The 72,089-nt window shown below is 38.3% G+C and overlaps 1 protein-coding gene across 5 annotated transcripts; it reads right to left on the reverse strand.

Annotated features, from left to right (window-relative positions):
• Positions 1-1,638: 1,638 nt before the first annotated feature.
• Positions 1,639-31,096, reverse strand: KBTBD2 (kelch repeat and BTB domain containing 2). 5 transcript variants are annotated; one of them, XM_037837032.1, is made up of 4 exons: positions 31,077-31,096; positions 11,279-11,784; positions 6,492-6,657; positions 1,639-4,392 (listed from the first exon to the last, which is right to left on the reverse strand). In XM_037837032.1, the coding sequence occupies exons 2-4, from the start codon at positions 11,446-11,448 to the stop codon at positions 2,857-2,859; spliced, it is 1,872 nt and encodes a 623-aa protein (XP_037692960.1). In that variant the 5' UTR covers positions 11,449-11,784; positions 31,077-31,096; the 3' UTR covers positions 1,639-2,856. The 5 variants fall into 5 exon arrangements, with proteins under 5 accessions (XP_037692960.1, XP_037692957.1, XP_037692961.1 ...); XM_037837029.1 differs by lacking the exon at positions 31,077-31,096 and adding an exon at positions 30,510-30,746; XM_037837033.1 differs by lacking the exon at positions 31,077-31,096 and adding an exon at positions 29,932-29,951.
• Between the last annotated feature and the right edge of the window lie 40,993 nt (positions 31,097-72,089).

The following is a 72,089-nucleotide window of genomic DNA, read 5'->3' on the forward strand; positions in this document are numbered from 1 at the left end:
GAAATCACTGAGCAAAGTTTCTAAGACGGTTGGAAAGGACAAAATCTTAAAATGCAGATCCTTAAGACTCCTATTCTCTTTCTGAATAGGAGAGGATGAACCAATCAGCAAGTACTAACAGATTCACTGATGGATGAGGGACTTTCTCCTCTATTAATTTTTCCTGTGCAATGGAAGTACTCTGTTAATAGAGGGAGAGTTGGAGAAGGTGAAGATTTAATGAGCTTGGAGGTTTCAAATTGTGAAAAATAAAGGACAAGCTTACTGGTGTTGAGGAACTGGTTGAGGCTGTTGGCCATGAATTTTTCAGTGGCACAAATCTGTGCCATCATCTGCTTTTCTGTAACAGGGCTCAGTAGCTTGGTTGTAAACAGAGATAAGGCAAATATAGTTGAACTCATCCAAGGTTCAGGTTTTGTCAGATAGTTATGAAAGAATGATTTTAGGACAAGGGAATGGCAGAGGTATTAAGATGACAGATCTAAGCTGGAGAGAGATGAGTGAAGAAAAATGGTGATTAATGGAACTCCTGGTGAGAATAAAGAATTTTGTATATTGGAGTTGATTTCTCAAACTCCCCAAGACCCTTTGTATATACCTGCTTTCATTTAATTTTAATCACCAAACTATTTGTTACACTGGAGGGGGAAAGAGACATAAGCAAGTTTCCATCTTCAAAAAAATTGACCATTTGGTAGAACAGAATCAAGACCAGTAAGAATACTCACTATAATTAACAAGATCAAGGTACAAGGTACTAAGGATAGGAGGAGGATACCAGCACAGGGTAAATAAGAAGTGGTTATCCAGGAAGCCTTCATCAAAATCTGCTATAAATAGATCTTGAATACAGAAGACAGCCACAGGCAGAATTGGGATGAAAAGACCATTCTGAATACAGCAAATTGCATAAGCAAAGGCTAAAAGTAGCAAAAGCCTGATTAGAAGTAAAGGTTTGAGGGATACAATGCAAAATAAGGCAATAAGTAATTTAAAGCCAAATTAGAGGACCCTACATGCACTAAGAAATCTGGACTTCATTCAGTAGGCAGTGGAGAGACAAAGCCTGTAACCATAAGGATGTGCTTCAGGAAAATGGATCTAGAATCAGATTTTTCTTACAGTTAAGGCCTAAACCAATGGTTCTCAACTGGGACTGCACAAATCACCTCTTGTGCTTTGAAAATACTGTTGCTGGGTTTACCTACCAGAGATTCTGGCTCAGGGATCATCCCAAACTTCTAAAGTATCCCAGGTGAGTTCAATATATAACCATGTTTGAAAGTCACTGGCCTAAACTAACAGATGGAGCTCAGTTTTTGTTAATTCTGTATGGTTCAAACTAGACAATTAAAAAAGTGAAGTATATACACGGCCAACAAAATTCTGAAGAAACACCTATATCAGTACAGACTGATCCTGCAGTCATAGCTTTCCTGTGTATACCATAAAATGGAAGATCTTCCTCAACTATAGTATAGGATTTAGACAGCATTTCTATACCATCATGGACATTAGTGTTAAGTGCAGCTGGATTAATTACAATGGAAACAACAAACAAATAGCTAAATAGACTCAGTCAAGTGGTCAAGTCAAAACTAAAGGCACATACCAGAACCATCACAAAAGAAAAACAGATACTGAATATATACAATTTATTTAATAAATTAATGTCATTCAAAATACAGTGCCAGAACATTATGCAGTTGAACATGCTAGTAATGTTTGTCATGAAGCACCTGTGCTCATGTTAGATTGGCGGTGCCCCGCTACTGCTAGTGGTTCCTGGGATTAATGCCAGAGCAGCACTAGTTATCTGCTCTTCTGCACAGCTAGTGCAGAGAATTCCTGAACAGTTCACCTTCCTAATCCTAACACCCCCCCCCAACACACACAATCACAGGTTAAAAAAAAAAAACACACCCTGACAGCTAACGGATATCTACACACAATCACTCTACAGTAATGCTTGTTATTAAATTAATGAAGATGTAATGACCTGGTTGACCCACTCTAAATCTTTAAGATGGAAAAATACATTGGCAGCAGGTAATTATATGCATGAGCCAATGTTAATGTAATACAGAAAGTGGAGTCATTTACTGATTAAAGCTCCACAAAGACCCGCACAATAAGAGGCTAGCAATTCTTATTGCGAGCCCTACAACTTAAGTCCACACCTGGTAAGGACCAGCTGATTGGAAGACTTTAGTCTAGATAGACAAGTATAAGTTAGTGAAAAGAGAATACATGCACCTAATAGTACAGACTGATCCTGCAGTCATAGCTTTCCTGTGTATAATACCATAAAATGGAAGATCTTCCTCAACTATAGTATAGGATTTAGACAGCATTTCTATACCATCATGGACATTAGTGTTAAGTGCAGCTGGATTAATTACAATGGAAACAACAAACAAACAAACAAAAAAAACCAAACTGTATTCCAGGTCTTCAGAACAGAAGCACAGGAATAAAATACATATACTGAAATAAACTCAGCACAATTTGTAATATACCACACAAGGAACAGGAAACTACCTTTATAAGTGAACCTTCTGAGCTGTACATACACAGGGCTAACGATCTGTTAGATAATCCAGATTCTCAAGCTCTCATGATACATATAAAAGTTTCTCAATTATTGGATAATTATTTCATATTATGGAAGCATATCTTTCTGTAAGATTCACTGATATATATTATACTGATGCAAATATTTTTAAGTAGGACATAAAAATAAAATTTATCAAAGATAGATTTTTATGTACTCACATTTAGTCTTTTCATATCCTCTCTCATTTAGCAAAGAAAATGACAAAGCACATAAACAAGGCCTGCACTCCCTGAACTCAACTATACAGGTGGTAGTGCAACCATTTCTCCATCCAGTTCAAACTCCTCTGTCCCATCTGGTGAAAAAAGGTAAGCTGGTGGTTTCCATGGAGATTCTTCAAGGCATGACGGATAGAGTTTCCCCACAGTACATCGAAAATCTCTCCCTAAGTCCCACAGCACACGTTCAGATATATGCTGCCGCAGAGACCACCGGTCAAGTTCCAGATCATACTGGTAGGTGACATACTTAGCTCTCTCATTTAAGTGGGTTTCTCGCATAAACACACAGAGAGAATTGGAGATCACAACAGCTCTAACACAGGGGTCAGAGTACCTCTTAGCAGGGATGTTGGCTGCCATTTTCCACTCGTTTTTATTCACATCATAAATTTCCACAGTTACTGAAGATCCATCTACAGTGCCAGAGGGGAGTCTTATGCCAGAATTGGTGGCAATATGCAACCCTCCAATGTAGAAAATTTTATCACCAAAAGCTGCGGCTGAAGCAAAAGACCTGCTAGTCTGTCTCATGGCCATCTCTACCCACGAATCAGACCTTGGAAAATAACAGTACATGAGGTTCAGTGTCATCACATAAATGCAGTCATGAACCACAACTGCTGCACTCCACTGCCAAGCACAAGGTAAGGGGCTTACCATCGTCCACTCATCCTTCTCAGTGTCATATCTTTCTACAGTCCTCCGATTAAGTTCTCCACCTACACTATCTCCTCCAATTGCATAGATATAGCCTTCACAGCAAACCAAGGATGGCTTTATGCGAACAAAAAGCATTGGGGTCTTTGGAAACCAGGTATTTTGCTGTGCATCAAACCAATAAAAGCAATTCACAGTTCTGAAGGCAGTTTGAAGTTTGCTTGTTTTACTGTGATTTGTTTTTGTGTTTTTCAGAGGAACCTGACCTCCTGCTATATAGATGTCATTATCCGGAGTTACAACAGTTCCAACCTTATGCAAGTCAGCTGGAGGGCTGCATAGCTTGTAAACTTTCTCTGCCTGGGGACTGTAACAGACAGAAGAGTAAAGACTACAAGGATTTTCTGATGTTGCTTCAATGAAAATCATCATTTCCTCTTTAGTCATGCCAAGTCTTGGTTTGAAAAACTTGGGCATGGACTTATACAGACCTTGAACCACTACAGACTTATCATTGGGTGGCAGACCTTGAAACCAAGCTCTTTGTGTTACTTCTGAAAGTGCATCAATTCTGATTTGGCTAAGAACTGAAGACAAATACTGTGATCGTGATTCTGTGTTATACTCTAGCCACAACATAGCAGCTTCACGAACTGTCTCTTCCTTTTCTACATTTAAATTGTCACTACTGAGGATGTCTATCAGTAGGTCATGGGACAGTTGCATGAAAGCTTCCTGGTGATACACAGCAGTGAACTTGTGCTCCACCATTCTTTTAGCACTTTGTTTTAATTCCTCACAACTGAAGAGATCAGCAAAGCTCAGCAATCGCACACAATTCTCTGCATTTATTTTTTTAATTAAATATTCTCGACAACGTTGTAACACATCTTCTACCTAAAATGAAAAAAAAAAAAAAAAATAAGGGCAGGATAGAGGCACATTTTATTTCTGTGTAAGGCATAGGTATATTAATCAGATCACTATACTGTTTTTTTTTTAATTTTCAGATACAGATAATCTTCTAGTAATAGTAAAATTATGACTATGCATAGGTTTGAACTTCCTCTTCCTACCAAGTGGCCTACTTCAATGTTCCATTTAGGAGCCAGTCAAAAAGGCACTTAAAGGGAAAGATAAATTCATGTATGAATTATAATCTTCTAAGCTTTAAAAAATGTAACTGAAAGAACCAAATGAAAATATGTAAATAAAGCATAGTACCGGGAATGATTATTGTTGAAATATTAGCTGAAGCTGAAATCTGTTTTCCCAAATTGGACAAAATAAGACAGAAACCATGAACAACGACTAAAAGTTATTTGCCTTTCTTACTATAGAGGTAAGACAACCAATTGAAGGAACAATAAAAACATCTACTTACAGTTATAAATCACCTACATTTAAATGACTCATCTTAGCCACTCACTCCAAGTTTCCTGGATTGATTTTTTTTTTAAAGCCAGAGCTCAGCTGAATCAGAACTGCTACCTATTCTACTTATTCAGCATCACAGAAGTTACCTAAAAGCAGTATATAGGGAAGAACAAGGTTGCTTAGATTCCAAACTCGGACTGGCCAGCCAGTAGCTGTGTACTATTAGGCAATAGCTTCACTTCTCTAAGCCTCAGTTTTTTCTTGTATGAAACTGGGGAATAGTTGTCTACCTCAAATGATTACTGTGAGGATTAGATGAGAATCTATATAGTATCTAGCACATAAAAAAAAAAGTATATCATGTGGTTAATAGTGAAGAGTCGTGTCAATAATCAAAACATACAGCATTCCAGGCTTGCCCAGGCAACCCAGTCCAGGAGGCAGAGTCCTGTTTCACATCTGGGTGAGCATATGCACGTGCATACACACATTTCATTAACAGGAAAAAAATTGTAAGGAACAGTCAGTATTAATCAGTAACAACTAACAAAGTGTTCCAGAATCCAAATTTCTTAAAATTTCTCAATTTCTGAGAAATCCTAAAAAACACCTGCTTTTAAGTACCTGGCTTAAAATAAAAAAAGGTAATGAAAACTTGCAAGCTAGAGGAGACAGTGCTTATAGTAAGCTGTTCCCACCTTCAAGTTTGTATTTAGGATGTGAATACCTTTGATTCTAAAGCACCAATGAAGTTAAACCAGCCCCAGTTTCCTCAGAGTTGTAGGTACACTAGGACACAACACAATTTTATAGGGAAAAAGAGACTACAAGACTTAAAAAAACAAAAACACAAGGCTACATAAGGTGCTGGTTGAGTTCTGGTTCCTTGAGTTACACTCAGGAATTAGCATTGGGCCACTACCATTCACTCATTCAGCACAAATCATTTAACAACTACCTAATAGGTATCATGAACTGTACTCCCAAAATTTAACCTTTGTTCTGAAGATTCTTTCCTCAGAGAAGCTTTCTATTTCTGAAATACAAATTGTTATTCCAAAGCAGAGAAAGGAAGAGGAAAATACTTTGATATTTGAGGAGAAATAGGGAGTACAATAGCTTATCAATAGGAAAATATATCAACCATCACTTTTTAGTTTAGTTTAGTTTTACTATTACTTAAATAGCTCAATATCGTCACATGGCCATTACAAATATTTAAGTTCTATAGATTCCCTAAGAATCTTAAAATTATCTGTGAAAATATATCAGAAATTAGTATGTCTATGCTTTTAACACAAAAATAAGCACTTAAATTCAATAAATACTGTTAAAAAATTTTACTTGAAATCTAAATTCTTGGGTAAATTAGGCCAGATATGAAACCAGTATGGAACTTACACCCTATCTTGTTAATTTACTGAGTTAAGTCCCCATCAGGAAACTTAGCTGATCAAATCCTGTTTTCCGTTATGCATTTTAAAAAGAAAAGAAAACTTTTAGCTTGTAAAATCTTGAATAAAAAAACTAAATAGATACAGGACATCACTGATGAAACTATGTTCCTAGAAAAAAAATAAATTACAATTCATGTATATAATAGGAAAAAGACTACTTACCTGCAGGAAGCAAGCTGTTTCATAAAGCTGTTCTACAGTGCTGTCATTTATTGCCAAGTTACCCGTGTATGCATAAGTTATTATTATCTGCAAGGTGGCCCCATCAACATTCCTCAGGTGAACGTGGGTTTGCTTGCTTTCACTTAGTCCACTCATGAACATGGCCCTACGGGAAAACAAAGCTTAAGAGTTTAGTGTAAAACAAATGTAGGGCTAAAAAGAAAAACTAGACATCAGGGGATATTATTTAAAGCATTTGTTGATGGACAACTTATAGGCAACACTTCTGACGGAGAAAACCGAAAAGTATAATCCAATGCCAAAGATGTACCATACTGTTCTACACCATTCTCAGCGAACACAAAATTCATTTACTCCTTATAGCCATATGATGAAATACCATTCAGCAATAAAAAGGAACTATGATACATCTACAATACAAATGAATCTAAGAAATATGCTCAGTTAAAGAAGCAAAAAAAGACCACATATTTTAAGATTCCATTTGTATGAAATGTCCAAAAAGGCAAACATACACAGACAGGGGTAGATTTGTGGTTACTGAGGGTTGTGGGAGAGAATGGGGATTGCTGTAAATGACCACAAGGTGACAGAAATACTCTAAAATTAGACTGTGGAGAAGGGTGTACAACTCTATACACTAAAATTCATTTATTATACACTTAAAATGAGTGAATTTCATAGTCTGTAAGTGACATCTTGATAAAGAGTTTAAAAATTCATTCACTCAAGATGATTTCCTAAAAAATATGCAGGACATTTTCTTAAAAACTTATTTTTAAGAAATAGGTAATTATGCTGGGAAAGGCAGTAGGTGTTGTAGAGAATACAAAGTAGAATGCCAACATAAAGGTGAGAGAAGAAAAAACAATGTAAAGAATATTACCGCATGCACAGGAGAGAAAAGCCCCGCCTATAGCTAGTATCCCAGTAGTGACTAGCTCGGGCCCACAAGGACAAGGAATTGCAGAAGACATTCCAACTGGATGAGTGAGTCAGAGTAGAATATCAGAACTGCCTGTTCAAGGGACATAAAGGTTTATGCAGGATACTGGAAAATGAGGTTGCAAAAATGAGTGGTAGTCAGATCACAGAAGGCCTTTATGAGGAGACAAAGAATTCTGGGCTTTTTCCTGTACATAGTAGAGAATGCTGAATGGTTTTGAGCATGGATTTAGCATGGAAAAAATGTACCTTAGTATAATACTCTGTACTGGTAAGACCTCAAGAGCCAAACATTAGCGATAGGAAAACTGGCTATGAGGCTACTGCAATTATCTAGATGAGAGGTAAGAAGGACCTAAGCTAGGGTGGCAGAAATGAATACAAAAAATATTACAAAGAACCAAGAAGATCTGGTCATTTTCTGAACACAGAGAATGGGTTGAAGAGTAGGAAGCAGACAGGGGAAATGTTAAAACTGCCTATTTATTTTCATGTTAAGTACCTGAAAAAATATCGTTAAGCTTTCAGAGAAAATCGTAAGGTCAAGGAGGAAAAAGTCTATCCTGAGAGAGATGAGGAGTTAAATTTTGGACATATTTAATTTGAGATAAGGGAAACTGAGTCAAATGAAATAATAAAAGTATTATTACTAGAACTTTGGAGGGAGCTCAAGCATTGATGCAGTGGGCTGTGAATCATCTACAAAGTGAATGATGTTAAAAGCTGGATAAATTATCTGAGGGAGATCGAAAAATCAAATAAAAACCCACCCAAAATCTCAATGACCAAAATGAGAGAAAATTTAATTAACATTAAAATAAAAATGACACAAGATTGAGAAAAAGATTTGTCAGAGAAATGTGAACAACCAGACCAGTACAATGCTACTTAGGGCAAGGGGAGTGGTGTCAAAAACTGTGGAGTCAAGAGGAATAAACACTGCAAAAACAATTAGAGTAGTTCGTCACTGGTAATCTCCAGTATGACTCACTAGAATGAGCAGCAATGGCAGCAGATGGATCTCAGGCACTGAGAGAGTGGAAGAGTGGCACAATGTCAATCAGGATGGTAGACTGAAGGAAATAAGGACAGCCATAAAATAAACCCAGCCGGATAATGGAGAACCAGGAAGTGTCCTTGAAAAACATAATGCAAGACCCCACAAGAAACTCTTTAAAAATAACTATTACTACTGTCTTCATCTACCTGACATGAGAAAATGGAGGAATTCAAAAGAAACTTGAAAAAGAACTGTAAAAGCTCTGAGTAAAAATGCAAAACTTAGGGGCCAAGTGGTTTTTAAATCTATTCCTGTTAAAGGTAGTAACTAGAAAAGGGAGTAGGCAAGGGAACAGCTGACTATACAGATGGTATAAAACAATGAGCCTGGTTATTCTTGACCATGGTTTATGACACCTTTTGTAAAGGAACTGTGTTTCCTGACAACCAAAAGAAGCCTAGCCAACTTGGTCACCAAAGTTTTAAATTAACATTTTTAAGAAAGCGCATAATTATAATTATTTTAACAGTGAGTACTGAAGTACCATAGTCAAAGAGGGGCTGAGTGATTCTCAATTCTCTCATTCTGGGGTCTAAAATGAATTGTAAATATTATCAAGAAATAGTAACTACTATTTCAGAGGTATTGATTCTTGGTGGGATGGAACCAGTAACTCAAACCACAAAGAATCTATCTAGTTCAGAAGGCAAAAAATCCAATAGTAAAGATCAATAGTAGTATTCTATGTTAAGATACTGAAATCTATGAGGCTAAAACAATCCTAGCTGAAACACTTGGGAAAAAATAAAATTATTATTATGAAGTATACTATAATCTACCCAGACTAGAAAAAAAAAATTATATATGGATGTTTCCTTCTTGCAGATTACTAAACTGGCTCAGACACAGGATTCTAATGATGGGGGATTTTAAACCCAACACATATTGGATTATTATTTCTACCTATTTTTTTAACAAATATATGATTTATTTCAGGAAGAAAATATTTTCTCAGAAGACCGGAGGTTAAAGCAAGGAACCAGGTTAGTGATAAGGAAATACTGGCAACCTTAAGAGAAAAGGATTATATTGTCTTTAAGAAGACTGTAATAATAACGAAACATTAGGTTTCCTGGACTTCAGGAAAAAAAAAAAAAAGAACAAAACACTTTAAACCCAATCAGGTAAAGAAAAATAATCATTTCACAAAGAATTTAAGGTATGACTATACAATTGCAAATAAACTTAAATGAGGAAGAAAGATAGGAAGACATTGAAATAAACCCATATGTTACTCTCTGACAATGGAATATGGCTTTTCTCTTATCCCTAGGTGTACAAAGATGGACAATTCAGAAAATACTATAATAGAATGACTGCACAGGTTTAAAAATTAGACCAGATGACTACTAGTTTACTACCACATTCTACTCTATGATTACAAATGTCAATCTGAAAATCCACAACTTAAGGCATAAAGCTCTTTCCAATAATGAGTGATCAATTTATAATTACTAGCCACTAAAAAGGGAGACACTGAGACCCAGGAATTGACTGAATCTGTAACCATGAATTTTAAACAGCATCTGCTAAGCTAATGGATCTGAAAAACAATTGATCATCAAAATCATTTGAGAAACTTTTAAACATAAAGATTTTGATTCCCTTACTCGGATCTGCTGAATCACAATATCTGGGTTTGAAAGCCAAGAACCTTTATTTGTAAAAGCATACAAGAGGATTCTGATGAACAACCAGGTGCTGGAACCCGTTCGCAAATAAGCAAGAACATCAGTGTCTAAAACTACATGAGAAATCCATTGCTTAACCTCAAACAAAAATTGAAGCACAGTGAAGGAAACTGCCATTAGCTCTTTGCAATCATCATGAGAAGTGTACACTGAGGAATGTAAAGATTCTATGCCCAAAAGGCCAGATTAAACCTTCCCTATCTACAGCTGTCATTAAAGAGCAACAGAAATTAACTTCCACTGCTGGTGTATGCTTAGAACTATTGATGTTTGTAGTAGGAATATGATGGTCCACATCTAATTCATCTTATTCATCCTTCCCATTCCAAGTATTATGTAAAAATTCAACATTAAGGACAGAATAAAGGAATTCCTATGTCTTAGTTTCTGTTTCCATGAAACTTAAAGTAGAAAGTTACCTTAAAAAGATAAAAACAAATTGCAAAAGATTATAGGAAGGTAAAGTTAAGCTATACTTATCAATAATTAGCAAACAATAAATAAATCAAACCCTAAGTTCTGATGCACTGAGAACACCAACAGTATTACTATTAAATATTTATAACTGGCAGAGTCTCACAAGACTAAAAAGATATCACAAACAACAATAGTAGCCAAGAGTTAGAAAAAGAAATACATTTTTGAAAAGAAATAAAAGTTAACATGTCTAAATACCATCAATTACCCTCTAAAAATTATTATTCTTAAGTTTATAAATAAGGATCCCTGTTTACTAAATGTAGTATTTTAAAATTTCAAAAGTAAATTTTTCTTTCTCTTTCAATGGGAAAATAGTATCCTGAATCTTTCTGCCTCTCCAAACACTAAAATTTTACCTTCATTAATTTCAATTAATTTCTTGTATTTAAACCTCTGTAAAGACTTATGTCTATTTCCTATTTACCCATGTAAGGAAATGATTTGGCAAGGACTACGTTATCTGAATAGAAAATTTAAGCAAAACATTAAGAGATATAATTTTTTTTAATTTAAAAATACATTTATGAAGAAGTCCTATTAAAACATTAAACATTTTGCATTTACAAACTAATCAAGACTGAAGTACTTACCTGAAATAAGAGCTACATGTTGCAAGAACCATCTTATGACAAGGGAATTCAGTGCCCTCAACAATTAACACTATGTCAGTAAACAACTGCTGTTCATAAAACAGTCTTAACTGTTCCAACAAGGACACAGCATATTCAGTATTGATCTGCCTCTCGTCTTGAGTGGACATGACTGCATTCCATTAATATCTCCTGGAACAGATTAAAAAATTCAGTCGAACTGATGGAAGGTCAAGTGAATGCTTCAGAAATAAAGGAGACTCTAGGTGCTGTTATCTGCAGCATTCAGAACCAAGACCGACACATTCACTAATGAACAGTATCTTGTTATAGACTTAGAATCAGTCCTAGGTCATCCCGTATTAATTAGGTTCTTCAGAGTTTTTCAACACAGTCCACAAACATCTTGCTCAAATTTGCAATGGTGCAGCTCATGAGTGAAAGAGAGTAACACTCGAGGTAGATTTTGTAGCAACATCCTATGTTCAGTGGATCCTCTGGAATAACTGAAAAGAAAACAAGTTCAGTTAAAATCTCTAGGCCAGCACAGTTTCAGAAAACAGTCTTTAATATATATTATATTTATTTGAAGCTCAACTTTCGACATTACCATAAAAATGAAACTTGAGAAAATGAACATGATTAAAGTCTCCTACATTAAAAATTAAAAAAAAAAAAAACCTGCAGAAAGTTAACATTTGTAGTTTTAAGGTAACTGCTTTCTATACAAAATAAAAACATCCCAGGAAATAATAACACAAGACCAAGCATACATTTATAAAGTTCTTTAAAAAGAAGACTTTGTTACCAAAAAAGCCAGATCTCCTAGTTACTTGTTTAGTAACAACACATGACCATAATTTAAGGGAAAAAAATCCTTCTCTATTACATGAAGAGTCTTGTTTTTTAGACATATTCCAAATATATTCACAGTCTTCATATTTAGCAATTTAAATTATGTAAACACATTCAAATTACTTATTTCCAAAGTTTAAGCTCTATTTTGTTTAATTTGCAGCTCAACCCTGTATATATGTAATATATCTTTTTACAGTAGTTCCAGCCTAGAAATCTTTATGAATAAAAGCATAGTTTTATTGAAAAAAAGAAACCAAAAAACATAAAACATAATTAAAAGGAAAAACCTGTGATCCCACATGAGACAATTCCTTATTATACAAATAGGAATGTTCTCCAAATCAAAGTATAAATTTAATACAAATCCAATCTAAATCCCATTTGCAGGGATTCATCTGGATAAACACAGAAAAGTTGCCAAGACATCTGGAGGGAGGGGACATTTTCCTCATGACTCTATCAAATATTAGAATACATTACAAAGCTACAACAAACCCAAGTATATATAAGAAACTGATGTAAGATAAACATGGCATTTCAAATTAGGAACAATGGCTTATTTCAACAAATAATGTTGGAACTGGCTGGCCACAAGGAAAAAAATCTAGGTTTCAGTCATTTTAGTCATACTGCATACAATCCATCAAAAGAAATTCCAAAATTTTAGAAAAGAAATTAAAGTTCAACTTTAAAATGTTATTTGGAAATTAGGATCTAAAACATATGACACAAAGAATATATGGGAAAGGAATTACAAATTAGTATCCAAATAGAATGCTATTAAATGTTAGCTATGTAAATTACTACCTCTTTACTAATTATGCAATTCTTAGTTTTCACAATTAGAAAATCTAGGGCTTTTGACATGAAACCTATTAATATGACCATAATGGAATAAATAATTTTCCTCACAAAACATCATCCATTATTGTCAAGGCAGAGATCACACTGTACTTCTGCCAAACTATATTATTACATAAACTGCTAACTTGATCTAGTCTTCAAGTTTCCTGCCAAGTTAACTATGGAGAAGTAAATAAAACAGGTGTAAGCGCAAAGTGAGACTTTGGGTCAGTTAAGGTAATGACCATAAATCTTAAGTCCTAGTACTGCTATCTCCAAGGCTAATTATACCTAAGGACACTAAAATCACTGGCTGTATTTGAGTATTAATAATGCAGTAAGGCCCAGTATTAGTGAGGGTGTGGGAAAACAAGTATTCTTAACAGGTTTGTAAGTTGTACACATGCCCACAATCCCTTATTCAAACTCTTGAGACAAGACGTGTTCTGCAATTTAGAACTTTAAAGATTTTATAGAGGTAATCTGGTAGATGTAATATATATTACAAAACACAGTCAAGGAACCTGGGGCAGCACTCCATAATGGAATTCTTAGTATCTTTGCTGTGGGAAATATGAGTAGTGTGAAAAATAGTTATTAGCCTCATATGGCTTCAGGTTAGGTTTTGCTGGCAAATGAATTTTCTAAAAAACCCCGATTTTTAGAGCTTTTTAAATTTCAGAACTGCAAATGAGGAATCATCAAACACATAAAATTTGGCATTGTAAATGTCCAATAGCCTTTTAATCCATCAATTCTACTTCTAGAAATTTATCTTACAGAAACACATGCAATGGATTCCTGTTCCCAAATCAATCAAGTTGACCAGAGAAGCTTCAGGGCTCCATCCCCCCACCGAAGATTTGAATAACCATCAAGAACTGGCAGAAACAGCTTTCTCACAGCTCCAGAAAACAGCTAAAGGCTTCCAGAATCAGGGAGAGCGCTGAATCAAGAAAAGGGCAACTTAAAAGCCACTCACCATCCACTCACCAGCTTGGCTCAGAGCAGGCCATACTCCCCAAATGGTTCCCAGTTCCAGGGAGAGCAGACTAATCTTCGTACACATACTGGGAGCATGTATGTCTGGCACACTCTTTCTAACGGTGGTTTGAGGGGCTGAACCAGGCACTTGTCTTGTCTCAGGTTCACCATTCCAAACCTTGCCCTTCATGTAGAAGGTAGCTCAACAGGGCTTTCCTTCAGAATGCTGGGGGAGAGCAGTTAAGCTGCCTGGGGCAAAGGACTGCTGGCTCCGGGACATACAGTGCAGTGCCCAGAACCATGAGGAAACAATTTCCTAGGGAAGAGGAAACGTTTGTATCTGTGTGAAGGGGAAAATTTTTAGAGCCACACACACATGCCCAAGACAAGACACATGAACAGAAAAGGATCAGGGAGACCCATAAGCTTTGGTCACCTTGAGCTATTCTCTAAATTCACTGTATGGAAAAGCTTTGAGGAAGACCACTTGCACTGGTCAATCAGCAAAGACTGGAAAGGTGTTTCCTTTTCTTCCTTTTTTGTTAGCTCCTGGAATTCAAGGAAAATTCTATCACAATATTAGCTGGATACAAGCTTAAGGAACAGATGACTCAGAGTCTAAATTCCAGTGATAACACATTAAAATATCAAAATGTCCAGATTTCAAAAAAAGACTGCAAAACATATAAAGAAACAGGAAGTAATGGCCCAGGCAAAGGGATTAATGATTAACTCATCAGAAACCATCAATGAGGATGACCAGTCCAGGAACATACCAAAGACTTTTCAAAAAGGGTCCTAAATATGCCCAAAGAGCTAAAGACAAACATGGACAAAGAACTAAAGGATATCAGGAAAATGACAGGCAAAGGGATTAATGATTAACTCATCAGAAACCATCAATGAGGATGACCAGTCCAGGAACATACCAAAGACTTTTCAAAAAGGGTCCTAAATATGCCCAAAGAGCTAAAGACAAACATGGACAAAGAACTAAAGGATATCAGGAAAATGACAGATGAGCACAAAATTATCAATAGAGAATGGAAATTATGGACAGGAACCAAACAGAGCTGAAGACCACAGTAACAGAAATTCAAAATTACAGCAGATAGGAGTTGGCAAAGAAAGAACAGTGAACTTGAAATTGAAATTATCAGTCTGAGGAACCTGTGGGATACCATCAACTGTACCAACATACACATTGTGGGAGTCCCAGAAGGAGAAAAAAGAGAGAAAGTGGCAAAGAAATAATCACTAAAACCTCCCAAATTTAATGACACACATGAATATACACATCCAAGATGCTCCATGAACTCCAAACAAGATCAACCCAAATAGACCACACTGTGGCATGTTATAATCGCGGTGCCAAAGATAGAGAATTCTGAAAGCTGCAAGACAGATGCAACCTGTCATGAATAAAGGAGCCTCAATAAGAGTAAGTGCTGATTTCTTATCAGAAACCATGAAGGCAAGAAGACAATGAGAAGACATTGTTTAAAGGGCTGAGAGCAAAAATCTGCTAACCAAGAATGCTATATCCAGCAAAACTGTCTTTCAAAAATGAGGGAGAGATAGAGACATTCCCACATAAACAAAAGCTGAGGGAGATCATCTTCATTAGAGCTGCCCTACAAGAGATGCTAGACAGAATTCTATAGGTTGAAAGGAAAGGACAATAGACAATAGACAGAAGCCACATGGAGAAATAAAGGTCTTTGGAAAGGGTAACTGGGTAAATATAAATGCCAGTACTATTGTATTTTTTGTTTATTTGTAACTCCACTTTTACTTCCTACAGGATCTAAAAGGTAAATGAATAAAATGTAATGATAAATCAATGATTTGGGACTCAATATATCTAAGCATGTAATTTGTAACAAAAAAACTATATAAAGGTAGGGAAACAGAGAAGAGGATCATAATTTGAATTCACTATTGAAGTGAAGTTGATATCAAGGCAAATAAGATTGTTATAGACGGGGTGGGGGGAGGGGAAATGGGGAGTTAATGTACAATTGAGTACAGCGTTTCTGGGGAGATGGGAAAGTTTTAGTAATAGAAGGTGTTAAGGGTACTGCAACATTATGAATGTGATTAACCTACTGAACGGTATGCCTGGGAGTAGTTAAGATGGGTAAGTTTAAGTTGTATATATATTCTCACACAAAAAACAGATCAACTAAAGAGACAATGACAATTAAATGCAATATGTCATCTTGGGACAGGATCTAACAAAGAGGAGAAAAAGCTCAAAAGAACATTATTGGGACATATGAAAAAAACTGGAATAGAGACTGTAATCTTTTTATCAATATTAAATTTTTTAAACTGGATAACTGCACCTTGATGATGCTTCAATTTGGTCCTCTAACCTCAAAACTGTAAGCTAATAAATTCCTGTTTAAGCCAACTCATTGCATAGTATTTGCTTTAGCAACGAGTTAGCTAAAAAAACAAACAAAACATGTACACTCAAGAGTTCAGAAAACGTATAGGGAGGGGGGGTGGAAGAAAAGAGGGGAAAGAAATGGCAAATGTGGCAAAATGTTAAAAGTCATGAATATGGTTATCTAAGGGGGTAGGGGTATGTTGGAGTTCTCTGTATTAAGTTTGTACTATTTTTGTAGCCATCCTTTAAGCTTGAAAGTATTTCAAAATAAAAAAGTGAAGGAAAAAAAAAAAAGAAAAAGAAAAACATGCATTAGTAAACTGAAGTCCCAACCCCTGCTACAGGCCCCAAAAAAACATGAGGGCATTTACTCTTAGTAAAGATTCCAACCAAAACCATGACTATCATTTAAAAACACCCTAATGGTGTTTTTAAAACTAATTATTTCAGACAAGCTCAAAAGCCAAAAGAAGTCATAAAAAAAGCAGCAAGTTGGGCATAACAAACAATTTTCTTGAAATTTAACCATCTTGATCTTTCATTTTCAAACTTCTGATAGAGACATGGGTGCAAGAAATTTTACTCTTTGCCATGTAAATACTGATCAAAGGCAGTCAGCCTCACTGCTAACACCAATTCACACCGGGAAGGAAAGAAAAACTTACTGAAGACCTATTTAAATCTTCTGAAATTTACTAACATATGCAATGATCACCCATTAAAAAAAAAAAACTTTATAAAGTATACTACTCTCCCTTCTCATCACAGAGATAACTTTTCATGTCCCCTAAATCAGAGGTTAGAAAACTTTTTCCATAAAGAGTCAGAAAGTAAATATTGTAGGCTTTGGGGATCATAAAGCCAACATCCCAACTAATCAACTCTGTTGCTGTAGACTGAAAGCAGCCATAGATGGTATGTAAATGAATACATAAGACTGTGTTCCAAAAAACTTTATTTACAAAAACAGGCCACAGGCCACATGTATCCTTCCCTGCTGCTTTAGAGACTGCTTCTTGACCAAATATTAAGAGTCAGTGACTGAAATATATACCTCAAGTTGTTTTTGCTAGAAGACTGTTTTCCCTTCAGATCACAAGAGCAATGAAAAAGAACCTTATATTCTTGATAGAGTAAATATAATTTATTACTCTAACCTGTATATACACCCGTTATCTTCTCACCTGAAATATTTTAACATTTCTTCCCTAATCATACAACTGCTTTCCCCAACTCCTATTGCTTCAATAGACTTCTCAAACATTTTTACTTTTATCTAAAGATAGGGAAACATGTAGTTTAGATGTCTACATGTGAGTACCCTTTATTAAAGTTAAAAAAAAAAAAAACCTCCCAAAGATATCTATTGAAAAAATACATAATCAGAAAAACCTGTAAGTTCAAAACCACATACTTCCTATTTTACCAACTATAATAATATCTACATACATTTAAAAAATGGAAGATGTGTACAAGACAATTCTTATATAAAAACATTTAATGGACACATGAATTCATTAGATGGATCAAGAGCCAGAGATTGGGAAATCACTGTTACATGCCACAATTCCTAGTACCAAATGCTCCAAGATTAACGGGAAAGTCCAATATTTTAAAGCTGGTAATTAGAACATATTCCACAGTGAAAAACAGCAACTAACATTAAGAATTAAATGGAAGTCATGCAAACATGACATTATGAAATTCAGAATCTTCATAAAATGCAGTGTAGTTCTGACATAAAAATTATGGATATTTTTAATTCTTAGAACTTTCTCTAAATACTGAGCACAATTCAATGTTTTTGATTGGTTTGCTTCATGGCACAGCAAATCTAATAGCAAAGAATAAGGTTAGAATGCTACACATAAAAGGATAAGGTTAGAAAAATGCTTTCTTCTACCCACTGACCTTCTGCAAATTAGAGGTCAAAGTCAATCAGAAACTAGATACAGAGTTACCCTTCGATCCAGCAATTGCACTTCTCAGTATATACCAGGAAGATCTGAAAGCAGTGACACAAACAGATATCTGCACGCCAATGTTCAAGCAGCATTATTCACAATTGCCAAGAGATGGGAACAACCCAAATCTCCTTCAACAGATGAATGGATAAATAAAATGTGGTATACACACACAATGGAATAGTACACAGCAGTAAGAAGGAAAGATGTCGTGAAACATACAATAACTTGGGTGAACCTTGAAGACATAATGCTGAGCGAAATAAGCCAGGCACAAAAAGAGAAACATTATATGCTACCACTAATGTGAACACAGCTGGAAGAGAATGCATGGGGTGTTGGGCTTCCCCACCTCGATGGTTGCTGATATACTATTACTGCCCTTTCTCCTGGCAACGTGGAATATGACTCCCAGGGAGGAATCTGGCATCATGGGATGGAGAACATCTTCTTGACCAAAAGGGGGATGTGAAAGGAAATGAAGTAAGCTTCAGTGGCTGACAGAGTCCAAAAGGAGCTGAGAGGTCACTCTGGTGGGCACCCTTATGCACAATACAGACAACTCTTTTTAGGTTCTAATGAATTGGAATAGCTAGCAGTAAATACCTGAAACTATCAAACTACAACCCAGAACCCCTGAATCTTGAAGACGATTATATAAAAATGTAGCTTATGAGTGGTGACAATGTGACTGGGAAAGCCATGTGGATCACACTCTCCTTTATCTAGTGTATGGCTGGATGAGTAGAAAACAGGGGCAAAAAAATAAAAAGCACACAGTGTTCTTTCTTACTTTAATTGTTCTTTTTCACTTTAATTTTTATTCTTATTACTTTTGTGTGTATGGTAACAAAAAGGTTCAAAAATTAATTTTGGTGATGGACACACAACTATATGGTGGTACTGTGAACAACTGATTGTACACTTTGTACGACTGTATGGTATGTGAATATATCTCAATAAAATTGAATTATTAAAAAAAAAAGTCAATCCGACCTTAAGGGCTGCAAAAGTAGGAAATGAATGAATTAACTGAGATGACGAAGAAAAAAGGAGAGACAAATACTGTTGTTAATACATTTGTCTCTAGAATACCCAAGCCTCCAAAGTTCCACTGAGTTTGTTTCACAAGGAACAGTTTCAAAGCAAACACTGTTATTAAATGATAGTCAGGATTAAAGAAGTCAGTAATCCATAGGAACATATACAATTCTACTTAAAATTCTGAAACATGCCTTACAGAAAATTATTTCAACAGGTTTCCTCCCTTACATAATCAATGTGCCTATAAAATAAGTCTTTAAAAAATAAAAAATAAAAAAAATAAAAATAAAATAAGTCTTTATACAGTTAACCTTATTTTTTCAATTTCACCATGAAATCAGAAATGTAGCAAGCCCAACATCCAAATTACTTGTATTCCAGAGATTTAAGTTAGTTGTCTGAAATCCTCACTTCACATTCCTAAGAAACAGTACAAAAAGTATTCAAGTCTTCAGGTTGCTAAAGTCAAAAGGTGCCTGAAAGTATATCTGCAAAGAAAATTTACACAAAGCAAATAGTACTGTACTATTCACAGTTAAAGAAGTAACAGTAACAATGACTTTTGTTTTAAAGATTCTGAATATTGGTATTAAAAGGAGTAGGAGACAAGATTAATTAGAGAAAGGTATGAAATAGGTGAAAACTCTTGTTGAAATCTCAAAAAATAACTTCATCACACCTTATACAAAATTTAACTGAAAATGGATCAGAAACCTAAATGTCAGAGCTAAGACCATAAAATTATTAGAAGAAAATGTAGGGAAATATCTTCAAGATCTGGTGATAGGAGGTGGTTTCCTAGACCTTCACCCAAAGCACAAGCAATGAAAGAAGAAATAGACAAATGGGATCTCCTCAAAATTGAACACTTCTGTTCATTGAAGGTCTTTGTCAGGAAAGTAAAAAGGGAGCCTACAAATGGGAGACAATATTTGGAAACCACATATCAGATAAGGGTTTAATATCTAGAATATATAAAGAGATCCTACAACTCAACAACAAAAAGACAAGCAACCCAATTAAAAAATGGGCAAAAGACATGGACAGACACCCAAAAACATATGAAAAGATGCTTAACTTCACTAGCTATTAGGGAAATGCAAATCAAAACCACAATGAGATATCTCACACCTACTAGAATGGCCATTACAAAAACAAACAAACAAACAAAAAAAAAAACAGAAAACTACAAGTGCTGGAGAGGATGTGAAGAAACAGGTACACCTATCCACTGCTGGTGGGAATGCAGAATGGTGCAGCCGCTCTGGAAGGCAGTGTGGCAGTTCCTCAGGAAGCTTAGAATTGCCAAATGATCCAGCAATCCCATTACTAGGTATATACTCAGAGGAACTGTAGGCAAGGACACAAACTGACATTTCTACACTGATGTTTATAGCAGCATTATTCATGATTGCAAAGAGATGGAAACAGCGGAAATGTCCATCAATGGACGAGTAGATAAACTGTGGTACATACATACATATATATGATGGAATACTACGCAGCTGTGAGAAGGAATAGTTATGATGCACATAATAACTTGGATGACCTTGAGGACATTATGTTGAGTGCATTAGCCAGGAACAAAAGGACAAATACTGTATGGTCTCACTAATATGAACTAACTATAATGAGCAAACTCTGACAGCTAAAGTTAAGAACACAGGTTAAGCAGGCAGGTCAAGATGGTAGCATAGGGAGGTGTGGAATTTAGATAGTCCTCTGGAACTAGCATATAGCCAGGAACAACTAGTAAATGGTCTAGAACTGTTGGGGGACATCTGTACCCCAGTCTGGAACGGGTGGAATGGCTGAGATCCCAGTATAAGAACTGTATGTAAAGCTCCCCAAACTGCAGAGCTGGTGCCCCTCCCCCTCCAGCACAGCATGGTAGGCTGAGCTGAAACACTTCCTGTGGGAAAAAGAAGCAGTCTACCAGGAGAGAAGGAAGGTAGCTCAACCAAGCTCCAACTGCAGTTTTAGGTAACGAATCTGGACTACTGAATATAAGCTATGAGCACAGATAAACACGCAGCAAGCAGGAAAGGAACCCGGAGGTTGCTCCAGGCAGAAAGGAGAAAAAAAATTAAATAAATAAATAAAAACAAGCGCTTTTGGAGTGGGCTGAGCTCAAAATACTGAAAAAGGGCTGTGTGCCAAGAAAAGGGGCACACAGAACTGGGCACCAATTCTGGTTCCTGACTGGTAACTGGGGGGCTGGGGACTAGGTCTGAAAAGGGGATTTCTTTCTTTTTTCCTTTTTTGTCTCTCATTCTAAGTAACTCATTAGAGAAAGCCTCAGGCATTTTCAATTATCAGTGGTGACCCAGGCAAGGATGGAGTTAACAGAGTTAGAGAGACAAAGGAAGAAGTCAAACGTAGGAGATAAATCCCTAATGGGCTTATCTTCCCTAAGAAAAGGGGGAGGTGGGGCTCAGCTCAAATGGCTGCCCTCCCTCAGAGAACTCAGACCCTAGGGCCTGGGGAAAAATAAACAAACAGCTTAAGCTTGGCTTCTGACACTCTCAGCCCCTGGCAGGGACAGGGTCTATTGAGAATTAAAGAAAACACATCTCTTTATGCCAATGGGAAGATGTGGGCTGACAAGTGCCACCTGCTGAGCAGGATAAGAAAAGCACAGCATCTAGAGGCCTCACAGGAAGTCTGACAACTATCTGGCTCTCATCCTCAGGGAAACTTGATACTGATCACACTCTCTTCCTGAAACATGAGATGGTCTGGTCTGGGAAAATCTGATAGGGGTAATCAACGAAAGCACGAGTAGAAAAATGGGGACAAAAATTAAACGAAAAATAGGGTGGGATGGGGGGATGGAATGTTTTAGGTGTTTTTAATTTTAATTTTAATTGTTTTTGGAGTAAAGAAAATGTTCAAAAATTGATTCTGGTGATGAATGCACAACTATATGATGATACTGTGAACTGATTGTACACTTTGGATGATACATGTGAATGTATCTCAAAAGAATTGCGGATAAAAAGATGGTGGAGATTGGGCATTTGCTGTTGAAGGAATACAGAATGTTCAACAGGACTGACTGTAATAATCTGGCAACTGATAGCTCAATACTATCTGATTGTGTCACAATAGTTTAAGTGTAATAAACAAAGCTGAGTGTGAGTATAGTTCAAAGAGGAAGGCTAGGGGCATGTATGACACCAGGAGGATAGATAACAGGATAAAGTCTGGACTGCGCAGCTTGGTGAAACCTAGAGTGGACAATGATGGTGACTAAACGTACAAATGTAAGAAAGCTTTTACATGAGGGAGGACAAATGAATGTCACCTAGCAAGCTGTTGAAAATGGGATTGGATACGGAAAAAACACAATCAATGCAAACTAAGGTCTATAGTTAACAGTAACAGTGTAATATTCTTCCATTAATTGTAACAAAGGTAATATACCAAAGCAAAATGTAAGCAAAAGGGGGATTTAATGGAGGGGTATGGGATTCTTGTTGTTGATGTGGCTGTCTCTCCCTTTTATTTTTATTACTCTTTATTTTCTTCCGCTTCTTTTCCTGTCTGAGAAAGACTGGTGGAATATGCATAACTATGTGACTATACTGGGAGCCACTGATGGTTCACCTAGGATGGACTGTATGGTGTGTGAATAAAACTGCTTTAAAAAATAAACAGAAAGATATAAGTGCTGGAGAAGCTGTGGAGACAGAGATATAGCTAGTCACTGTTGGTAGGGAAGTAGAATGGTGCAGCCCCTCTGGAGGGTAGTGTGGTGGTTCCACAGGAGACTGGGTTTAGGGTTGCCATATGATCCTGCAACCCCGTTACATGATATATACTTGGAAGAACTGAAAGCAGGGACACAATCAGACATTTGCACACTGGTGTTTATGGTGGCATTATTCACAATTTGCAATAACAGAGGTGGCCTAAAGGTACATCGATGGATGAACAGAGGGGCGAACTGTAGTGTGCACATATAACAGAATATTGAGCAGCTATAAGGACTGAAGTTGTGACGCATGCAATTAAGTGAATGACTCCTGAGGACATTATGTTGAGTGAAATTAGTCAAAAACAAAGGGATAAATATTTTAAGGCCTCAATAATATGAACCAACTATAATGAGCAAACAATGAGAATTGAAATAGGAGCACAGGTTATCCGGGGACAGAACAGGGGCACAGATTGGGCAATGATTAAAGAATATAGAATGTCCAATAAGGCTTATTGTAAAGGTTCCTAGATTGTAAGGTCTTACAGCTGTTACATCTACTGTTGAGTTTTAATTTCTAAATTCTGAGATGCTGTGTTCTTTGTGTATAACCTGGTAGTTCCCTGTAAATTTGGGTATATGTATACACCTGAGACTCAGAGTTAGAACTCAGCAGTTCCGTAAGTTAGTTTTACTCCATCCACCAACTGTTAAAGAAGCTGAAAAAGAGATCAGACTACAATTAGAGATATGAATGAAACGGACTTGGTTAGGACTAAGGTAAATGGAATACAGGGTAAAGGATGATACTGACTGTATTTTAAAATTCCTTCTGTGTGAGACCCAAGGAAAAGAGATTTATTTGGTACAAAATTTATATTTTTTGTAGCACACTATCTAATTTAACCTGTCTAGTCACTTTGTTTAAACATCGTAATTACACAGAACCTAGAATAGGGAGTGAGTTCTTGTTATTCTGTACAGGCTAATGTAATACCCCCAGAATATTTTGGGTGGAAAATAAAAAAGTATTGTAAAGTCCCGTTCAGGGACTGGGGAATAATGTGGAACTATTAAACTTCCCTACCTGGGGAATTTCTGCTAATCAGTTAAGCAATAGGGGCTCTCAATTTAATAAGCCAAGCCCTCAATCTAGAGGCTTGCCCTTGTGAAACTTATTTCTCCAATGGCAGAGCTAAGCCTACTTATAAACATGCCCACCAGTCACTTCCAGAAAACCTCTTTTGTTGCTCAGATGTGGTCTGCATCACTAGGCCAACTCTGCAAACTGACTCACTTCCTTACCCCTGCATGGGACATAACTCCCAGGGCTGTAAGTCTCCCTGGCAATGTAGGACATGACTCTCCCAGGGATGAGCCTGGCCCTGGCATAGTAGGACTGAGAATGCTTTCTTGACCAAAAAGGGAAAAAGAAATGTAAAGTTTCAATGGCTAAGAGACCTCAAATAGAACAGAGAGGTCATCCTGGAAGCTATTCTTATGCATTACATAGATACTTCCTTTTGGTTTCTAGTGTATTAGAATAGCTAGAAGGAAATACCCGAAATTGTTTAATTGTAACGCAATAGCTTTGATTCTTGATGATGACTGTATACGCTATGTAGCTGTGTGACTGTGAAAACCCTGTGCTTGATACTTCCTGGATCCAGTGTATGGGCAGATGAGTAATAAAATAAGAACAATTATATATAATTAATGGGGGGAGGAGTGAGGGTTATGGGATGTTTGGGGTGTTCTTTCTTATTTTTACTTTTACTTTTATTATTTTTGGGGGGACTAATGAAAATGTTCTAAAATCGGTGGTGGTGATGAATACATAACTATATGATGACACTGTAAGCCACTGACTATATACTTTGGATGAATTATATGGTGTGTGAATATATCTCAATAAAATTGCATTTAGGAAAAAAAATAATTCCAAAAACTTTTAAAGGTTTCAAAGGTTGATGGTAGTATTTGTTTGTTTGGGGGGGGAGGCAAAGAAGGGGGTGACTAATCTCACTTCAAAACTTAGTTTTCTGCTGAACTACAACCCAGTAGCCTTGATTCTTGAAGACAACAGGATACTATATAGTTTACACAGTGTGACTGTGTGATTGTGAAAACCCTGTGGCTCACACCCCCTTTATCCATTGTATGGACAGTTGACTAGAAAAATAGGGACAAAAATTAAATGAATAATAGGGGTGGATGGGATGTTTTGGGTCTTCTGTTTTAATTTTATTCCTTTTTTTGTGTGTGTGAGTAATGAAAATGTTCAACAATTTATCATTGTGATGAATGCACAACTATATGATGGCACTGTGAACAACTGACTGTACAACTACACTGTGGATGACTATATGGTATGTGAATATATCTCAATAAAACTGAATTTTAAAAAAAATTTAGTTTTCATTCTCATAGGTGTGTCCTTTGTAGTGCCCCTCCACTGAGTGACTACAGAAACACAAAAAGAAGGAAAGCAAACATTTCCAATGTCAACCAGACAAGATATGGAGGACCAAGGAAAGAATAAAGGATTAAGTAACTTTTGAAAGGAAAATGAGACTGATAAGCAATTAACTGAGCTGTGTATGGAAAATGAAGAATAAAGAATAGAGGATGGGGAAGAAGTTTCAAAAGACCTGCAGAGAAATTATATGGTAGGGAGGAAACAGTGATAGGACTTCACACAGGAAAGGCAGTGGGTTACAGGTCATTCATCAATAGGAAGCACTTTCAAGTTGTGTTTTACCAACTTAAGACATGCTGCATCTTCATCCTCCAATGCTAAAAATGTCAATACAGAAGATTGAAAACGTCTGTTGGAAAGGATTCAAGGCATTCTGGAAGCCAAGTATTGCCAAAATATTAAGAGCAGGGACTGCGGAGCTAAACTGGTTGGGTTTAAAACTTAGCTGTACAACTTATAATTGTGTGACTCTCTGCCTCAGTTTCCTCACCCGTAAAATGAGGATAAAAACAGAACTCTTCTCAACAGATTAAAGATTAAATGAGTTTCATAAAAGGCTTAGAACAGTGCCTAATACATAGTACTACATAAATATTTGCAATTATTTTTATTAATGCACTCAAGTTTCTGTAGCACTTTCCCAATTCCTAAATAACCCCCCATACCTACACCAGGTATAGCGGTACCAATTATATGGTCTCAGCACTCCAAACACAGTGCTGTTTTCACCCTGGGTGAAAGTTAATTTAGATAGAGAAATTCATTCAAAGTTTTGGAAAATATTTCAGTGATATAAATCATGTAACAAACTAGCTCAACAGAGACTAATCTTGAGAAGGCTGATGATAGTACAGAAAAACTAAATGAGAGCCAGGAAGGCACCAATTATAAAATAAGCCTTTCTTCATTTCTAATGAGGAAGTAAGTCTCTCCACAGGGAGAACAAAGTATTAGGGCCAGAAAGAGTTTGCTTTCAAGTTATCGAAACAACCCTGACAGTTGAGATTTTTGGAAAAGAACATATTTAGTCTTTAGATTGTTTGTCAAATGGTACTAAAACAGAATTTTCTCGTAACAAATATTAATTAATAAACATCTTGCCTTTTGAAGATATCAAGTTTGATAAATATCAGGATAGTGCCTATTCTAATCATATTCAGAGTTTAGATCTATTCCCCCGTGTTCCTTTTTCCAAATCATACTGAAAAAAAAAAAAAAAAACTACCTGGCTCCATCAGATTAATCATTCTTAGTAGCCAAAGTAAATTCAGGTCACAAGTATAACCTTCTGTACAACATTATAATTAGTAAGTCATCTCACTTTCAAAAAATTAAACAAGACTATAAAGGAGACATCATCTGTGATAAAATAATTTTATCAGTGTAATATGTCCTTTTAATTTGGGTATCAGTTTTTTTCCTCTCAGCTCTGCTCTCTTATTTAAAAAGCTGGAGAAAGGTGAGGTAATGCAAAATTGACCCCAATTTTATTTTCTGGAACTTCATTTCTTATCAATTCAATGATTTCTTAATCACAGTAGTAACAGAAAACATTTCCCAGATATTCAAACACACTCATGAGCTTATCAAGGGCACAGACTCTTAGCAAAGACTATGACCATTGGGGTTTCTCCATTTCTTAAAAAAAAAAAAAAAAAAAAAAAAATTCAGGGAAACTGGCAATTAGAATCCCCTGCCTACCCTTCAAAGCTACTACATGCCACCATTGGTTAAAGGTATGGAAGCACCCCACCCCCCACGAGGGACATGACTCTCAGGGGAATGAATCTCCCTGGAGACGCGGGACTTGAATGCCAAGAATTAGCCTGGCCCTGGCAGTAAGTGACTGAAAATGCCTACTTGACCAAAAGGGGGAAAAAAGAAAGCTGAGGTCACAGTGGCTGAGAGATCCCAAATAGAGTAGAGAGGCTATCCTGGAGGTTTCTCTTATGCAAGCTCCAGCTAGACATCCCAGATGGCCACAGTACCCCATGCCCTTAGCAAAAGTAGTGCCCAAATACCTGGGTCCCCATCTGAGATTCGTTCTGTAAAAGATTCACTCGCAAAGTTTTCTCTCTCAAAATTTAAATCCACCAGAGTGTTCCTATACCAGACAAGCCCTAAAACTCCGAGGCAACAGCCTCTTTAAAAACAATCAGATGCAGCCCCCTTCCCCATACTGTCAACACCCCCTTTAAGATGAACAAGTTAGGGTGCTCACTGCCTAGTCACCCCTGAAGATGAAGAAAGAGATTAAGTGAGAGGAAGGGGTAGCAACAAACAACATAAGATTTAACAAAGGTCTATGATTACTGAAACTTTATATAAATATATATATTTTTTAGATGCTGGGGTGTTAGAATAGCTGGAAGGAGGTAAATGACATGATGGACCTGTACCCTATAACATCATTTCAAATTTGCTCTGTAAGCTGCTCATTAAATTGTGCTTTTGAACATCTTCACCTTTCTGTATATACCCTATGTTGCATTGTAAGGAAAGAACTGAAACTGTGGAACTGTAACCATACCAATTTTTGAAATTGCCCATATAACCACTTGTTGAGCTGTACATCGAAAGTTAACACCGTTCTGTATGTATGTTATATTTTACAATAATGGAAATAGCTGAAGTTGTGGAACTGTGACCCATGACATTCTTTGAAATTTGCTAACTACTTGTTAAATTGTACTTTGAAAGTTACTACTGTTATGCATATATGTTAAAGTTCACAATTTTAAAAATGCATTTTAAAAAAAGGTATGTGAGTGGGGAAGAGAAAGAAAGGGAAGAGTTTTAAAAGAATCTCTCACTAAATGATATTTTCACCAGACTTCCTACAATAATCCCTTCTTTCCACAAGCATCTAGGTACTACAAATTCCTGGCAAGGGAACCCAGAGTAATCTCCATATATAAAAAAAGTTACTTGAAACCAACCTGTTATTTCTAACAGTCTGAGCTATTTCAATATCACTTGGTCTATTCCAACACCCCTAAAACAAAGAAAGTCTGAGATGTAATAAAGGCCTCTAAAGTTTTCATTCATATATTTAGTGACATCAGGACCAATCATCCTCCCTCCCACTTGTCTTAGAAATGTGGGCAAAGAAAACAAACAAAACACTTATCTATATAAATGTGTAAAGTCTTTGGAAAAACCCAGGTTATCTACTGGCTAGTAAGACTACAATTTAGGTTTCTATCAACTTACCATCCACCATAAACATTTAATGTTTGATCTTCTGATTTATGAAATAGCTCACTATTCCCACTAGCCAGGAGAAACAAAACTATGAGGAAGAGGTTTGGACTTATGTAAGTACTATCTCACCTCTATTCCCTTCCATCTCCTTACAAGTGCTGTGCAGTTAACAAATTTTATGGTAATGCTTCCTATGGGACCAAAAAGGAGAGAAGAGTTATAATACTTACAAACTCTTCCTACAAAACTGTATGTAAAGAAAATAGCACTGTGTGGAAAGTGTGAACTACAAAGCATGCTCAACAGAAATGTCAGTCTTCCAGCATTACTGACAGATAACAACCTCTGAGGATTTCAGGGCAAAATCTCAAAGGGTTTCAATAAATAGTGGACCAACAAAAGACCAAAGTGAAGAAGTAAGTTTAATATTAGCAGCAACGTGGAAAGAAAAGCAGAATTCTACACCATGGTGCTTGGAAAACAACTGACTGGTTTGACTATTCAATTTACTTTAGGTCAGGAAAAAAGCTCTTCTGGAAAAAAATTCAGGGGAAAAAAGTCCTTACCAAAGGTTAACTAAAGTAAGTCATACACAATCTCAAGAGAGTTGAAATCCATACCCAAAATCCATACCCAAAAATTCATAACTCAGAAGCAGGAAATCGCGCCTTCAACCTCCTTTCCCCCAATTAGTTGCCTCAATACTAGAAAATACAATTTTGGTCAAACCAAACTGCTGAAAGGATTTTGTTTTTGAATGCCTGAATGCTCACTGTGCCAGACGTACAAATTCATATGTAAACAACATGTGACAAGTCCCGCCCCCTACGATTTTGTAAAGTTAACTAATATAGAAGAATGTTAAGTCACACAAACATATCTTTTTAAAGTTATTTTTACATTTTGAATTCTTTTTCTATTTTCACTTAAAGGGGCCATCCTGGTAGTGAACAAGTCTTAAGAATTCCACAGAAATCTGTAGCCAGTGGAATGGGTATTCGTCTCCCTTTGGTTGGAGGTTGAGACTTTAGATTACTAAACTAGAAAAAAAAAAGACGCTAACTCTAAGTTCCCCACATTAAACCAAAGGATATTCGCCTACTCCACGGTTTCTCAACTCATAGAAGGAGGTGGTCGCATTCCCATAAGTCACCGATTTCAAAGTCTAAAGTAAACACGTACACAATTTTCCGTTTCAAAGGGCAGCTCTGCCTTCTTTTTAAAATCGTTACTAGACCATTATGGAGCCTCTATTATAGAACCTCTTAGTTACTCCGGATGCACCAGGACAAAAAAAAAAAAAAAAGGGGGCTTGCCCTCCTCCGGTCCACACCCTCGCGAACATGTCGCGAGTCGATAGGAAATCAGCTATATTTTCGCAAGGGCGGCCGACAACAGGGACGAGCGCGCCACCTCCGAAAACCCCGGCCGCGAAAACATCCCCACAGCTGGGGCCGGAAATGCTCCGCGAGCAGCGCCCCCCGGCAGCGCCTGCCCCGCGCACCGGACCGAAGCCCCGCCGCCCTGGGGCCGCCGAGAGCTGCGGAGGGCGGCGCCGGCAGCCCGCGCCCCTCCCCCGCCGCCGGCGGAAACGTCTCGGGTTTGAAAGATGCCGCCGCCGCCGAGCCACAAAGGGCCAAGCCCTCCTCCCGCCACAACCCTGCTCCCCCAATTCCTCCACAGGTCGCCGCGCGTTCCCCGACCCCCGCCTCCCACCCCCGCTCCTTCCCACCAGCTCGGTAATGGCGACTCCTGCTCACCCGCGACCTGCGGCCCCGAGGGTTGGATCCGGTCCGGACGGCGACCCCACAAACACTGGGATCCTCGGGCGCGGCGGCGGGGGCGTGGTCCTTCGACGCGGCCAGGGCCGGGGTCTCGCCTCCGCCTCCCGCCGAGGAAAGCTGACGCCGCCGTCTCCTCTTCCTTCCGGTGTCCCCTCGCGCCCCCCCTCGGTCGGTCTGTCCGGCGCGGAAAGCAGCGTCCTCTGCGGGAGCCGCCGCACTCTCCTTAGGGCCGGACCACCGCCAGACTCCTCCCCCGGGAGCTGCGCCGCACGCCTGCGCCGCCCCGTCAGCCCCGGGGCCTCGAGAGGCTCAGCTCGCCGCCCCCGCCCCCTCGGCGGCCCCTCGGCGGGCCCGGGAATGCGCGGGCAAAACCGACCGCTGCCCAGCCTGCGGGCACGCCCGCCTTTCGCCTGGCTTCACTGTCCTCTGTTCGCGCGCCTCTGTCCGCAAAAAGGACAGTTTCGCAGTTTCCCGGGTTCGCGGGACACCCACTCCCCGCCCTTACTCTAGTTTCACCCGCCCTTTTCCTTTGCTGGATCCCACCTGAAAACCAAAACAATTCAGAACGCGCAGGCGCGAAATAGGGAGCAGGAAGCAGAAAGGGCGGGGGCAACGCGAGGTGACTGGGAAGCGTTAACATAGGGGGTTCCCGGGGAAGGTCGTCGGGTGGTATTGGGGTGGGAGGCGCGGAGGGCTCGGACCGGGGGCCCCGTGGGCTTTGGTTGCGAGCGGGCGCGCTTTCTGGAAGGAGGTGCCCGAGAAATCCCGGGCTAGGAAATTAAGACGACAAAGCACCAAGTTTTATGCCGCAGGCTTTTCTTTTTTCCCTTCAGATACCTTCACTTTTCTCAGAGCAGATATTTGCAGGCGGGGTCGGGAAATGGGATTGAGTAGGACTAGTCAACACCAGCCCCAGGAAGGAGAGGGTTGGGAGACACTGGGTGGATTGCTTGCTGAGTGGGCTTTGTCTCCTCAACCCCTTTTAGGCAAAACACTTCCGCCACCCACCTTTCAGAGCACGTTCGGTTTTCCCGAGATCAACACAGGCCAAGAAAAAACTCCAAAGCACTCGAAAGGGCCCGTAGTTCTAGGTAGGGACCCGTTGGGCTGCAGAGAGATTCTCTGCATGTGAACCTTCAGATGATTTTGTGCTGCAATGCGACGGATGTACGCTGCGGCCAGCAAGTTCCAAAGGAACGTCTTCAGTTTTCTTGCAAAGTGAAGTGTTGAAGGGACTAACGGTTGTGGCCCGTACAAGTTAGCTTGGCACAGCTTGTTAGCAAGCAGAAGGTTGTAGGTTTGCGCTTTCATTTGATAGGAGTTATTCATAGATCAGAAATTGTCAGAAATGCCCACACAGGCTGCACCAACGTTCCTAACTTCCACTCTTGGCACAAGCCCAACCTGGAGAATATAGGTGACTAATTATAAACTAAAAGTATATATTTTACTGGAGGAAGATGCCTCGCTCGGCTAGATCAACTGAATTCACACCAAGATGTGTGTATCTAGGACTACTGCTAAGGGATTTGTCCTACAGTAGAATTTAGAAACAATTCATTCAACACATCTTTCTTAAGTGCCCAATATGCTATCACCATGCTTAGTCTGATTAAATGTTTACATGGTTTGATATCAAACAGTAAAGAAGCTGTACAAAGATTCAGTCATTTAACAAACACTTGAGCACTTATTATGTGCCAGATAGGATACAAGAGATGCAGAGTTCAGTCTAAACAAGAAGGCAAAAGTAACAAAGAATACTATGGTAACATGTTTGTGTTTCATCCTGTAAGCAATAGGGAGGAATTGAAGATTTTTAAGCAAGATTTTGATAAGATTTTAGAAAAATTACCGAACCATGGTGGATATTGAACTGGAAAGATGGAATCCTAAAGCAAGGATGCTAGTTAGGAGGTTATTAAAATAGTCCAGACAGGAGAGAGCGCAAACTAAATTAGTGTCAGTGAGGATGATAAGGCAGGCATGGATTTGAAAACTAGTTTACAATAATAAGTAAAATTTGGTTACTAAGAGCATAAAGGAATGTAAGAAGGCAAGGAAGATAGTATTCTAATTTGGGTGATAAGATAGTAATGCTAATAACTCTAGAAGGTAGCTGTGCTAGTTTGGCTGTATTATGTCCCCCAAAACACCACGTTCTTTGATGCAGTCTTGTGGGGGCAGACATATTAGTGTTGACTAGGTTGGAATCCTTTGATTGAGTGTCTCCATGGAGAAGTGACTCAATCAAGTGTGGGCAAGACCTTTGATTGGATAATTTCCATGGAGGTGTTACCCCACCCATTCAGGGTGGGTCTTCATTGAATCACTGGAGTCCTACAAAAAAGCTCAAAGAGGAGTGCTGCAGCCAAGAGAGACATTTTGAAGACAGCCATTGAAAGTAGACTTTTGCTACTCCAGGGTTTGCCTGGGAGAAGCTAAGAGAATACCTCCACACACCTAGTGAGAAATGTCCTGGGAGAAAGGCATTTTGAAACACAACCTGGGAGCAAAGGAAGAAGGCACCAGCCATGTGCCTTCCCAGACAACAGAGGTGTTCTAAACACCACTGGCCATTCTTCTGTGAAGGTACCCTATTGTTGACACTTGAGCTTGGACACTTACGGCATTAAGACTGTAAAAATTTGTAACCAAATAAACTCCCTTTATAAAAGCCAATCCATTTCTGGTATTTTGCATAACAGCAGCATTAGCACACTGGAACAGTAGCTAATTGTGAGGATTAAAGAGAGGACTAAAAAGGTATCATTTTAATGGTTGTATCCAGAATGCATTTGGCTGCAAGTAACAAAAGATTCCACTGCAAGGATTTAAGTAAATAAGGGTCTGTTTGGTCACACAGCAAATATGCAGGCAGGCAGACATCTTTGTTGGCTCAAAAGCTTAAGAACAGCAGGGCCACTGTTTCTGTGATTCTCTTCATGTTTCCCTTGTGGTGCAAGATGGCTGCAGTAGCCCTAGCCTTCACACTGTTGTTCAAGGCAGGAAGAAGGGGAATGAGGTGGCTTCAGCCACCCATGTTAATTTTTCCAGGAAAGCAAAAATTTTATCAGGACATGACCTCATCCCCCAAATTCAGCAGAGTTCCACATAAACTGCATTGTCTTGAGTTGTCATTTGACCACCTGTAGCTGTGAGGACTTGGTTTTTCCAAACTCTAGTCAAAGGCTACAAGGGATAAACATGTTGGGAATGGATGTTGGGTCAGCAGTCTGCTATGTTAGCTAATACTTTAATGTGCTCTTCTTAACACTTGAAATACTGAGGGCTGAAAGGCTGGATTGATGTTTCTGGGGTTTCAAAGAAGCTCATGTTTTTGTTTTTTGTTTTGTTTTGTTTGGGTGTGTTATTGTCTTAAACTGGGAAAAGCACAGGTTGAATATTTATCTTCAAATATTTGTACTGGTTTGCTGTCCTTTTCCTCAAGAAGTCTCAGAGGGGATGACATGATCAGGAAGATGGGGCTGATGTCGACAGAAGAGGCTGACTCCTTGTTCAGCTTTCCTTCTGCAGCTGCCTTTAAAGAACAACTAAAGGGTGCTCAGCAATACTAAATTAAGGGACCATCTAAATCACCACCCTAATTCCCTTTACAGATCTTGCCTTTCAGCTTGAGAGGCCCTGAACAGTCACAGCTCATTACAATATCCGGTTTAGGGAGATCATAAATCAGTATTTTCCAGCAATCATACAAACTTTTTTGGAATGAACAGCATCTCCATTGTGATTCAGATCCAAAACCAGGCACATGACATTGTTTCAAGCATTCCTTTTTGGTTAACAAGGCATCTTTTCTTTTAATTAAGTGCCAATGACCATGAAACAGTATCCTCCTAAGACTGCATTTTAAACATTGTCACGATACTAGAAAAGAAAGAGGACAGAAGTGATTCCTGGAAAAATTAAGATGCAACTACAAATTTTCTAAAATTGACCATTTTCTTTGCGTAGCCATTTCTGAATGTATAAATCATAATTCTTAATTTTAACATTTTAGCCTACTTTAAAATTTTGAGTTTGAGGGAGGAAGTGAGCAGGGCCATCTCGGGGGGGGGCGGGGTGCAGTGCATTCCAGAGCTAATATGCAATATTTTCTCTCCATCTGGCTCCCCCATAAATAACACAGAAAAAGTCTAGTTGAAGTGGACATCGTTGTTAAGGAGTAGACCCAAGGAACTCCTTCACTGTAAAAAACAGTTATGTATCTTCACTGTAGTGACCAAACAAATCTAAACATATGATAAATTTAATAGAATTATGTATATGTGTAACTGAGAATTAACAAATGTAATTATAGCTTACTGAACTTTACTTAGATGTTTACTAACCTTCTGATATATTGTAATGTAGCCAAAAGACAAATACTTCTAACTGTTTTAACTCACTGAACTGTAGCCCAGATGCCTTGATGCTTTGCTTCTGTAACTGTAACTGAATAGCCTCATAATAATCTAATGACCCTGTACTTATCTTGTTTTGTAACTTAAAAGTCTTGTGATTCTATTAACAACCCCCTTAATGTTTATTAATGAAGAAACCTGAGCCAACCCACACAATTACTATCCTACTGAGCTAGACAGGGCCAGACCTAACCAGAGTTGGCCCACCTGACATGTGCAGTAGTACAAAACTTTAACCTATAGTAATTTATACTTTATTGTAATACTGAAAATCACACCCATAATCATATTAATCCACTGTTTGCTTCCAAATATCTTATGACCAAACATGGAAGCTGTTTCTGCATGCTCCATAATTAGATATCTCTAACCTCATCTTCTACTGTACTTATTATCTTAAGCCCACCTTTGCCAAGATGCTATAAAACTCTCAGAAGGTCTTCAGTTTGGGGAGACAGATCTGATGCCACAAGACTCCTATTCTCCTTGCATTGCACTTTGCAATAAAAGCTCTTTCTCTCTTTGAAACCTTAGTGTCATAGATCAACTGTTACGTGCATCACCCAGTGAATCCACGTTTTATCCAGCATCATACACAAATACAAAAAGTCAATGCATACAAAAAATGATGAAATCTAAGTAAAATCTGTGGTCTAGATAACTGCACTGTGCCAATGTCAATTTCCTGATTTGATACTTTATTATAGTTACGTAAGATATCACCACTGGGGGAAGGTGGACGCTGGGTACACAAAACACTCTCTTTACTATATTTTGCAACTTCTTGTGATTCTACAATTACTTCAAGGTAAAAGTTCTAAAAACAGACATCATTCATTTAACAAATATTTTAATACCCTGAGATACAGAGATAAAAGATTCATAGACAGGGACAGTCCAGTACAAGATGGCACAACTGAGATGCTTCAGGGCTCCATCTCCCACAGAAGCTTTGAACAACCAGCAAGAACTGTCAGAAACATCTTTCTCAAAGCTCCAGAAGACATTTATACGACTGCAGTAACAGGGCAAGCACTAAATCAAGAAAAAGCCAACTTAAAAGCAGTAGGATCTTCCGGTACCTTGGCTGGCCCATCCCTCACACCTCACCTGCTTGGTGAAGGGCAGGCTGTGCTCCCAGTGCAGATCCTTGGTCCTGGTTCCAGAGGGAGCAGAGTAACCCTCCTGCAACTACTAGGAACATGTATCTGTCTGATGGTGGCCTGAGGGACTTGCTGTCCCAGAGCTTGCCCTGCATGTATAAGGCAGTTCATAGAACTGTCCTACAAAACACTTGGGGACAGCAGTCAAGTTGTGACTGCCTGGGGCAACAGACTGCTGGCTGTAGAACACACAGCAAAGTGCCTGGGACTGTGGAGAAACTATTTCCTAGCAAAAAGGAACATTCAGAACCATATAAATGGGGAATTTGTAGGGCAACATGTGCCTGCCCAAGACAAGACAGAAAGGATTAGGGAAGCCCCTATGCTTTGGCCTGAAGCTATTAGCCAAACTCACTGAATGGATAAGCTCTGAAGGAGAGCATTGGCACTGGTTAATCTACAAAGAAGGGGAAAGGCATTTCTTTGTTCCTTTTTTTTTTTTTTTTTTTTTGTTAGCTCCTGGCAATTAAGGGAAACTATCATAACACTAGCTGGATACAAGTTTAAGGAACAAATGTCTCAGAGTCTAAGTTTCAGCAATAACACATTACAATATCAAGATGTACACATTTCAACAAAAGATTACAAAACATACAAAGAAACAGGAAGCAATGGTCCAGTCAAAGAAGAAGATTAAAGCATTAGAATCCATCAATAAGGAAGACCAGACCTGGGACATACCAGACAAAGACTTAAAAAATGGTCCTAAATATACTCAAAGAGCTGAAGGCAATCATGGACACAGAACTAAAGGAAATCAGGAAAACAATAGATATACACAAAGAGATTATCAATAAAGAGATAAAAATTGTGGACAGGAATCAAACAGAGCTAAAGTTCACAGTAACAGAAATTTAAAATTCCCTAGAGGGTTTCAACAGAAGATTGGAACTGAAAGAAAAAAGACTCAGAACATGAAGACAGTTGAAACCACCCAGTCTGTGGAGCAGAAGAAAGAATGAAGAAATGGGAACAGAAATTGGAACAGAAAGAATGAAGAAATGTGAACAGAACCTCAGGAACCTGTAGGACACTATCAAGCATACCAGTCATGGAGTCCATTGTGGGAGTCCCAGAAGGAGAAGAAAGAGAGAATATTCAAAGAAATAATGGCTGACAACTTCCCAGATTTCATGAAAGACATGTGTCAGTTTGAATGTATTATGTCCCCCCAAATGCCTTTATCTTTGATGTAATCTTGTGTGGGCAGATGTATCAGTGTTGATTAGATTGTAATTCTTTGAGTGTTTCCATGGAGATGCACCCCACCCAACTGTGGGTGATGAATCTGATTGGACAATTTCCATGGAGGTGTCACCCCACACATTCAGGGTGGGACTAAATTAAATCACTGGAACCATATAAATGAGCTGACAAACAGAAGGAACTCAGTGCAGCTGAGAGTGACAATTTGAAGAGGAGCTACAGCCAAGAGGGACACTTTGAAGAATGCACAGAAGCTGAGAGAGTAGCTGCAGATGAAAGACAGTTTGAAGACGGCCGTTGAAAGCAGACTTTTGCTCTGGAGAAGCTAAGAGAGGACAAATGCCCCAAGAGCAACTGAGAGTGACACTTGAGGAACTGTAGCCTAGAGAGGAACATCCTGGGAGAAAGTCATTTTGAACCCAGAACTTTGGAGCAGACGCCAGCCACGTGCCTTCCCAGATAACAGAGGTTTTCCGGACACCAATGGCCATCCTCCAGTGAAGGTATCCAATTGCTGATGTGTTACCTTGGATACTTTATGGCCTTAAGACTGTAACTGTGTAATCAAATAAACCGCCTTTTATAAAAGCCAATCCATCTCTGGTATTTTGCATTCCGGCAGCATTAGCAAACTAGAACAACATGAACACACACATCCAAGATGCTCAATGAACTCCAAACAGGATAAACACAAATACAGCCCTGTCAAGGCATATTATAATCAAACTGTCAAATGCCAAAGATAAAGAGGGAATTCTGAAAGCTGCAAGATAAGCAACATGTCACATACAAGAGAACCTCAATAAGATTAAGTGCCAATTTCTCATAGGAAACCTTGGAGGCAAGAAGTCAATAGGAAGACATATTTAAAGTGCTGGCAACAAAAAACTGGCAACGAAGAATTCTATATCCAGCAAAACTGTCTTTTAAAAATGAGGGAAAGATTAAGACAATCCCAGGTAAACAAAAACTGAGGGAGGTCATCACCAGCAAACCAGAAATACAAGAAATGCTAAAGCGAGTTCTGTAGCTTGAAAGGAAAGGACAGTAGACAATAGATTGAAGCTGCATGAAGAAATAAAGATCTCCAGTGAGGGTAATGACATGAGTCAATATAATGCCATTACTATTGTATTTTTGGTTTGTAACTCCAATTTTTACGTTCTACAGGATCTAAAAGGCAAACGCATAAAATGTAATGATAAATCAGTGGTTCTGGACTCACAATATATGAACATATCATTTGTGATGAGAACCATATAAAGGTGGGGTGATGGAAAAGTATAGAAACATAGTTGCTGTATACTATTTAAGTTAAATTGGTATCAAAGCAAATGGGATTGTTACAGATTTTGGATGTGAAATTTAAGCCCCATGGTAACTACAAAAAAGAAAAAAAATCAGAGAATATGTAAGCTCATAGGGGCAGAAATTAGGGTACAGGTTGTCTGGGGTGAACAGCAGGGGGAATGGGGAATTAACACATAATGGCTGTAAGGTTTCTATTTGGGAAATAGGAAAGTTTTAGTAATGGAAAGTAGTAAGGGTACTACAAAATTGTGAATGTGTGCTTTGAAGTGGTTCAGATGGGAAAGTTTATGTTGTATATATTTTCCCACATTTAAAAAAAAAGAAGAAAGAGAAACTAAAGAGACAATGACAATTAAATGCAGCACATGATCTCGAATGAGATCTAGCAAGGGAGGAAAAAAGGCTCAAAAGGACATTGTTGGGAAAATAATTGGAATATAGGCTGTAAGCTTCATATCAATGTTAAATTGCTTGAACTTGATCACTGCACTTAAGTTGGTTACATAAGTGAATAACATTGTTCTTACCAGTATTAAGTGTCAAGGAGCATGACATATACAAACTATATCCAAGTGCTCAGAAAATGGAATGATTACTAGACAGACATATATATATGGATGTATGAATGGTTGCATAGATGGATGGATGGACAGATGGATGGATGGATGGATAGAATGATACCACAAATGTCCCAAAATGTTAAAATTAGTGGATCTGGTTACCTGGGGAGATAGGCATATGTTGGAGTTCTCTGTATGGAATTTGTATTATTTTTGTAACTGTCCTGTAAGTTTGAAAGTATTTTAAAATAAAAAGTTTAAAAAACAAAATAAAACAAAACAAAAACACCTCATAGAGGAATGGGGTTGCTGGGATTAGAGACCCAAGCAAACCAACAGTGGGATAAATCTGTGAAAGTAGTATGCACAGGGTGTTACGGGAGTACAGAGGAAGAAGAAGTGGGTTAAAGTCTTTCTTTCTTCTCAGAAAAAGTGGAGCAGGGTGGGTTGAAAAGAGCAGAACCTGCAGATGTACACAGCAGGGGTTAAGGCACAGAAGTTTAAATGAGCTCTGGTAGGTTTTACTATTGCATTTTTTCATTTCATACAGTACTTTCTTTTCATTGCCCTTACCATGATTATAATCAAATATTTTTAAAATGTAAGCTCCACAAAGGCAGAAATCCTTTTATATCTCTTTGAGTCTCCAGTGCCTGTCTATGCACTCATAAATATCTGTTGAATGAATGAGGTCATTAGCCAAGGCTGAAACATGGAATGAAGGAAGATAAGGGATAGACGTAGATCATGAAGAGCCACATGTTAAGTTGGGACTCTATCCTAAAGTAATAAGGAACCATCAGAGAATCATGGTCAGTTTTGTGTTTTAGAAAGACGCTACGAAGAGTAGTATAGAAGAAGAAAAATGTAGCAATATTCCCAACGTTCAAAATGTAACCTAAGTAGTTGGTATGTTAGTAGGGGAAAGCAAGCTAGGCTGTCAGTAACTTCCAGTCTCACTCCAGGGACTTTTGTCTATTCAGAATATCCTGTGACTCTGTTTTTCACCAACACCAACACTGCCAATAGCAACACTAGCTAATGCTTGGAGAGTGCTTACTATTTGCCGGGCACCATACACACACACACACACACACACACACATATCAAGTCATTTAACCCTTACAACATTTCTCTCTGCCATTGTCATAGTAACAATTGGAATCAAATCCAGGCTTCTGTCTGGCCTCAGAGCCTATGATCTTAACCACTTTGCTTTACTGCCTTCTTTCCTCCCAGGCAACTGCTTCTCTGCATCACTTCAAATCTTGGGAGCATGTTATCTCAGCAACATTGTTTAAATACCACGAGCAGGAAGGAAAAGGGAGGGAGGGGCGAGTTTCCTATTCCTTCCTCTCTGTTTATCAGATAGGAAAAATATTTCCCAGATCTCCAGCAGAGTTCTCCTTATGTCTTCTTGGACAAGAGCATGAGATTGCTGAGTTTGGTTTCCAGGCGAATGTCGTTGTGGGGAGAGGGAAAAAGACCCACCTTCTCTGAGCATGTTGCTTTTCTTTATCTGGACAAAATCTGGGTTCTCTCAACAAGGAAGAAGTGGGTGAGGCCACTGGCTAGACCACTAACCAGGCCCTCTACAAAGAACAGCCAACCCATGAGACTAACAGAGCAAATGAGTGGGTACTCCAGGAAGAGCACTGGACTGTGTTCTATCCTCAGCCTGCCACCCAGTAGCTATGTGATCCTGGCAAGTTATTGAATCTGTTTGTCTCTGTTTCCTCGTTTAAAAGATGGGCATGCTATACCTTACGATTATATGAGGATTTGAGACACTGCAATGTGCTTAGCACATACTAGACATTTAATATGGTATTAGTGGTATATTCTTTTCCAAAACTTAGGGCTGCAACATCAACATATACTTTATTTAGTAACATCTAATGATGCATCATCCAGGAAGCCAGCCCAAATTTTTTAAACTTTGTATTTTCTGTTTGAATTACTTTTTGGAATTTCTTAAGTTCCTTAAGTTTGCTTCTTACAGGATAGCTATTATTTTAAAAGCATGAGACAGAGGCTTGGCTTTGCCACTCAGTAATTTGTGACCTGAGGCAAGTTATCTACCTCTCAAGCCTCAGTTTCCTCATCTATGAAATGGGAAAAATAATAATAGTACCTACTTCATGGGGCTTTTGTGAACTTAAAATGAGATAACTTGACAGAGTATAGTTTATCTTAAGCTTAATTTTTTCCTTGCTTCAAAGGGAAATATTCAAATTTTAAACATCATGGAAGTCCTAGTAATTTCTTTTTTCTAGCATAATTGTTACTATGACAATGGCAGAGAGAAATGTGCTAATTTTAATAGCTGGCCACATTTTTTTTTTCTTTTCAGGAAAAAATTGTTTTTGGAACATATTTTAATGGGCATATCTGTAGTTAAGATCTGGTTCTACAGGCTGGACAAGACAGCTCTGCATTAAAATGAACAAGAATTTCTGGGGTTCCAGTACAGAGATTAACATGGCAGGTAGAAAAAGGGTAGATGGCAGGGTGGCAGGAAGCTTGAGTGTAAGGGGGAAAATGTCTAGGTGGTAGAGATGATGCAGAGACTTTTAGGAAAAGAATTTCTAAGATTCACTTTTAAATTGTTTGCTGCACTGTCCTGTGATATAAACACCCTCCACTACCCACCCACCCCACCCCCCATTATGATTAAACACACACCTTTGAATCTGTGCTCAAGAGAGCAAAGGGATGGGGCAATGTCTACCCAGGCAGTCCCAGGGACAGCTTGGCTGCAACCTTGTGAGAGAACCTGAGTCAAAACCACCTGGCTAATCCACTCCCGAATTCCTAACCCTCCAAAAATGTTGATAATTAAAGTTTGTTGTTTTAAGCTGCTAAGGTTTGGGGTAATTTGTTATGCAGCAAAAGATCACTAATACACTAACGAAATGAAAAGACGTTTAAAATTTGTTTAAATTTATTAGTGGTTCTTATAATCTGCAACAAAAATCTATAAATTCAAACACTCATTCAACAAAAAACTTACTGAGTTCCTACACCTTCCTACCACAGACTGACTTTTTAATTTATATTTAAATTATAGCTCTAATGTAGACTTTGTGGTCTTGAGCACAGAATTAGAGTGACATGGTTGAAATCTTGGTGTTCCATTTAGTAGACAGGAGAATTTTGGAACATTTCTTAACTACTCTGTACCTGTTTCTTCAACTGTTAAATGGGGAAATGGGAATAAAACAGTATTATGAAGGATAATCAAGTACTAAATCTTGATAATTTGAAAGACAACATATAAATAGATTTTTAAAATGTAAAAGTATCTTGTTAGAGGCAACAGCCTCTTTAAGAACATCAACCAGATGCAGTCCCCTTCCCCATAATGTCAACACCCCTTTTCAATATGAACAAATTAGGGTGCTCACTGTCTAGACACCCCTGAAGATAAAGAAAGTGATTAAACGAGAGGGAGGGGTAACAACAGACAAGATAGGACTTAACAAAGGATTGTGAATACTGAATCTTTATATAAATATTTCTTTGGATGCCAGGGTATTAGAATAGCTAGAAGGAAATAATTGAAATGGTAACCCATAACATTCTTTGAAATCTGCTCTCTAACTACTTGTTAAATTGTACTTTGAAATTTAACACTTTTCTGTATATATGTTATATTTCACCATAAGGAAATAACTGAAATGGTGAAACTGTAACCCATAACATTCTTTGAAATCTCTCTAACTACTTGTTAAATCATACTTTGAAAATTATCACTTTAATGTATATATATTTCACAATAAAAATGTAAAAAAAGTATCTGGTTTAGATCATAAACAGAACAATTCCTCATTTTGCTACTCATTCTTTCCTATGGCATTAGAAGATTATGATCATCAGCTGGAATAAATAAATCTAGTAATATAAACATAATAAACATGATCACCTAAGTAGCTTGATGAATTTGTGTCCCTCCTACTGATGTCAAAACTTGCCACTTATGGCCAATCTTTAGATCATGCATAAAATTCCTGAGAAGTGTGATAAATATCTGCATAGTATCACAAATATTCACAAACATCTTTCTTTTTTTCTTCCTTATTAGTTCAGATGCCATAAAAGTTGTATTCTGGCAAGAAACATAGCCATACACACACACACACACACACACACACACACATATTACACACATTCTTCAGTGAGGAAGAAGAAATAATGATAGAGAAATTATATATAAAATCAGTAAGAAACTGGAGAACTAAAAATCTAAAAAGGCATGGTTGTGAGGTTATTTCACAAGCAACTGAGGGAAATATCAAGTATGTTTCCCAAATCAAGGAGGAGGAATCATCAAGATGGTGGAGTGAGACACGCCAGGGCTCTATTCTCCCACAGAAGCGTCAAGCAACAAGGAAGATCTGGTAGACCCATCTTTCTCAAAGCTCTGGACAACAGTTAAAGGGTTGCAGTAACAGGAGAAGTGACAAATCAAGAAAAAGGCAACTTAAAAACAGTAGGAAAATCTATTGGAGCCCTTATTGACCCATCACCCATCCCCTGTTGGCTTGGCATGGAGCTAGCCTATGCTCCAAGTGGGGGTCCCTGGTCCCAGTTCTGGAAAGAGCAGGGTAACCCTTCTGCACATACGGGGAGCACATACATTTCTGCCAATCTGGGCACAACCAAGACTAAATGAGGACATTGGTCATAAACTCACCATCCCAGAACTTGCCCGGTACATAAGGCTGCTCAAAGAGTTCTTGTACAGAACGGTGTACAAGAAAAGTCAAATCAAAGCTACCTGGAACAAAGGATTGCCACTGTGGGAAATACAGTGTAGCAACCAGGGCCATTAGGAAACACTGTTTCTAAGGAGAAAGGGAAAATTTGGATCTGTCTAACCTGGAGAATTCCTAGGGCCATGTGTGCAAGCCTAGGACAAGGAGCATGCTCAGAAAAGATTGGAGAGGAGCCTATGCTTTTGTCTCAGGTTGTTTTCTAAACTCATTTTTAGGACACCTAAGGTCTGAAGGATAGCAGTGCATAGACCAATTTGCAAATACTGAGGAAACTGTTGTTTTTTTTAATCTTTCCTCTCTCCCTCCCTCCTCCCTCCTTCTCCTCCTCCTCTTTCTTCTTCTCTCCCCACGTCTCTCTCCCTTCCTTTCTGTGTCCCTCCCTCCCTCTCTTATTCCTTCCCTTTCTCTCTCTCTTCCTGCCTCCCTCCCTCCCTTCCTTTCTTTCTTGCTAGCTCCTAGCATTCAAGGAAATCTCTGTCATAACACTAACTAGATACAGGCTTAAGGAACAGATGTCTCAGTGTCTAATTCCAAGAATAGCATATTAAAATACCAAAAGCCCAGGATACAACAAAAATTACAAAATATATTTTTAAAAAATAGGAAACAATGGCCCATGTAAAGGTCCAAGATAAAGCATTAGTAACTTTCAACAAGAAGACCAGAAATTGGACATACAAGACAAACACTTATATGGAATGGTCCTAAATATGCTCAAAGACATAAGGGAAAACACAAACAAATAACTAAAAGTAATCAGAAAAATGATAGATGAACACAAAAGAGTAAAGAGATAGAAATCATGAAAAGGAACCAAAGAGAGTTAAGACCACAGTAACAAAAATTAAAAATACCCTAGTGGGATCTGACAGTAGATTGGAGCTGGCAGAAGAATTGGTAAACCTGAAGATAAAGCAATTAAAATTATTCAGCCTGAGGATAAGAAACAAAAAGAATGGAGAAAATTGAACAGAACCTGAGAGACATGTGAGACACCAACAAGCATACTGGTATATGCAATGTAGGAGTTCCAGAAGGAGAAGAAGGAAAGAAATGGTCAAAGAATATTAGAAGAAATAATGACAGAAAATTTCCCAAACTCAATGAAAGATATGAATATATACATCCAACAAGCTCAAGGAACTCCAAACAATATAAACCCAAATAGACCCACACCAAGACAGACATCAACAGAACCCACAGGAGAAAGGAGAAGACATTCCCATTTTCATTGCCGGATGACAGAAAAGTCCAGGAACCCCAAATGGCAGACAGCCAGCCTGACAGGAGATACCATCCCCAGAGGAAGAAAGCTTTCTGGACTCTAAAATTATGAGCCAATAAATTCTTGTTGTTAGCCAACTCATTGTATGGTATTTATTTTAGCAGCTATAAAACTAAAACAGTTTTTGGTACAAGAAAGTGAAATGCTGCTACGGCAAACACCTAAAATGTGGAAATAGTTTTGGAATTGGGTAGTGGGTTTGGAAGAATTGTGAGGCACTTGATAGAAAAAAGCCTAGACAGCTTTGATGAGACCGTTGTTAGAAATACAGATGTTAAAGGTACTTTCCTTAGAAGGAAATGAGGTTTTATTGGAAGTTGGAAGAAAGGTGATCCTTGTTATAAAGTGACAGAGAACTTGGAAAATTATGTTCTGATGTTGGGTTAAAAGTGGAGTTTGTAAGTGATGAACTTGGATATCTGGCTAAGAAGATTTCCAAACTAAGTGCAAGTTGCAGCCTGGCTTCTCCTTGAAGCTTATAGTAAAATGTGAGAGGAAAGGGATAGACTTTTAACTGAACTCTTAAGCATAAAGAAACCAGAAATTGATGGTTTGGAAAATTCTGAGCCTATTCAGATAGTGCGCTCTGAGACTAGAGCAAGAAGCAGCTCCATCAGGGACTTCCCTGAGCTTGTGGGAAGTGGTCCCTGGAGGGCAGGGCTCCATGTGTGGGTTTGAGTGAACAACCCTTGGTCAGAGAGGGTGAGGCTGAACAGGGATGCAGTCAGCCCTCTCAGTGGAAGTCAGGATTGGGACTGCAGTTATCCAGGAAGGATCTGTGAAAAGTTCTATGGTCTGCTGGTTTGAACCCACTTGAACTGCACTCAGAGATGACAAGGTTTCTACAAAATTTTTATGATCTGAATCACTACCAACCTGGACTGAAAGGGACAGAGAAGGGAGGAATTGAATGAAGAATGAATTCAAGGGCAGAAACAGAAATAAAGGTCTGAACTGAAAAGATGTCCTATGGGCAAGAGAGTGGGAAAGGCAGGACTGCCCCAGTGCTTCGAGGGGGTGGGCCTTGCACTCAGTTGTTCAGAGAGCGCTGCCTCCCCAGGGCTTAGAGATGGGGGGGGGGGGCTGTACCCTGACATTCACAGACAGCCTAGCCACCATCTCATTGCTTGCAGGGTGTGGGGCCTTCACCCCAGTGTTTGATTACTCCAGATTACTGAAGACCTTTATATGCAGAGTGAAAGTCAGTTTGGAGAAGCCGTGGAGCACCCAGAAGCCAGAAGTCAACAGAAACCAGAGGAGAAAGGAAAAGACATCACCCCGTGCATTGCCAGGAGACAGAAAAGCCCAGGAATCCCTAATTCCTAGACAGGCAGATGATACCAACCCTGAGAGGAAGCAAGCTTTCTAGCCTCTGAAACCATAAGCCAATAAATTCCTGTTTTTAAGCCAACCAGTGTCAGGTATCTATTTTAGCCTCAGGAAACTAAAATACTACTGAAGTTAATTTGGCATTAAATCAAACAAGATTGTTATATATAGTAGGTTTTAAATTAAAGCCCTAATAATAGTCACAAAGAAAAGTATACTCAGAAAAAATTGAGAAGGAACACAAAATGGTTCACTACAAAAAAATTGAATAAATATGAAAATAGGCAGCAATGGAAGAACTGAGGGACCAAAAAATGTCTAAGAGTTATAAAAATCAAACAGTAAAATGGCAGAAGAGAGTCCCACATTATAAGTAATTACTTTAAATGTAAATGGGTTAAAATGTCCAGGTAAAAGACAGGGATTGGCAGAATGGATTAAAAAGCATGACTTAACTAAGTATTGTTTATTAGACTCACTTTAAATTCAAAGACACAATTCAATTGAAAGTGAAAAGACAGAAAAAAATATTCCATGTAAATTATAAACAAAAGAAAGCAGGAGTAGCTAAACTAGTATCAGATGAAATAGTCAAAGACTATCAAAAGGGACAAAGAAGGGCACTACATATTGATAAAATGATCATTCATCAAGCAGTTTTAACTATTATAAATATATGCACCTAATAATAAAGCTCCAAAATATCCAAAGAAATCACTGACAGATTTGAAGGGAAAAATAAATGGTTGCACATTAGTAGTAGGAGACTTCAATACACCACTTTCAATAATGGGTAGAATATCTAATATCTATAAGGATATCTATAAGGAAATAGAGGACTTGAACAATACTATAACCAACTAGACCTACCAGACATATTCAGAGCACTTCATTTAACAACAACAGAATATACATTCTTCTCAAGTGCACATGGATCATCCAGTACAATATTGAGTAGAAATAAAGATAGCGGGCATCCTTGTCTTATTCCTGATCATAAGGGGAAAACATTTAGTCTTTCACCATTGAGTATAATGTTAGCTATGAGCTTTTCATTTATGCCCTTTAATCGGTTGAAGAATTTCCCTTCTATTCCTATTTTCTGAGTATTTTTATCAAGAAGAAATGCTGGGTTTGCCTAAAGCCTTTTCTATATCAGTTGAGCAGATCATGTTTTATTTTCATTCTATTCATGAGTTATATTAAATTGATTGATTTTCTTTTGTTTAACCACCCTTGCATTCTTGGGATAAATCAAACTTAACAATGGTGTATAATCCCTTCTACATGTGGTTGGATTAAGTTTGCTAGCATTTTGTTGAGGATTTTTGCATCTATATTCATAAGGGATATTGGTCTTTTATTTTCTTCTTTTGCTCTGCTTTTATCTGGTTTTCGTTGAGGGTTATGCTGTTCACATAGAATCAACTAGGAACTATCACCTCCTTTATATTTATTTATTTATTTTTGGAATTAAACAGTGGCAATTAATTGCCAAAAGGTAGAAGCAACCCAAGTGTCCATCAGCAGATCAATGGATAAACAAAATGTAGTAGATACATACAATGGAATATTATTTAGCTGTAAAAAGGAATGAAGTTCTGAAACATGCTACAACATGGGTGAACTTTAAAGACATGCTGAATCAAATAAGTCAGACACATATATTGTATAATTCCACTTACATGAAATAACTAGAAAATGTAAAGTAATAGACACAGAAAGTAGATTACAGGTTATCATGGGTGGGGGTAAGGGAGAATGGGGGTTAAAACAAAATGGGTGCAAGGTTTCTGTCTGGGGTGATGGAAAAGTTCTGATAATGGATAGTGGTAAGGGTAGCACAACACTGTGAATGTGATTAACCTCACCGAATGATATGCTGGGAGTGGTTGAGGTATAAAATTTATGCTGCATTTATGTTTCTGAAATTTAAAGAAGAGAGAGAGACTAAAGATACAATGCCAATCGACTCCAATACATGATCCTGGACTGGATCTAATAATGGAGGACAAAATGCCCAAAAGGATATTTTTGAGACAACTAAAAAAACTGGAATATAAACTGTAAGTTTTACATCAACATTAAATTTCTTGGCCTTGATAACTGTACTTTAGTTCGTCACATAAGTGAATATCCTTACTTTTAAGAAATGTACATGGAAATGTTGAGTGTTCAAAGAGTGTGATATGCACACAACCTACTCTCAAATGTTTAGAAAATAGAGACATAAATAAATGTATGGATAGATAGATGGATGGATGGATACAGAGAATGATAACAGCAAATCTGGCAAAATGTTAAAATTGGTGGATCTGGCTATCTCATTGGGAGGGAGTATGTTGAAATTCTCTGTTGGGTTTTGTAATATTTTTGCAACCATCCTCTAAGTTTGAAATTATTTCAAAATGAAAAGTTAGAAACAAAAAAGACATTTTCCTCAGGACTCCTGATCTATAAATATGAATGTCATCCTAATACATTCTTAAAGCTGTGACTGCCACTCAATAGTGTTTTCCAAAAGAAGTTTATTCTCTCTGAAATACAGAATCCATCATTAGTGTCAGGTACACACTAGCTGAGAGGGAATTCAAATTCTAGTAGTCAGATTAGTTTTGAGGACAGGTCTCTGTGGGCAAGTTAAAAAGGGGTCTGAAAGAGTCCCACTGGGGGAGAGGAGAAAAAGTGCTGGGGAGATTAGTGCTGAATAAGCCTATAATTACATTTCTTGAGGTTTTTATATACTTTATTTAGGGATGGATGGACCTTACCACCATATAATTTATATGAAGGGACTCTTGGATCTGATTTTGATAGATATGAGAATGGTGAATGCAAATGTTCTCGTAGAGTTCAGAGATATAGATAATTTTAGGACATGCAGATTACTGTTGGAAGTCCAAACCATGTATAAGAGGGTCTTTCATGTGAAACAATGAAAAGCAATATGTAACCCAATCCTCAGAAAATTTAGTTCTATTTCTGAACATAAAATGAGAAGAAATTTGACATTTTTACCCTCCAAGCCCTTGTTCTGATTGCTTGCAGAGAACCAGTTTCTCCAGTATATCTAGTATATACATTGCTTTGCCTGGTTGTATCTTTACATAATAAAATATTTTTATTACACTGTTAATGTGCTACCATAATTAGAGGAAAACATACTGCTGATCTATACAAGGATATGACTTTAGTTATAGACTTGTTTTCAGTGCTAGGAAGCACACGTGTTTATTCTAATTCATTTTCCCTGTCTCTTTTCAAGGGCTGAGAGTTCAAATTTTGGAAGGTGGCTGGTGTATCTCTGTTCTTTCTGGTGTATCTCTGTTTCTTTCTAGTTGGTCACCTTTTAATCTCTGTAAGTCTCTATTTTCTCAGTAATACACTGAAGATAATTATATCCACCATGCCAATATTCCAGAGTTGTTTCTTTCTTTCTTTTTTTTTATTGTCATTGTTCAGATACCATACAATTATCCAAACATCCAAAGTGTACAATCACTTGCCCCTGGGTACCCTCATACAGCTGTGCATCCATCACACTTAATTTTTGTTCAATTTTTAGAAACTTTTCATTACTCCAGACAAGAAATAAAGTGAAAGATGAAAAAAGAAAAAAAGAAAAGGAAACTCGAATCCTCCCCTATCCCTAACCAACCCCCCTCATACTGTTGGTATAGTACATTTGTTACTGTTCCAGAGTTGTTTTTTGTTTTTGTTCATTTGGCCTTTGGTAAATTACTTGAACTAATGGTTATAAAATAACATTACAAGAACCTAAGATGGCGGCTAGGTGAGACAGGGCAAAAAAACACCTCTGTGAAAAACACTAGATAAAAACCAGAAGGTGACCCAGAACACCACTTCCAGAGTAGCACCAGCCGGACAAGGTCTGCTAAATCTACAGGGACCGTGCATTTGGTGAAACCACAAGTCTGCATTCTGAAACAAGTGGGTGAGTCGGCTGAAAGTCCATCGGCCACGCTGTGGTGTGGGGAAATGGTGGGTTGGCATTTGGAGACGGACTAGTTCTTTAAAAAAAAAAAAAAAAAAAAAGCCTGGGAACAGCTGCAGATATGACGGGGAGAGCCATGCAGTGAAGCATGGTGGGAGCGGGCTGGGCTAACGCCCCGGTGTCTGGCGTGGAGGATACCCCTTCCCACACCCACTACTGACTGTCTCGGGCCCAGGGGAGAAAAGGGGAGCCAAAAGGAGAAAAAAACACACAACTTGAAGCCATCTCCCCGGCAGGCGGGGGCACTCCTGCCTGGGGCTGAACCCACAGCCCAGAGCTGCACCAAGAAACCCAGTGCGACAGGGAGTCTTTCCCGCAGCACTGCTCACATGCCACAATATCCACTGTGGACAGTGGCCTTTAATACACCCACGGCTGACTGTCCCGGACCTGGGAGGATGGAGCTGTGTGAAAAGGGGGAAGCTAACGCATCCCATTCAACCATCTTTGAAGCGGGCTGGGAGTGCCCGTGCATGGCCCGGCTTCCCAGGGCTTCCCTGGTGGGCCGGTGTGCACTAGTGATGTGACGCGGCCCTCCCTCAGCAGAGGTCCTGGAAGAGCACAGCTGGGAAGGGGGAACCACTCGGAAATCCCAGGGAACCTATGCCAATACCAAGGACTTTGGGGTCAGCAGCAGAGAATGGCCTTAAATCTCTGGGAACACCTGGGAGCTTTGGTTATTAAAGCTGCCCTTCCTCCCTAACCGCTCACACACCCCACATTCAGGGTGGACAGCACCGACAACACACCCAAATTAGGTGCACCAATCGGACACCACAAGAATCAGATCCCCACACACCATAAAGACAAAGTTAGGGAGAACTGACTTGATGGGAATAGGTGACTCACGAACACCATCTGCTGGTCAGTTAGAGAAAGTGTACGCCACCAAGCTGAAATTCTGACAAATTAAAGATCAAGTAAAGCAAATGCCAAGGGGCCAAAAAACAACAGAAAATCTTAAAGCATATGATAAAACCAGACGATATGGAGAACTCAAACCCAAACACCCAAATCAAAAGATCAGAAGACACACAGTACTTGGCACAATTAATCAAAGAACTACAGACAGCAACGAGAGCATGGCACAGGATATAAAGGACATGAAGAAGAGCATGGCACAGGATATAAAAGACATAAAGAAGACCCTAGAAGAGCATAAAGAGGATATTGCAAGAGTAAATAAAAAAATAGAAGATCTTATGTAAATTAAAGAAACTGTAGGCCAAATTAAAAAGACTCTGGATACTCATAATACAAGATTAGAGGAAGTTGAACAATGACTCAGCCTCCTTGAGGACCACAAAATGGAAAATGAAAGAACAAAAGAAAGAATGGGGAAGAAAATTGAAAAAATAGAAATGGATCTCAGGGATATGACAGATAAAATAAAGCGTCCAAATTTAAGACTTATTGGTGTCCCAGAAGGGGAAGAGAAGGGTAAAGGTCTAGAAAGAGTATTCAAAGAAATTGTTGGGGAAAACTTCCCAAACCTTCTACACAATATAAATACACAAAGCATAAATGCCCAGCGAACTCCAAATAGAATAAATCCAAATAAACCCACTCCAAGACATATTCTGATCAGACTGTCAAATACTGAAGAGAAGGAGCAAGTTCTGAAATCATCAAGAGAAAAGCAATTCACCACATACAAAGGAAACAAAAGACTAAATTGTGACTATTCAGTGGCCACCATGGAGGTGAGAAGACAGTGGCATGACATAGTTAAAATTCTGAGAGAGAAAAATTTCCAACCAAGAATACTTTATCCAGCAAAACGCTCCTTCAAATTTGAGGGAGACCTTAAATTTTTCACAACAAACAAATGCTGAGAGATTTTGCTAATAAAAGACCTGCCTTACTTCAGATACTAAAGGGAGCCCTACCAACAGAGAAACAAAGAAAGGAGAGAGAGATATAGAGAATTTTAACAGACAATATAGAATATTACATCCCAGGTCACCGGGACACACATTCTTCTCTAGTGATCACGGATCTTTCTCCAGAATGGACCGTATGCTGGGACATAAAACAAGCCTCAATAAAAATAAAAATAAAAAATGAATTTGTTCAAAGCACATTCTCTGACCACAATGGAATACAAATAGAAGTCAACAGCCATTAGAGACTTGGAGAATTCACAAACACCTGGAGGATAAAAATGAGGCAGAGATGAAAACATTCACGGATAACCAAAAGCTAAGGGACTTCATCACCAGTAGTCAGTCCTATAAGAAATGCTAAAGGGAGTTGAGCAGGCTGAAAGGAAGGGACACTAAACAAGTGACTGAAACTACATGAAGAAATAAAGATTTCCACTAAAGATCACATGGTAAATATAAATACCAATACTACTGTATTTTTGACTTATAACTCCACTATTTACTTCCTACAGGATCTAAAATACATAAACTGCAATGATAAATCAGTGGTTTTGGACTCAATGTAAAATATGTAATTTTTGACAAGAACTACATAAAGGTGGGGGAATGATGGAGTATAGGAACATAGCTTACGTGTCATATTGAAGTTAAGCCGGTATCAAAGAAAAACAAGATTGTTATAGATTTAAGATGTTAAATTTAAGCCCCACAGTAAACACAAAGAAAGTATCAGAGAATATGACCATAGAGATGAAAAGTAGAGTAGGGGTTCCAAGAAGTGGGGGAAGGGGCAATGGGGAGTTAAGAAATGAGAGTAGGGTTTTTGTTTGGGGTGAAGGGAAACTTCTAGAAATGGATGGTGGGAAGGTGATAGCATTGCAACATTCTAAATGTGATTAATCCCACTAATGGAATGCTAGGGAGGGGGTGGAATGGGAAGATTTAGGCTATATATGTTTCCACAATTTGAAAAAAAAAAAAAGTCTAAATAGGTGACAATTAAATGCCAAGGATGATCCTGGATGGGATCTGAGGATGGAGGAGAGGAGGCTCAAAGGGACACAGATGGGACACAAGGAAAAAAAAAAAAAAGGAAATATAGAATGTAAGCTTTATATCAATGTTGAATTTCTTGAACTTCTTAGGTGCACTTAATGAGATTGCATAAAAGAATGTTCTTGTCCATGAGAAAGGTATATGTGAATTATATTGTTTGTTCAAAGATATGTGCAGCTTGTTCTCATATGTTCAGAGGACAGAACAATAGATGACGGATGATAGGGAGGGAGGGAGGGAGGGAGAGAGGGAGGGAAAGAAAGAGTGATGTGACAGGATCTTAAAGGTGATGGATTGGGGTACTGGGGGAGGGGGGTCGGGGTATGATGGAGTTCTATGTATGGGGTTTGTACTGTTTTTGCAACTGTTCCTGTAAGATTGAATTTATTTCAAAATAAAATTTATTAAATTAAAAAATGCAAAAAAATAACATTACAGATTTTGATGTGTTATAAAAATAAACAAATGAAGTATAAACCCATTGAACTAGTATGTGAAAATCCTTCATGGACTATCCCAAACATAACTTTGAAAACCTTGTCTTCTTTCTCTACCTCAACCCTCCATACTAAAGGAATAAGATAGACCAGGAAACACAGAGCTGTGTCAGGGGCTAAAATTAGAAATATATAAAAATGTGTCAGCTATAAACAAACCTGAGCTGAAAAGCAAATTCACAGATTTTAATACACCCATTATTGAAAACAAGAGAATATACATCAGAAAATATTCATTCAAATCAAGAAATTTTTTAAAGCACCTAAAAAGTTGGAAGGAAGAATATTAAAGATGAAAGAAGAAATAAAGGAATTAGACTTAGAAAACTAATAAATAAGAAATAAATCCAAGACATGTTCCTTGGAAAATACCAAAATGGGCAAAGTGGTAGAAAATTTAATCAGGAAATATTTAAAAACACAAGAAAAGAAGTATATAACTAGATATAGAGATGATGTTTAAAATGACATATTAGGGGTTGAGGGGCACTTCTGAGGAAGATGGCGGAGTATGGAGCTACAAGACACACTCCTTGTACAAAAACAGTCAGTGGACAAACAGAAACTGCCTGAATCAATGATTCTGGGGCACTGGAGACCAGAGGAGCACTATACAGCATCAAGGAAAGAACAGGACAGAGAGACTGAGAAGCTGCAGCAAAAACTGTGAGTAAATCATTCCAATGGCAGTGGCCAGCACCCAACCCCACTCACAAAAGTCTTGCCTTGTATACAGTCCATGGCTGACTGCCCTGGATGGAGAGGGATGTAAAGGTCTTCCTCCCCAGGAACAGGAGGGGCCATGGTTGAGTGCGGTAAGTGGCTTCTGATCCATGAGTTTGGACTTATGGTTTCAGCTCTGAATTGTGGTTCTAGCCTGCCCAGAACAGGGATTTCCATGGCCATTGTTTCAACACCTCCTGGTGGAGGTTGAAAAAACACACTCCCTCCTCAGGGCTGCAGGGAAAGGTTTTCCAAAGAGGTCCTTCAACTTTGTTCTTCCTTTTCAAGGTGTTTTTGGCTATTCAGGGCCCCTTGCCCTTCCAAATAAATTTAATGATGCACTTTTCCATTTCTGCAAAGTAGGCTGTTGGAATTTTGATTGGGATTGTATTGAATCTGTAAATCAACTTGGGTAGAATTGACATCTTAATGATATTTAATCTTCCAATTCATGAACATGGACTATCCTTACATTTATTTAGGTCTTCTTTGATTTATTTTAGCAATGTTTTGTACTTTTCTTGGTTAAATTTATTCCTAGATATTTTCTTTTAGTTGTTATTGTAAATGGAATTTTTTTCTTGATTTCCTCCTGAGAGTGCTCATTACTAGTATACAGAAACACTGCTGATTTTTCATGTTGATCTTGTATCCTGCCACTTTGTGCTGAACTTGTTTACTAGCACTAATAGCTTTGTGGCAGTTTCTTTTGGGATATTCTAAATATAGGATCATGTCATCTGCAAATAATGAAATTTCTACTTCTTCTTTTCTGAGTTGGATGTCATGTATTTCTTTTTCTTGCCTAATTGCTCTTGTCAGGACCTCTAGCATGTTGTTGAATAAGAGTGTTGACAGTAGGTATCCTTGTCTTTTTCTGATTCTTAGAGTGAAAGCTTTCAGTCTTTCACCACTGGGTATGATATTAGCTGTGAGTTTTTCATATATGACCTTTATCATGTTGAGAAAGTTCCTTCTATTCTATCTTTCAAAGTGTTTTTTTTTAAGAAAGCATCCTCAATTTTGTCAACTGCTTTTTCTGCATCAATTGATATGATCATGTGGTTTTTGCCCAATGTGGTGTATTACATTAATTGATTTTCTTGTGTTGAATCACCCTTGCATACCTGGAATAAAACCCACATGATCATGGTGTATAATTCTTTTAATGTGCTGTTGGATTCTATTTGCAAGTATTTTGTTGAGAATTTCTGCATCTATATACGTTAGAGAGATCTGTCTGTAATTTTTTTCTTGTATGTTTATCTGGCTTTAGTATTAGGGTGATGTTGACTTCATAGAATGAGTTAGGTGGTTTTCCTTCCTCTTCATTCCAGCTGCCCTTAACATAAATAATCTCCAGACTTGCAAGTTAATTGTTAATGTTCCAATCAGCAGCAAAATAAAGTAACCTACAGGGAATATTTCCCAAGTGTTGTCCATGGGGGGTGTTCCAGTTTGCTAATACTGCCATTATGCGAAATATCAGAAATGGATTGACTTTTATAAAGGGGGTTTATCTGGTTACAAATTTACAGTCTGAAGGCCATGAAAATGTCCAAATTAAGGCATCAACATGAGTATATGAAGGAAGGTCAATGGCATCCGGAAAACCTCCATTAGCTGCAAAGGCACATGGCTGGCATCTGCTGATCCTGGTTGTGTTCCATCTTCTCTCTCAGCTCCTGTGCTTTCTTCAAAATGTTGCTCTTGGGGTATTTTGTCCTCTTTTAGCTTCTCTGGAGCAAACACTGGGCTAGCATCTCCGAAGCATTAGCAAAAATCTACTTTCAGATGCCGTCTCCAAAATGTCTCTCTAAGCTGCCCTCCAAAATGTCACTCTCAGCTGCTCTGAGCTCCTTCTGTCTGTGAGCTCTTTTACAGGACTCCAGTGATTTAATGAGACCCACCTTAAATGGGTGAGGTAACAACTTCATGGAAATAATCTAATCAAAGGTCTTGCCCACAGTTGGTTGAATCGCATCTCCATGGAAACACTCAATCAATAGGTCCCAACCTAATCAACACTAATACATCTGTCCCTACAAGATTTCATTAAAGAACATGGCTTTTTCTAGGGGACTTAATATAACCAAACCGGCAGAGGGGGGAAAAGAAAAAAGAAATAAAAAGGCAGTGAAGAATTCACAGCTATGTAGAGGAGTTCCAGTTACTGCATGCATAGTAATACCGAAAAGGAAAATTATTAATGGATTTGTGCACCAAGAATTCAGGAAGAACTTGAGAATCTATGTCTGGATAAACAAACAAACTAATAAAAAACCCTCAAACATATGAAAGCACATAGGCTTAGCCTGCTGTGTTTTGTGTCAAAATGGCAAGTGCTATTCAAGGAGAATCAGGGCCATGACTCTCTTGACATCCAAAAAAAAAAAAGGAAGGAAGGAATAAAGAAAGAAAAAAACTTGGTCAGGAAATAATTACCATTATATCACCAAAAACTGTATAGATTTTTCTGAGATTCACTTTTTTTCTAAGTAAGATATACATTATGCACTGATGCTACCAGATGGAACACACTCCAATCATGCTTTGAGTTCTGCATAAGAGACTAAATCTTCAGTACAAAGAAGAAATTAATGAATTACTGGAAACAGTCTCAACTAAGATAACAGGCAGACCTCTGAGTTAATTGATTTTTGACAAGGCTGCCAAGTCCACTCAACTGGGACAGAAAGTCTCTTCAACAAATGGTGCTGGGAGGGCTGGATATCCATATCCAAAAGAATGAAAGAGTATCCTGATTCAAAAAATTAACCTTATACAAAAATTAACTCAAAATGGATCAAAGACCTACATATAAGATCCAAGATCATAAAACTAGAAGAAAGTATGGGGAAGCATCTTCAAGATCTTGTGGTACGCAGTGGTTTCTTAGACTTTATACCCAAACCACAAGCAGTGAAAGAAAAAAAATAGATCAATGGGATCTCCTCAAAACTGAATATTTTTGTGCTTCAAAGGACTTTGTCAAGAAGATGAAAAGGCAGCCTACTCAATGGCAGAAATATTTAGAAACAACATACCAATAAGGGTTTAATACCAAGAATATAAAAGAAACCCTACAACTCAACAATAAAAAGACAACCCAATTTAAAAATCAGCAAGAGACTCAAACAGACATTGTTCCAAAGAGGAAATACAAATGGCTAAAAAAGCACATGAAAAGATGCTCAACATCATTTGCTATTAGGGAAATGCAAGTCAAAACCACAATGAGATATCATTTCACACCTACAAGAATGGCCACTATTAAACAAACAGGAAACTACAAGTGTTGGAGAGGATGTGGAGAAATCAAACACTCAACACTGCTGGTGGGAATGTAGAAAGTTGTAGCCACCTTGGAAGATAGTTTGGTGGTTCCTCAGGAAAGTAAACTGCCATGTGATCTGGCAATTTTGCTACTAGATATATACTCAGAAGAACTCAATGCAGGGATACGAACAGACATTTGCATGCCAATGTTCATAGTGGCATTATTTCAATTGCCAAAAGATGGAAACAACCCAAGTGTCCATCAACCAATGAATGGATAAACAAAATGTGATATATACATACAATGGAATACTATTCAGCAGTATGAAGGAATGAAGTCCTAAAGCATACAACAACATGGATGAACTTTGAGGGCATTATATTGAGTGAAATAAGTCAGACACAAAAGGACAAATATTGCATGATCTTGCTAATACGAACTATAGTAAGTAAATTCATAGAGTTAAAACCTAGAGTATAGCTTACCAGGAGATAGAATGAGGGTAGAGAATGGATGCTTAATGTGTGCAGAATTTTTAACTAGGTTGAATTTAAATGTTTGGAAATGGATAGAGGTAATAGTAGCACATTATGGTGAGTGTTTTCAAACATAGAAAAAGATGCCAAAATTCCCAGTTAATTCTAAGAAGCAGTCATTATACTAGTATTAAAACCAAGATAGAACAAAAAGACAATTGCATATAGGTTTGCTACTTGAGAAAATTAAATATTATGGAAGAAACTGTAATACTATGTGACTATCCCAGAAATAAACACATTGCTCATTATTAATAAATTGTTACTCTCTCACTCAATAAATTAAATAAATAAAAAGTTAAAATTTCAACAGATGGCCAAAATAACTGAAAAAAAGTCCATAGCCCTTCCTAATTCTAAAATAGTGACAAAAAAAGGATGCTTCCTCAATGTAGTATAAACCAACCATTTCTAATGAATAAAAGTTATTATGATGGTGAAACGTTACAAGTCAGGACAGTTAAAATCAAAAGCAAAGCAAGAATGCCTTTTATAATCACCATTATTAATTCATTTCTGCAACTTCTATTCAATTAAGACATGAAACATAAATAGACTTTTCAGTAGTATTGTTTAACTACTTCCCTCTTATTGGATATTTACTTGGTGTGTTAGTTTGAAGCTGTTATGTACCCCAGAAAAGTCCATGTTCTTTTAATCCACTCCTGGGGGTGCAGCCCTGTTGCAGGTGGAACATTTTGGTTAGATTATTTCAATTGAGATGTGACCAGCCCACTCAAGGTGAGTCTTAATCCTTTTACTGGAGTCCTTTATGAGAGGATAAAAGACAGAAAAAGCCAGAAAGCTCAGAGAGAAATCTCCTGGAGGAGCTGAGAAAGGAAGACCGTGCTCCACCCTCTTAAGCCTGGAACAGCAGCCCTGCCCAATCTAAATGCTAGGACAATAGCCCCCCACCCCCACCCCATCCTAAAGAGATCTCTTCTACCCAGACTCCTGCTCCCATGGTTCTGTCCTTATGGTCATTCTTCCTTCTTTTCATCTTGTCTCTGTCCCTTTTGGTCTAGGCTGGCAGTGTTTCTGCTTATACAAAATTCTCAAAAATCTTGTCAGTTTTTCATGCAACTCAAATGGGTCCAAGACATCAAACAAAATGATCTTCTGATTTTTTTCTGGGTAATTGCATTTCCATTCTTGATTTTCTGTGACATGGCTGACTGTATCCCAGAATCATATGTGGAGCCCCATTCTCTGGGGACTATCTCCTGGTAACTCAGGGCGGGCCCTTTTAGGGGTACTTCTGGCCCCAGTTTCAGAGAAAGCTATCCGGATAGGCTGAAAATTTTCTAAATCATTAAATGCTGGTTCATTTTTGCTTAACAGTTCTGCCCTCAAATCATCTCTTTCTTCCCACATTTACTATAAACAGCAAAGAGAACCCAGGCTACATCTTCCACACTTTGCTTAGAAATCTTCTCAGCTAAATACCCAAATTCATCACTTACAAGTTCTGCCTTCCATCCAACATCAGAACAGAATTTCATCAAAATTCCATGCCACTTTGGAACAACAATCACCCTTTCTCTAGTTTCCAATAACATAGTCATCATTTTCTTCTAAGCCTCACCAGGAGCACCTTTAACCTCCATATTTCTATCAACATTCGGTTGACAACAATGTATGTATTCTCTGTGATGACAGAAACTTTCTCTACAGCTCTCCTCACTTTTTCCTGACCCCTCACCAAGATCACCCTTAATGTCGATGTTTTAGTTCCCTGGGTTGTTCAAGCAAATACTATGAAATGGGTCAAGTAAAATGATGGGAATTTATTTTCTCATGGTTTGAGCCTGGGGAAGAGTCCAAATCAAGGCATCCCCAAGGCAATGCTTTCTCCCCGAAGACTGTGGCGTTCTGGGGCTGGCTGCCGGCGATCCTTGGCCCTTAGCTTGTCACGTGGCACAGCACATGGAGGCATCTCCTGGTCTCTCCCTTCTCTTCCAGGTTCCACTGACATTCAGCTTCTGGCTCCTCCCTCCCTCCCTCCCTCTCTTCCTCCATCTTTCTCTCTCTCTCTCTCTCTCTCTTTATTCCATTTATAAAGGACTCTGGTAACAGGATTAAGACCATCCTGGTTGAGGTGGGCCACACTTTAACTGAAGCAACCTCATCAAAAGGGTCCTACTTACCATGGGTTCACACCCACAGGAATGGATTAGCTTTAAGACCATGTTTTTCTGAGGTGCACACTGCTGCAAACCACCACAGAACATACCCCTCCCAATAGTCTCTTCAATTTTCTATCAAGCACATGAAAATTCTTTCAGCCTCTACCCATTATCGAATTCCAAAGCCACTTCCACATTTTGATGTATTACTCACAGCAGCACCCCACTTTCCGGTACCAAAAGCTGTCTAGTTTGCCAGGGCTGCCATAACAAAATACCACACACTGATTGGCTTAAATGACAGGACTTTATTGGTTCACAGTTTTGGAGGCTAGATGTCCAATATCAAGGTCCAGCAGACCATATTTACTCTGAATTCTATAGCAATCTGGTGGTGGCTTAATCGCTGCCTCTGTCACACAGTGATCTGCCTCGTTCTCTCTCCTCCTCCGGCTTCTACTATTGCATCTAAATTTCCTCTCCTTATAAGGACTCCAGTTATACTGGATTAAGGCTCACTTCAATTCAATTTGGCTTCAGTGTAATAGGATCTTCAAAGATCCTATTTACAAATGAATTCACACCCATGGGACCCAGGTTAAGACTTGAACATGTCTTTTGGGGGATATGATTCATTCTCCAACAGTTGAGTTTGTGATTTTAAAATAAACATATGCATGTTAAAGACTATGTGCCAGAATCTGAAATAATTAAAGCCCACATTTTAATATCAAGAACCAAATATCAAGAACAGCTTCACATGATCTTGGATTTTGTCATTAATTGGTGAATATGGAAAAGTAACTAGGAAATGCCATTTTAAAATTAGTCTAATGAATATACTGTTTGACTTCTGTTAGACAAAATTCTAGAAAAAGAAAAATCTGATCTATAGATTAGATTTAATGGTTGTATGGGAACTGGGGTGGAAAGGGCAGGGTTACAAGGGAATTTTCTGGGAAGGGCTACAAGGGAACTTTCTGGAGTAATGGAAATGCTCTATATCTTGATTTTGGTAGTGATTACACTGGTGTATACATTTGTCAAACTCATGAACACTTAAAAAACACTTAAAATGGATGCATTTTTATATGTAAATTATACCTAAATAAATTTGATTTTAAAAATTGGTCCAGTGGTATGAAAATTGATTTCCATTTTCTTCATGAAAGGCCCCTCTGCTACATGCATTATACTGTACCACGTATTCCAAAGCACCATATACCTACAAAAGGAAAACACTTAATTGCTATAGTACTTATCACAGTACTTACTAGATATACCTCACCACTGAGCAAATCAAGTTCCAACAGCATGAGTTCTAGATATATTCATTATTATTATTTTTTTTTAAATTCAGTTTTATTGAAATATATTCATAAACCATACAGTCATCCATTGTATACAATCAACTGTTCACAGTATGATCATATAGTTATGCGTTCATCACCACAATCAATTTCTGAACATTTTCCTTACATCAGAAAGAATCAGAATAAGAATAAAAAATAAAAGTGAAAAGAGAATACCCAAACCATCCCCCCATCCCACCCTATTTGTCATTTAGTTTTTACTCCCATTTTTCTACTGATTTTTTTTCAATTTTTTAACTTTGTTTATCAAAAAATAAAAAACAAACAGGCAAACAACAAGCAAAAAAACCCCACAACATTTCAAACAAAGCAATGGATTAAGGAAAACAAATAACCTAAAATAACTATTTTGCTTCCAATATGTTCCTACCATACCCCAAGAAAATTAATAAACCATGTCCAAACAGGGGAGTAAGAAAAACAAATAATCTAAAATAACTACATTGCTTCCAACATGTTCCTACCATACCCCAAGAAAATTAACAACCCCTAAGAAAACAATGGAATAAGAGAAAAAAAAAAAAACCTAAAATAACTCTATTGCTTCCAACATGATCTTACTATATCCAAGAAAGTTTACAAACCATAATCATTCCTGAGCATTCCCATAACCTTGAGATTACCCTCCATAGTTTATCTGTTCTTATTAGATTATCATTCCCCCTCCACTAATTGGTATCTCTAGGTCCCCTACATTCTACAGTATAAAACATTGTACATTTTTCACAGAATTCACATTAGTGGTAACATACAATATCTCTCTTTTTGTGCCGGGCTTATTTTGCTCAGCATTATGTCTTTCTTTTTTTTTTTTTTTTAATCTTCATTTTATTGAGATATATTCATATACCACGCAGTCATACAAAACAAATCGTACTTTTGATTGTTCACAGTACCATTACATAGTTGTACATTCATCACCCAAATCAATCCCTGACACCTTCATTAGCACACACACAAGAATAACAAGAATAATAATTAGAGTGAAAAAGAGCAATTGAAGTAAAAAAGAACACTGGGTACCTTTGTCTGTTTGTTTCCTTCCCCTATTTTTCTACTCATCCATCCATAAACTAGACGAAGTGGACTGTGGTCCTTATGGCTTTCCCAGTCCCCTTGTCACCCCTCATAAGCTACATTTTTATACAACTGTCTTCAAGATTCATGGGTTCTGGGTTGTAGTTTGATAGTTTCAGGTATCCACCACCAGCTACCCCAATTCTTTAGAACCTAAAAAGGGTTGTCTAAAGTGTGCGTAAGAGTGCCCACCAGAGTGACCTCTTGGCTCCTTTTGGATTCTCTCTGCCACTGAAGCTCATTTCATTTCCTTTCACATCCCCCTTTTGGTCAAGAAGATGTTCTCCGTCCCACGATGCCGGGTCTACATTCCTCCCCGGGAGTCATATTCCACGTTACCAGGGAGATTCACTCCCCTGGGTGTCTGATCCCACGTAGGGGGGAGGGCAGTGATTTCACCTTTCAAGTTGGCTTAGCTAGAGAGACAGGGCCACATCTGAGCAACAAAGAGAGGAGAGGAGGCTCTTAGGCACATCCATAGGGAGGCCTAGCCTCTCCTTTGCAGCAACCGTCTTCCCAAGGGTAAAACCTGTGGTAGAGGGCCCAACCCATCAAACCACCAGTCCCCTATGTCTGTGGTCATGTTAGCAACCATGGAGGTGGGGTAGGCGAATACCCCTGCATTCTCCACTGGCTCCTCAAGGGGGCACTGCATCTTTTTTTTTTTCCTTGTTTTTTTTTTTTTTTTTAACTTTCCCTTCTTTTTTAAATCAACTGTATGAAAAAAAAGTTAAAAAGAAAACAAACATACAATAAAAGAACATTTCAAAGAGACCATAACAAGGGAGTAAGAAAAAGACAACTAACCTAAGATAACTGCTTAACTTCCAACATGTTCCTACTTTACCCCAAGAAAGTTACCTAATAGAGCAACATTTCTGTGAACTTGCTCCTACTATATCCATCAGAAATTAACAGATCATAGTCATTCCTGGGCATCCCCAGAACGTTAAATAGCTTATCTGTTCTTCTTGGATTATTGTTCCCCCTTCCTTAATTGCTCTCTATTGCTAGTTCCCCTACATTCTACATTATAAGCCATTTGTTTTACATTTTTCAAAGTTCACATTAGTGGTAGCATATAACATTTCTCTTTTTGTGCCTGGCTTATTTCGCTCAGCATTATGTCTTCAAGGTTCATCCATATTGTCATATGTTTCACGAGATCGTTCCTTCTTACTGCCGCGTAGTATTCCATCGTGTGTATATACCACATTTTATTTATCCACTCATCTGTTGAAGGACATTTGGGTTGTTTCCATCTTTTGGCAATTGTGAATAATGCTGCTATGAACATTGGCGTGCAGATATCTGTTCGTGTCACTGCTTTCCGATCTTCCGGGTATATACCGAGAAGTGCAATCGCTGGATCGAATGGTAACTCTATATCTAGTTTTCTAAGGAACTGCCAGACTGACTTCCAGAGTGGCTGAACCATTATACAGTCCCACCAACAATGAATAAGAGTTCCAATTTCTCCACATCCCCTCCATCATTTGTAGTTTCCTGTTTGTTTAATGGCAGCCATTCTAACCGGTGTTAGATGGTATCTCATTGTGGTCTTAATTTGCATCTAATAGCTAGTGAAGCTGAACATTTTTCATGTGTTTCTTGGCCATTTGTATTTGCTCTTCAGAGAACTGTCTTTTCATATCTTTTGCCCATTTTATAATTGGGCCGACTGTACTACTGTCATTGAGTTGTAGGATTTCTTTATATATGCAAGATATCAGTCTTTTGTCAGATACATGGTTTCCAAAAATTTTTTCCCATTGAGTTGGCTGCCTCTTTACCTTTTTGAGAAATTCCTTTGAGGTGCAGAAACTTCTAAGCTTGAGGAGTTCCCATTTATCTATTTTCTCTTTTGTTGCTTGTGCTTTGGGTGTAAAGTCTAGGAAGTGGCCGCCTAATACAAGGTCTTGAAGATGTTTTCCTACATTATCTTCTAGGAGTTTTATGGTACTTTCTTTTATATTGAGATCTTTGGTCCATTTTGAGTTAATTTTTGTGTAGGGGGTGAGGTAGGGGTCCTCTTTCATTCTTTTGGATATGGATATCCATATCTCCCAGCCCCATTTGTTGAAAAGACCATTATGACTCAGTTCAGTGACTTTGGGGGCCTTATCAAAGATCAGTCAGCCATAGATCTGAGGGTCTGTCTCCGAATTCTCAATTCGATTCCATTGATCTATATGTCTATCTTTGTGCCAGTACCATGCTGTTTTGGCAACTGTGGCTTTATAATAAGCTTCAAAGTCAGGGAGTGTAAGTCCTCCCACTTCGTTTTCTTTTTTAGAGTGTCTTTAGCAATTCGAGGCATCTTCCCTTTCCAAATAAATTTGATAACTAGCTTTTCCAAGTCTGCAAAGTAGGTTGTTGGAATTTTGATTGGGATTGCATTGAATCTGTAGATGAGTTTGGGTAGAATTGACATCTTAATGACATTTAGCCTTCCTATCCATGAACATGGAATATTTTTCCATCTTTTAAGGTCCTCTTCTATTTCTTTTAGTAGAGTTATGTAGTTTTCTTTGTATAGGTCTTTTACATCTTTGGTTAAGTTGATTCCTAGGTACTTGATTTTTTTAGTTGCTATTGAAAATGGTATCTTTTTCTTGAGTGTCTCTTCAGTTTGTTCATTTCTAGCAAATAGAAACATTACTGACTTATGTGCATTAATCTTGTATCCCGCTACTTTGCTAAATTTGTTTATTAGCTCTAGTAGCTGTATCGTCGATTTCTCAGGGTTTTCTAGATATAAGATCATATCATCTGCAAACAATGACAGTTTTACTTCTTCTTTTCCAATTTGGATGCCATTTATTTCTTTGTCTTGCCGGATTACCCTGGCTAGCACTTCCAGCACAATGTTGAATAACAGTGGTGACAGCGGGCATCCTTGTCTTCTTCCTGATCTTAGAGGGAAGGCTTTCAGTCTCTCACCATTGAGTACTATGCTGGCTGTGGGTTTTTCATACATGCTCTGTATCATGTTGAGGAAATTTCCTTCAATTCCTACCTTTTGAAGTGTTTTTATCAAAAAGGGATGTTGGATTTTGTCAAATGCTTTTTCAGCATCTATTGAGATGATCAATTGATTTTTCCCTTTTGACTTGTTAATGTGTTGTAATACATTGATTGATTTTCTTATGTTGAACCATCCTTGCATGCCTGGAATGAACCCCACTTTGTCATGGTGTATGATTTTTTTAATGTGTCTTTGGATTCGATTTGCAAGTATTTTGTTGAGGATTTTTGCATCTATATTCATTAGGGAGATTGGCCAGTAGTTTTCCTTTTTTGTAGCATCTTTGCCTGGTTTTGGTATTAGATTGATGTTAGCTTCATACAATGAGTTAGGTAGTGTTCCATTTTCTTCAATGTTTTGAAAGAGTTTGAGTAAGATTGGTGTCAGTTCTTTCTGGAAGGTTTGGTAGAATTCCCCTGTGAAGCCATCTGGCCCTGGGCATTTATTTGTGGGAAGATTTTTGATGACTGATTGGATCTCTTTGCTTGTGACGGGTTGGTTGAGGTCTTCTGTTTCTTCTCTGGTCAGTCTAGGTTGTTCATATGTTTCCAGGAAATTATCCATTTCCTCTACATTATCCAGTTTGTTGCCATACAGTTGTTCATAGTATCCTCTTATAATTTTTTTTAATTTCTTCAGGATCTGCAGTTATGTCACCTTTTTCATTCATTATTTTGTTTATATGGGTCTTTTCTCTTTTTGATTTTGTCAGTCTAGCTAGGGGCTTGTCAATCTTGTTGATCTTCTCAAAGAACCAACTTTTGGTGATATTTATCCTCTCTATTGTTTTTTTGTTCTCTATGTCATTTATTTCTGCTTTAATCCTTGTTATTTCTTTTCTTCTACTTGGTTTAGGATTGGTTTGCTGTTCATTTTCTAGCTTCTTCAGTTGATCCATTAGTTCTTTGATTTTGGCTCTTTCTTCCTTTTTAATATATGCGTTTAGTGCTATAAATTTCCCCCTTAGCACTGCTTTTGCTGCATCCCATAGGTTTTGGTATGTTGTGTTCTCATTTTCATTCATCTCTATATATTTAGCAATTTCTCTTGGTATTTCTTCTTTAACCCACTGATTGTTTAGGAGTGTGTTGTTTAACCTCCAGGTATTTGTGAATTTTCTAAGTCTCTGATGGTTATTGACTTCTAATTGTATTCCATTGTGGTCAGAGAATGTGCTTTGAATAATTTCAATCTTTTTAAATTTATTGAGGCTTGTTTTATGTCCCAGCATATGATCTATTCTGGAGAAAGTTCCGTGAGCACTAGAAAAGTATGTGTATCCTGGTGATTTGGGATGTAATGTCCTGTATATGTCTGTTAAATCTAATTCATTTATCAGATTGTTTAGGTTTTCAATTTCCTTATTGGTCTTCTGTCTGGTTGATCTATCTATAGGAGAGAGTGATGTGTTGAAGTCTCCCACAATTATTGTGGAAACATCAATTGCTTCCTTTAGTTTTGCCAGTGTTTCTCTCATGTATTTTGTGGCACCTTGGTTGGGTGCATAGACATTTACGATTGTTATTTCTTCTTGCTGAATTGCCCCTTTTATTAGTATGTAGTGGCCTTCTTTGTCTCTCAAAACATCCCTGCATTTGAAGTCTATTTTATCTGAGGTTAATATTGCTACACCTGCTTTCTTTTGGCTGTAGCTTGCATGAAATATTTTTTTCCATCCTTTCACTTTCAGTTTCTTTGTGTCCCTGTGTCTAAGATGAGTCTCTTGTATGCAACATATTGATGGTTCATTTTTTTTTGATCCATTCTGCGAATCTATATCTTTTAATTGGGGAGTTTAATCCATTTACATTCAACGTTATAACCGTGAAGGCATTTCGTGAATCAGCCATCTTATCCTTTGGTTTATGTATGTCATATTTTTCCCCTCTGTCTATTAATATCCTTTATTGTACCCATACCGAATCTCTTTAGTACTGAACCTTTCTCCAAGTCTCTCTGTCCTTTCTTTGTTTCTCTGTCTGTAGGGCTCCCTTGAGTATCTCCAGTAGGGCAGGTCTCTTGTTAGCAAATTCTCTCAGCATTTGTTTGTCTGTGAAAAATTTAAGCTCTCCCTCAAATTTGAAGGAGAGCTTTGCTGGATAAAGTATTCTTGGCTGGAAATTTTTCTCACTCAGAATTTTATATATATCGTGCCACTGCCTTCTTGCCTCCATGGTGGCTGCTGAGTAGTCACTACTTAGTCTTATGCTGTTTCCTTTGTATGTGGTGAGTTGCTTTTCTCTTGCTGCTTTCAGAACTTGCTCCTTCTCTTCTGTGTTTGATAGTGTGATCAGTATATGTCTCAGAGTGGGTTTATTTGGATTTATTCTATTTGGAGTTCGCTGAGCATTTATGATTTGTGTATTTATATTGTTTAGAAGATTTGGGAAGTTTTCCCCAACAATTTCTTTGAATACTCTTCCTAGACCTTTACCCTTTTCTTCCCCTTCTGGGACACCAATGAGTCTTATATTTGGACGTTTCATATTATCTATCATATCCCTGAGGTCCATTTCGATTTTTTCAATTTTTTTCCCCATTCTTTCTTTTATGCTTTCATTTTCCATTCTGTCATCTTCCAGGTCACTGATTCGTTGTTCAACTTCCTCTAATCTTGTACTATGAGTGTCCAGAATCTTTTTAATTTGGTCAACAGTTTCTTTAATTTCCATAAGATCATCCATTTTTTTATTTAGTCTTGCAATGTCTTCTTTATGCTCTTCTAGGGTCTTCTTGATTTCCTTTATCTCCCGTACTATGGTCTCATTGTTCATCTTTAGTTCTTTGAGTAATTGCTCTAGGTGCTGTGTCTCTTCTGGTCTTTTGATTTGGGTGCTTGGGCTTGGGTTATCCATATTGTCTGGTTTTTTCATATGCTTTATAATTTTCTGTTGTTTTTGGCCTCGTGGCATTTGCTGAACTTGATAGGGTTCTTTTAGGATTTGTAGACCAATTGAAGTCCTTATCTCTAATTTATCAGATCTACAGCTTCGTGGAGTACACTTTCTCTAACTAAGCAACAGGTGTCGTCCACAAGCCACCTGTTCTCCACAAGCCAGTTCTCCCCTGCTTAGCCTTTTTGGCGAGTGGGGGAGTGAGTCTTGTGGGGTCCAATTGGTGTACCAAGCTTGCGTGTGTAGTTGGTGCTGCCTGCCCTGTATATGCGGCGTGTTTCTGGGCAGTCACGGGGGGGGGTGGCTCTAACAATCAAATCTCCCTGGTGATCCTAGAGTTTTAAAGCTGCTGCAATAGTCTAATCCTTCAGTTCAGTCCTGCCACAGTTTGTCTCTGCCACTGACCCAGAAGTCTTTGGTATTGGCGTATGGCTCCTGAGACTTGCAAGTGGGCCCCTCTTCCAGGCCGTGCACCCTGGGTCCTCTGTTGAGGGATGACTGTGCTATGTCACAGGTGAGTGCCGTCCCCCCAGGGCAGTTCTGGGCTGCTGGGCTGTGTAGGGAGGCTCCCAGTCTGCTGAAATGATGGCTGAATGGGGCTTTGTTAATTCACACTGCTCTACCTTCCCAACTCTGGGACAATCAGCTGAGGTTGCAGGGAAGGCTAATGTCCACGCCCAGTTTTGTGGTGTGTGCCTGTTATTTGAAGCGCTTCCATCACACTGGGTTGTCTGGGGAAGTTCTGGGCTATGGGGCTGGCGATGGGCAGGAGTGTTTCCTGTCCACCAGGATGATGGCTGTGAGCGGACACCCCCCTTTTCTTGGGAAGTTGTGGTGTTTAGTGAATTTTCTCAGCCACTGGATTATTGCGTTTTGTCTCAGAGCTCTCCTAGTTCTGCTCTTTACTTGACCTGCCCAAATAGCAAGTCTTTGAAGCTTTCTGTATTGGGCTTCTTAGAGTAATTGTTTTAGAAAAAGAAAAAAGGATTAAAAACAAAACAAAAAACAAAACAAAACAAAACAAAAAAAAAACGGGCCCTCCTCAGAGATCTAATGGGTTATTGAAATGCTAAGAGACAAAGCAACCAGGGCCATTAAGGAAAGGTCCACAGGGCAGAGAGATCAGCTTTTCTTCAGGATTTGCATATGCGCCTCAGGGCCCTTCCCCTTTCTATGTTCACCAGAACTCCAAAAATCCTCCGCTTTTATTTTGGAGTTTTTCGTGTTGTTTTTTTTTCTATGCCTGTCTCCTCTCTGCTGGGCTGGCTGCTCTCAGATTCTCTGGTGTCTGGTCTCAGTCTATCTATGGTTGGAGTTTGAATCAGTAGAATGAGTTTCCGATAAGGGCTGCCACTGCAGTTCTCCCTTCTCCTTCCCGGAGCTGACAGCCCCTCCTCCCCTGGGACTGAGCCTGGCAGGGAGGGGCGCTGGTCCCCTGGCCGCAAAAACTTACAGATTTCGCTGATCTCAGCAGTTCCACGTTTTCATGAGTGTTGTATGAAGTATGCCCAAAGTCAGATTGCTCTGTGGTGTCCAGTCCATGCAGTTCCTGGCTTTCTACCTACTTTCCTGGAGGAGTAACTAAAACATACAGCTCACCAGTCTGCCATCTTGCCCCGCCTCCTCATTATTATTTCAACATGTTCTTCAAAAAAGGAGAAAAAGTATATTCCAAAAAATAGGCAAAATTAGAAGTTAGGGTCTCGTTTCCATTTTAACAGTTGAAGAGCGCATTATTTTTTCCAATGAAAGTATAATCATTGTATTTCCTTACATTTTTGTTGCCAAAGAAGCCCTTAAGTGAGGATTAATAACAAAAAATTTTAAAGTTGGCTTTTTGCTCTTATAATACAAATATCATCAGTATCTTAGAAATAAAGTAGGTTTCTTGGTAGCAAATTACTCAGACAATAACCATTCATTTAGTTTCCAGTTTTAAAATAGATGTTTATTTTTTCAAATTCCTTTTTTATTGTAGTAACATATATAACATAAAATTTGAAATTTTAACCGTTTTAAAGTATACAATTCAGTGGCATTAATTACATTTACAATATTGTGTTACCATCAAAACCATCCATTATGATTAACTTTTCCATCACCCAAAACAGAATCTCTTTACCCATTAAGCAGTAACTACGCATTCCCCTGATAACCTCTAATCTACTTTCTGCCTTTATGAATTTGCTTATTCTAGATATTTCATATAAATTGGAATCATACAATATTTGTCCTTTTGTGTCTTGTTTATTTCATTTAGCATAACGTTTTCAAGATTCATCCATGTTGTAGGATGCATCAGAACTTCATTCCTTTTTATGGCTAAATAATGTTTCATTTTATGTGTATATCAAATTCTTACTTTAGTTGTCGGACGCAAGAGTTTTGGAAGGGCCTATCTTTCCTAACCGGATGTTCTAATTTCCTCATTGCTAAAGCAAATGCCATGCAATGGGTTGGCTTAGATAATGGGAATTTATTGGCTAACAGTTTTCAGGCTAGGAGAAGTCTAAATCAAGGCATCATCAAGACGATGCTTTCTTCCCTAAGACTGGTGTTCTGGGGCTGACTGCCTGTGATCCTGGGTCCTTGGCTCCTCTGCACATAGAAATGCACGTGACAGCCTCTCATGGCCTCTCCCTTGTCTTCCAGGTTCCATTTACTTTCAGCTTCTGGCAGTTCCGTCTGTAGTTCTCTCTCTCTATGACTTTCCCTATAAGGCCTTCAGTAATAGGATTAAGACCCATGCTGATTCAGTTGGACCACACTCTAACTGAAGTAACCTCACCAAAAGGTCCTGTAAACAAGAGTCCACACCCACAGGAATGAGTTAAGTTTCAGAACATGTTTTTCTGGGGTACATAGCTCCAAACCACCAGACAAGGATAACATTAAAAGTTGATATACAATAAAATTGACAAACCTTTAGCTAAGCTGACAAAGAAAAAAACAGAGGACAGAAATAACTAAAATCAGAAATAGAAAGGGGGATGTTACTACTGACCCCAC

The sequence above is a fragment of the Choloepus didactylus genome, chromosome 5 (assembly GCF_015220235.1).
Source record: "Choloepus didactylus isolate mChoDid1 chromosome 5, mChoDid1.pri, whole genome shotgun sequence".
Classification (NCBI taxonomy): Eukaryota; Metazoa; Chordata; class Mammalia; order Pilosa; family Megalonychidae; genus Choloepus; species Choloepus didactylus.

Excerpts from the sequence above, each read along its gene's own strand:
- KBTBD2 (XM_037837032.1), bottom strand. The coding sequence starts at position 11,448 with ATGTCCACTCAAGACGAGAGGCAGATCAATACTGAATATGCTGTGTCC. Across the intron at positions 6,658-11,278 it reads ACATGTAGCTCTTATTTCAG|GGCCATGTTCATGAGTGGAC; the intron begins GTAAGTACTTCA and ends GTTTTCCCGTAG. Across the intron at positions 4,393-6,491 it reads AAACAGCTTGCTTCCTGCAG|GTAGAAGATGTGTTACAACG; the intron begins GTAAGTAGTCTT and ends TTTTCATTTTAG.